The sequence below is a fragment of the Phaseolus vulgaris genome, chromosome 5 (assembly GCF_000499845.2).
Source record: "Phaseolus vulgaris cultivar G19833 chromosome 5, P. vulgaris v2.0, whole genome shotgun sequence".
In the NCBI taxonomy this organism is placed as follows: Eukaryota; Viridiplantae; Streptophyta; class Magnoliopsida; order Fabales; family Fabaceae; genus Phaseolus; species Phaseolus vulgaris.
The window spans coordinates 13,888,553-13,959,802 of record NC_023755.2 but is presented as its reverse complement, the minus strand read 5'-3'; the positions used below and the strand labels follow the sequence as shown (position 1 = coordinate 13,959,802).

At 50.0% G+C, this 71,250-nt stretch overlaps 1 protein-coding gene across 1 annotated transcript; it reads right to left on the bottom strand.

The window, feature by feature from the left end:
* Nucleotides 1-34,141: 34,141 nt before the first annotated feature.
* Nucleotides 34,142-35,365, bottom strand: LOC137833994 (uncharacterized). The gene is made up of 2 exons (XM_068642061.1): nucleotides 34,576-35,365; nucleotides 34,142-34,458 (listed from the first exon to the last, which is right to left on the bottom strand). The coding sequence occupies exons 1-2, from the start codon at nucleotides 35,363-35,365 to the stop codon at nucleotides 34,142-34,144; spliced, it is 1,107 nt and encodes a 368-aa protein (XP_068498162.1).
* Between the last annotated feature and the right edge of the window lie 35,885 nt (nucleotides 35,366-71,250).

The following is a 71,250-nucleotide window of genomic DNA, read 5'->3' as shown; positions in this document are numbered from 1 at the left end:
GTGCACCGCTTCAAACCTCCGTCCTTCTTCAAGATCCACCTCAAGAACCTGCAAAAGAACAGAGCGGCGCCGCTGCGGCCGATCGCCCTCCAACGCCCAAGTCAGTGACCGAACCACCAAATACTAAGAGCAAGAACACTCTAGAACTCTCAAGGAACCGTGCAATGTTCTCTCTCACAGTATGCTCAAGAACTCGCAAGCGTAAAGAGTATAATCTGAACGTGCGTACCTCAGAAAGTTCGTTGAGAACTCTTATATACCTGGTCACTTTCTCTCTCCTGGCAGTTACAGACCTGGACACGTGGCTCGCATCCAGTCGTACACGTGCCATCATCTGGAGCCTCCTTGACTTGGGCGCTGCTTCTGACTCTCTTTTTGGCTAAGTTATTTATGCATGGTACTGCCCAGTGCATAGCTAACTTGGGAGTGCGATCTCTACTGGAACTGGCGAGTTAGGGTGCCTTCGTACACCTTCCCTGTGGTCTCGCCGGCCGCCTTCATAATCTACACCACCTTCATCTCTGGCGATGTGCTTGCTCTGGCGATCTCCAATCATTTGGTCGCCTGAGTTTACATCTGGCGACTTCATCTTTAACCCGGTGATCGCCGGTTCTGGTATGCTGGAGATCGGAACACGCCAACTTAGTAACTGGCGACTTCACGAGCCCCCCGACTTCCTCCTCTTCTGCCAACCTAGCGCCTTGTCAACACGCCTATACTGTAGCTGGATGCCACGTCATCACTTCCGACTGTCAGGGCGGTACACAAGCCCCCAGTCTTAAGCGAAGACTTGTCTAGCGAAAAGACTAAAAGAGTCACGTCATCTACGTGGCATTGGCGCAGAATTCCAAATGGTTGCACTCTCTGCTCCTCTGACGCTCCACCAAACATTCTCCATCGTTCGACACGTGGCTTCATCAACGGTTACCTTCAGTTAACGTTTGCGCTTCCCAAACCCATTTCGAAAAACCCTTAAACCCATTTTCACTCCACTGTTCCATCACTTTTCTTCGTATCCTCAAACGCTCCAACTCTCCTCTGCAAAAAAGCTCTCAGCGTTCTTCAACATTCTGAATCACCAGCATCCTTCATCGTCTTCCTGATCATCAAAAGGTACCTCCTTTCCTTCTTCTGCTGGTTTTTCTGCATTTTAACCGATTCGCATCATCCTGTAACTGTCTGGTGCATACGTTGTGGGTTGTTTTTGCGATTTCTTCTTCTTCGTAACTTAGGGCTCTGTCAACGTCACAACGAACCTACGTTCATTCGTTTTTCACCTTTCTTCCATGATCGAGTCAGCCTCTGTGACCCCTGATCATTTTTCCTTTTCTTCTTCCTTTGCAGCTTCAACAATGACTCGCTCAAAGATCACCCCAAATCCTCCTCCTTCATCACGAAACCCCTCTTCACAAGCACACGACCCACCGCGAGTACGTGGCGCTTCGTCTTCTCAGGCTGAGAGGCCTGCACCTTCCCGCCCCAACCTGGCCCAGGCTACTCCGCCTGTCACCGGAGGAGCCTCCGTCCCCCCACCAGACTTCAAAAAACTATACCCCTGGGCCAACTCGACCCTGTTGGGGGAAACATCTTCTGTGAACACTGCGGGGGCAGTTCTGCGACTGACGAAGGGGGATGAGCCTCACCAATCATTCCACAAGGAGCACGATGAGAAGATCACAGTGCTACCTTGCCCCCCTGGCCTGCCAGTTTGCGCTGACGACAAGGCAAACAACGGCGGACCCTTCTGCTTTGTCTACACAACCCTGTTCAAGAAGGTGAAACTCAGGTTTCCCTTCACCCGCTTTGAGAGGGAGCTTCTCACTGAGCTCAACATCGCTGCCGCCCAGCTTCATCCCAACAGCTGGGCGTTCGTGCGAGCGTTCCAAGTCATGTGCGACCACCTGGGGTTGCCAGCATCGGTGGATGTCTTCTTATTTCTCTTCGAAGCCAAGCACCCAGGAGACCGCCTGTGGGTAAGCTTGAATGAGATTGCTGGGAGGTCGATCCTCTCCATCTTCCAGCAATCCTATAAAGACTGGAAGGGCAAATTCGTCCAGGTGCGTCCCAATGACAAAGACGCTTCCTTGCTCGACGGTTTCCCCTTGTATTGGGTAAACAAGGGGAACAAAGAGTCCAAAAGCTGCTTCAGGAGACCCAGAAGTCTTGATAGCATGGGCGCTTTGGACAGAGATCTCTGTTTTTTCTGGAAGAGTGTGGCAGACGCCAACATCACCTTCCTCACCACCACACTTATCTGCTTCGAGTTCTTCGAGGACCAACTCGAAATTCGAATAGGTTAGAACGCTTAAGTTCTTGTTTTAATACTTACTTCTGTCAACTGTTTCTGGGCGTCTTGTGCGTTGTGCGCAAGACTTTGGTTTTATTTTTCTGCACCCTTTATCTGTTTTGCTGCGTATTGCCTTATGCATTCATTTTCCCTCTGAACTGACCCTTGCATTTTTGCTCTATGCAGATAACATGTTGGGCCAGGGCAAGCTTGCTGAATTAAGGGCGCTCGCCCGAACCCACAGGTTGGCAACGGGTTCCCAAACAGTGCCAAATTCTGTGGTGGAGATCGCCGCCGCACAGGGCCGATCGCCACCCAAGGGCCCAGCTCCTTCCGATGTCCAACCCGCCGCTCAACGCAAGAAACTTGTCCTCAAAAGACCCAAGAGGAAAACTCTCCAGGTAGTCCACGAGGAGGAGGAGGAAGACGACGAGGCCACTGAAGATGGCCTTGTTACGAAGAGGAAGAGGGTGGCACCTTCTTCACCATCTGCACCACCCCCTCTTCCAGCATCAACACCGCCATCCACGCCTGCCCCTCCTCCATCATTGCCACCTCCACCAGCTCCTGCTTCACCAATCCAAGCCATTCCATTGGCATCCGCGCCACCTGCGGTTGAGGCCTCCGAGCCAAACTTCATGGAGGACCCCCCGAGCCCCTCCACACCTTGTGCAATAGTTGGAGGGGGTCCTCCTTCAAATGCCTCAGCCGCAGACGTTGCTCCAATCGGGGATGAGGTTGCCCATACCTCTCCAATTCTGATTACCGAATCCCCGACGTCGCCACCACGCCCAGAAGCGCCTACTGAAGAACCAACTAAAGAAGGTGGCGACGAAAACCAACAACAGGCCCATCCGGCGCCTCTACAAGCAGCAAACCTCCCTCTTAAGGTCACGAGGATGTGGGAGCCTTTATCTGCCAAGCTGAAGACGATGGCAGAAGACATCCCCACCATCATAACTAGAGTTGTGGAGAGCTCCACCAGGAAGCTCCAGGATGACCTCTTCAACCTTAGAACTGAGAATAGCACTATGAGGGTTGAGGTGGAGAAGTTGTCCTTCAATCTGACACTCGCGGAGATTGAACACTCCCGAGTAGAAGATGCGATGAGCACCGAGCTCCGGTTGGCGCGCTAGGAGGCCACTGAACTCCGCCATAAGGTGCAGCAACTGGCTCAAGAAAAGATCGAACTAGAGAGCAAGATTGTTCCTTATCGCGTCAAGGTGGCTGACCTGGAGGCTCTCATAAAAACTGACGCCGCCAAGGTGAAGAAACTGGAGCAAAGGTCAGCCGACCGGGAGATCTTCCTTAGTAAGGTGGAGAAGGCGAGGGATGACGCCATGGCTGAGCTTGCCGAGGCCAACAAAGAGAAGGGGAAGATCACTGCTGAATTGGGCCAAGTGCAAACAGAATCCAAGAAGGTTGCTGAAGACCTTCTCCGGGCTCAAGAAATCAACGAAAAACTCAAGAAGCAAGTTGAAGAGCTGGAGTAGCAGAACAAGGGGCTGAAAGAACAAACTGAAGAACTCAAGAAGCAGATTGAAGAACTTAATCTGAGTTCTACCCAAATTCTGGCTGCTGGATTCGAGGCTGCACGGGAACAGTTTGCATGCTTGTTCCCCGATCTGGATCTCAGCATGGTGTCCCTAAACAACGAGGTGGTGGATGGGAAGGTGGTTCCCGTTGAAGACTGATCAATTTCCCCTCATCCACCACCTTTATGCTTTTTCTTTTCATTTTGTAAAACTCCATATTTTCCTGTATACGTGTTTTTGAACTGATACTTATTTCAACGAAATTACCTCTGCATTTCCTCTTGTAACATCCTTGGCTGCTTTAACTTCCCTTGCGCAATTTACTTCAGAGAAATAACTTAGTAATTTCGTAGGCAGGATCTTGTATTTAACTGTTTCGAACCATTTCAACTTCGAATAATAATCACATTAACAACTTGTAATCTTAAGGTAATTAACCTTAGCGCAAAATCACTCTTCAAGCAACGAACTTTAACTCAACCACTGGCTTAAAACATTTCTTCACCCGATCTGCTTCATCAAAACGGGTCTTTAACTTTCTCGCCACTGTTTGAACTTTTCCTGGTCGCCAAAGACTCTTGGCGATATCAGCTTCTTTCTGGCTTCATGCCTTGGCCATTGCTCTTTTATCTGGGGGTAGAGGCGCCTTTCTGATCCTTCTCTACCTTCCTGAACTTCAGAACAAAAGACCGGGTGGCTAGGCGTTCTCTTTGAACCTACCTTAGCCACCTTCCAAACTTCGTCCACCCTTAACACCATACCTGAACTCGTTCGAGACGAGAAGGATTTTACCTTGCCTGAACTCGCTCATCGGCGAGAAGGTCTTTAGCTCGCCTGAACTCGCTCATAGGCGAGAAGGTCTTTTACTTGCCTGAACTCGCTCATAGGCGAGAAGGTCTTTTACTTGCCTCTACATTGCCTCGGGGGTTACATCTTCTCGCCCCCAGAAACACTGAGGACTTTTCACTGGTGCCTCTACATTGCCCCAGGAGTTACATCTCCTCGCCCCCAGAAACACTGAGGACTTTTGCTCTTCCTCGCCTGCACTCGCTCGACGGCGAGGAGGTCTTTAACTCGCCTCAGGACGCGCGAGGGCGTTGAGGTCTTTTAGCTGGTGCCTCCGATCGCCGAAAGACGATGAGGACTTTAACTTTAACTTGTGCCTCCAATCGCCGAAAGACGATGAGGACTTAAAACTTTAACTGGTGCCTCCGATCGCCGAAAGACGATGAGGACTTAAAACTTTTACCTGGTGCCTCCGATCGCCGAAAGACGATGAGGACTTAAAACTTTTTAGAAAGCATGCAATATATCTTTAATTGGCCTTAAGCCACATACAAGTGACAAGGTCTTTCTTCAAAACTTTCTGAAAACAACAGGCACGCAATCTAAAACAACTTGTACTTTGAAAACTTCTCTTTATTGGGTGGCCTCATTAAAACCCTCCTTAGGGAAAAAAGAGCGCCCCCTTCAAACTGTTTTAACAGAGACATTGTAATATAACTTCGTGTTTGTCTTTACTTACAAGGCTTCTTAACTGTAATACAACTTCAGGTGCGTGGCGTTCCAAGTGCGAGGAATCGCCCCTCCTTCCAATGTCTCTAAGCGGTAGGCGCCGTTCCCGAGCGCCTCGGTTATTCTGAACGGTCCAGTCCACTTGGGCGACATTTTATTCTCCATCTCGTACTGGTGGGCTTTCCTCATCACCAGGTCGCCTTCTCTAAACTGTCTTGGCATCACCTTCGAGTTGTATCTTCGTTCAATCCTTCTCTTCACCGCTTCAGCCTTCAATCTCGCCTCTTCCCTGACCTCATCCAGTAGATCCAGGTTCAGCCTTCTCTCTTCATTTGAGTCTTCCTCTACAAAGTTCTGGAATCTCGGCGAGCTCTCCTGGATCTCTACTGGAATCATTGCATCACACCCATAGACCAAGCTGAACGGGGTCTCATGGGTTCCTGACTGCTCGGTGGTGTGGTACGCCCAGACTATACGGGGTACCTCCTCAGCCCAGCTTCCTTTGGCTTTCTCTAGCCTTCCTTCAAACCTCTCAGCAACACCCGATTAGCTGACTCCACCTGGCCATTTGTCTGAGGGTGCTCGACGGATGCAAACACTTGTTGAATTCCCACCCCCTCGCAGAGCTTCTTCAACAGGTGGCTTGCAAACTGAGTCCCATTGTCCGACACCAGGCGCTTAGGCACACCAAACCGGCACACAATATTCTTCCACACGAAACCTTCGATCTTGTGTGCGGTGATCTGGGCCACTGGTTCTGCTTCGATCCACTTGGTGAAATACTCAATCGCCACCACCAAGTACTTCATCTGCCTGATCGCCAGCAGAAATGGTCCCAGGATGTCGATTCCCCAAGTATGAAACGGCCAAGGGCTGTAGATCGACTTCAACTTCTCGGGAGGCGCCTTTTGCCAATCGGCGTGCTGTTGGCATTGTTTGCAACATTGGGCATACTTCTTGCAGTCTTCTCTCATCGATGGCCAGTAGTACTCTGCACGGAGAGTCCTCGCGGCCAGAGCTCGACCCCCGACGTGGCTTCCGCATATACCTTCGTGGAGCTCTGCCATGATTCTCGTGCACCTCTCGCCGTGTACGCATTCCAGGAGTGGGTGAGTGAACCCAAACCTGTACAGATCGCCATCAATCAATGTGTACTTGCTAGAATTTTTCTTTACCTTCCTAGCCTCTGTCGGATCCAGTGGGAGAAGGCCATCTGCCAGGCATCGCTTGTATTGTGTTATCCAGGTGTCTGGCTCATGGATAGCGCAGACCTGCGTCATGTTCACCTTCTCTCCTCGACATGCTCTAATTCTCGGCGATCTCAAAGTTTCTTGCGTCAGGGACTTATGACTTCTCGCTGCTTTCTCCGTCGACTTGCTTATCTGAAGAACCAGGTGATCTGCCACAAATGCTCTCAGCGTCTTCAGAGTTTCTTGAATCACCGTCCTCTGTCTACCCCCCTTGCCTGAACTGGCGAGCTTAGCTAGTAAGTCAGCTCGGGCATTCTGCTCCCTGGGCACATGCACCACTTCAAAGGAGGCAAAGGAACTCTTCAATTCCTGCACATACTCCAAATAAGCCGCCATTTGTGGATCTTTAGCCTGGAACTCGCCTGTTACTTGCCCTGTGACTAGCAGCGAGTCACTCTTAGCCATCAACACCCTGGCTCCCATCTCTTTGGCCAGCAAAATCCCGGCGATCAGCGCCTCATATTCTGCTTGATTGTTACTGGCTTAGAAGGCAAATCTCAAAGATTGTTCGATCAGCACGCCGTTGGGTCCTTCCAAAATGACTCCAGCACCACTACCCTGCTGGTTCGACGATCCATCCACTGAGAGTACCCAACGGAAGTCGTCCCCTTCAACTCGTGTCGCCTCAGATGAGAGCTCGACCACGAAATCTGCAAAGATTTGTCCCTTGATCGGGCCTCGGGGCTCATACTTAATATCAAACTCTGACAATTCTACTGCCCACTTCACCATCCTTCCTGCAACGTCAGGCTTCTTCAAGACCTTCTGGATGGGTAGGTCAGTCATCACCAGTATGGTGAAGCTATGGAAATAGTGGCGTAACCTCCTCGCCGAAAATACCACAGCCAGCGCAGCCTTTTCCAGAGCCTGATATCTCGTTTCGGGGCCCTGCAACACCTTACTCACAAAATAAATAGGCTTCTGAGCCTGATCCTGATCCTGGGCGACCACCGCACTCACCGCCCTCTCAGTTACAGCAAAATACAACCTGAGAGGGGTTCCCACCAGCGGTTTGCACAAGACCGGCGGGCTCGCCAGATATTCCTTCAGCTTGACGAAGGCTTCCTCGCACTCCTTCGTCCAAGCAAACTTGTTATTGCGCCTCAAGCACTGAAAATAGGGATGGCCCTTTTCTCCGCTAGCTGACACGTAGCGAGACAGGGCTGCCATCCGACCTGTTAGCTGTTGAACTTCCTTCACCGTAGCTGGGCTCCTCATCGCCAAGATGGCGGCACACTTATCAGGGTTGGCCTCTATGCCTCTTTCACTCAGGAGGAAACCCAAAAACTTTCCAGCCTCCACGCCGAAAATGCATTTCTCTGGATTAAGCTTTAATTTGAACTTGGCGATCGTCGTGAACAATTCCTCCAAGTCTGCAACGTGCTTGCTTTTTTCCGGCGAGGTCACGACCATGTCATCGACGTACGCTTGCACGTTCCTTCCCAGCATCGGTGCAAGTACTCGTCCATGAGCCTCTGGTACGTGGCCCCCGCGTTCTTCAGCCCAAACGGCATCACCTTGTAGCAGTAGCACGATCTCTCCGTCATGAAGGCTGTCTTCTCTTCATCCATGGGATGCATCTTGATCTGATTATACCCCGAGAAGGCATCCAGGAAGCTCAACAGCTTACACCCTGCGGCACTATCTACCAGGGCGTCTATGCTTGGTAAAGGATATGAATCCTTGGGGCAAGCCTTGTTCAGGTCAGTGAAATCGACGCACATGCGCCATTTCCCGTTACTCTTCTTCACCAGCACGACATTTGCCAACCATTCAGGGTACTGGACTTCCCTGATGTGGCCTGCAGCGAGGAGTTTCTGTGTTTCGTCCCTGATCGCTTGCCTCCTCTCTTCGTTGAACTTTCTTCTTCTTTGTCGCACTGGTCTTACCAAGTTGTCCATCGCCAGATGATGGCACCAGAAGTCGGGATCGATCCCGGGCATGTCCGAAGCGGACCATGCAAACGCGTCCAGATGCCGCTCAATCACCTTGGCGATCTGGTCCTGGAGCTCAACCTCCAGGGATCTTCCCAGCTTGAAGATCTTTCCCCCGATTTCTCTCTCGAGCCACTGCTCGACGGGTTTTGGTCTGGTTTCTCTGGCGATCACCGCCTTGGCGATTCCCAGCTCTCTCGCTTCCTCAGGGCGATTCCTTGCCTCTTCCTCCTCCAGACCAGCGTTCCCCTCCCCCAGCTCAGCGTCCACCATCTCCACGTCCCTTCCGGCGATCTCTTATGCTACCGTCGATCTGGGCTTCACACCAGGAGGCGGGGTGGTTGTTACGTAACTCACCGATCTCTTGTTTTTCAGGCTATTCTCATAGCACTTCTTTGCTTCCTTCTGATCGGACTCCATGGACGGCAACTTCACCTTCATGTGCCGGGTCGATGGTATGGCACCTATCCTGTTGAGCGTGGGTCTTCCCAACAGGATGTTGTATGCTGAAGGAGCGTTTACAACGAGGTATTTGATTTTCTCCGTTCTTGAACCCGCCATATCTGTAAACGTTGTCCTCAACTCTATGTACCCCCTGACCTCCACCTGGTCACCAGCGAAACCATACAAACATCCTCCATAGGGCCTCAGCTGGTCAATGGGCAGCTCCAACTGTGTGAAAGTCGGCCAGAACATCACGTCTGCCGAGCTTCCTTGGTCCACCAGTACCCTGTGGACCTTTCTTCCTGCTGTTATCAACGAAATTACTATGGGATCGTTGTCATGAGGCACAACATCCCGGAGATCTTGCTTGGTGAATGTAATATCCACTTCCGGCGAGTGGTCTTCAAACATATCTACCGTCATCACAGACCTTGCGTACTTCTTCCTCTGTGATGCGGTGCATCCACCTCCTGAGAAACCCCCTGCAATGGTGTGGATTTCTCCGTGCGTAGGCATCTCGTGCTGCTGAGCTTCAGCACCTGCTGGTTGGGAGCTCGACGCGCCCCCCGTCCTTCTATCCAGCAAATAGTCATTTAGGAACCCGCTCTTTACCAAATCGTCGAGCTAGTATCCTAATGCTAAGCACGAGTCCACTGTATGGCCAAAGCCCTGGTGAAACTCACACCAGGCGTCTGGCTTTGGTCCCAGCACCTTGTCGCCCACCTTTTCTGGCGCCTTCAACCTAGCGGATATATTGGGAATGGCGATCAGATCCGCCAACCCCATGACAAACTTGTGCTTAGGCGGGCGATTGTATTCCCGGCGTGCTGGTTGCTGGCGTCCTTGGCCCCTGCCCTTGTTCTTCCTTGGATCATAAGGATGGCGAGTCCTCTGATCCCTTCTGGCCGCCGCTGTCTCCAGCACCCTCTGCGGCTGGATCCTGGTCTGGGCGCGTGGCCTAGTGGGGGCCACGCTTCCCCTCTTCTCGGCGACTTCGCTCTCGTCGGCGATGTGGGCCACCGCAAGTCGCCTAACCTCAGCAAACGTGGCGGGGTGTGCCCTGATCAACGCCTCGCAGAATGGTCCCGGCAGCACGCCCTTCTTAAATGCATAGACTAGCATTTCTTCATCTTTGGCCGGCGATCTGACCATCTGCGCCCCAAAGCGATTTAGGTAGTCCCTGAGGGACTCTCCCTGATACTGCCTTATATCAAACAGGTCGTAAGACACCCTGGGCGATGCCTTATTCACGATGTACTGCTCGACGAAAATCTTCGAGAACTGTTGGAAGCTGGTTATGTGACCGTTAGGCAGGCTCACAAACCATTCCAGCGCCGTTCCCTGGAGCGTGCTCACAAACATCTTGCAATACACGGCGTTTGATCCCCCTGACAGCATCATCTACGTATGGAACGTGGTGAGATGAGCCTCAGGATCCTCCACGCCGGTGAAAACAGCCTTAACAGGAACCACACTCGTAGGAATAGGCGTGTCAGTAATCGCCTGATCGAAAGGCATAGGAAAAACACGAGGTGGCGACGACGGCGCGACCTCTTCAGCAATAGGACGCCCTTGCTGCTCCTGAAGAGCTTGACGCAGCTCCTCAGTCACCTTGCTAAGCTCATCATTCCTAGCCCGAGAGGCGGCCAGGTCCTCGTGCATTCTCGCCTGTTCTATGCGCGAGGCTTCCACAGTTGCCTGCAACGAGCGCATAATCTCTACCATCTGCGCCATGGTCATGGCGGCGGCGCCTTCAGCAGCGACGGGCGCAACTGGACTTGAACGATTGCTTCTCATTTTTCTCATGAAACTTGGCGAATCACAGAATGCAGCGAACAACACTTACTTCAGCTACGATCGATTCAGCGATCAATCGGAAAAAACTGCGCGAAACTCTGCAAGAAACTCCACCAGAAACCACCGCTTCTCCCACGGATAACCAAACGAGCGAAGGAACTCAAACTCCACCGAACAAATCACGCGTAAACAGCAGAAAACCTCACTTCACCGAACAAAAATCCAAACGAACGGTGGAAAACGCGAAAACACCGAACAAATCTCAAATGAACAGCGAACGATGGTTGCACCAGCACACAACCACGCAGAAAACCACGAAAACCTCCAAGAACTCACGCTGTGGATGGGAACAGGTTTTACACGGCCCCACGGTGGGCGCCTGATGATCCTGCCTGTTGACCATAACGTTGGAACCTGCCTCGTCAAAGGATCGACGTGTGCACCACTTCAAACCTCCGTCCTTCTTCAAGATCCACCTCAAGAACCTGCAAAAGAACAGAGCGGCGCCGCTGCAGCCGATCGCACTCCAACGCCCAAGTCAGTGACCGAACCACCAAATACTAAGAGCAAGAACACTCTAGAACTCTCAAGGAACCGTGCAATGTTCTCTCTCACAGTATGCTCAAGAACTCGCAAGCGTAAAGAGTATAATCTGAACGTGCGTACCTCAGAAAGTTCGTTGAGAACTCTTATATACCTGGTCACTTTCTCTCTCCTGGCAGTTACAGACCTGGACACGTGGCTCGCATCCAGTCGTACACGTGCCATCATCTGGAGCCTCCTTGACTTGGGCGCTGCTTCTGACTCTCTTTTTGGCTAAGTTATTTATGCATGGTACTGCCCAGTGCATAGCTAACTTGGGAGTGCGATCTCTACCGGAACTGGCGAGTTAGGGTGCCTTCGTACACCTTCCCTGTGGTCTCGCCGGCCGCCTTCATAATCTGCACCACCTTCATCTTTGGCGATGTGCTTGCTCTGGCGATCTCCAATCATTTGGTCGCCTGAGTTTACATCTGGCGACTTCATCTTTAACCCGGTGACCGCCGGTTCTGGTATGCTGGAGATTAGAACACGCCAACTTAGTAACTGGCGACTTCACGAGCCCCCCGACTTCCTCCTCTTCTGCCAACCTGGCGCCTTGTCAACACCCCTATACTGTAGCTGGATGCCACGTCATCACTTCCGACTGTCAGGGCGGTACAGATAGCATGCCAATTAACTAAGTAACCTTTACAATCAACCTGTTCCAGTGGTTTTTAACAAACTGTGAATGTTCTTCTTGATATCAAACAGTTTTCCAGAAATTAAGAACAATGAATCACAGAACAGCAAGCATCAATTTTTAAGTAATTGTTTAAGGTTCAATTAATAGCTTTGACAATTTCTTGAGCAACCTATCACAGTCAATCTGTTCCAGTGGCTTTTAGCAGATTTTATATGTTCTTATCAGAATCAAACAACTTTTTCAGAAATTAAGAACAGTATGCACAGTGCCCAGAAAGAACAGATTTATTTTCAATTGAACAGATTTATTTCTTTCCTGTTTTATCAATTATGCAGAAACGAAATTGCAGAGAGTGAGAGAGAATGAACACAAGCAGTTATACTGGTTCACTCAACTGAGCTACATCCAGTCTTCACCGAAACCAGGTGGAAATCACTAAAACACAGTACAACCAAGTACAATTCCCACTGTTCTTGAAACCTACAAGAACTTAGGTACTCTTGCTGAAAAAACCTATTTCAGCACACACACACACTCTCCAAGAAAACCTATCAAGAAGAGTGTTCAACCAAACTATTACAAGCAATGAGAAGTGAAACGACTACACCTGATTGAGGATACAAAGATCTGCCTTAAACCAGTAGGCAAGATTGCTAGAACAGTAGCTGCACCTCACACTAAGCTTTTGGAACCAAACCAAGAACAAGCACTTTGTGATTTTTGAAATCTTTGAAGAACAAATGCTAATCCTTTGTAAACACTTAATTCTCTGCTGTCAAAACTTGTTTTTGCAAATGTATGAATTCGTATTAAAACTCATAAACAAGTTTGCATTTTATGGAAAGCCAACTTATAACAGATTTTTGAAAAATAGTTAAAGCTGTTATAAAATGAACAGATTGAAAATAAAATGAACAGATTTATTTTCAAAAGCAGTTAGAGAATTTGTTAAGTGAGGAGACTTAGTCAACCATTCTGGTGCTGAGATAAAACTGAAAAACGTTTAAGCTTGACATGGCACCAGAGGCAAAAAGAATCTATTCATTTACAGATGAACAGATCTATTTTTTCAAAACGAAAACAGAGAAAGTTTAACTATTTAAAACTCAGTCGTTTTGAAAAGAAGAAGACTTAGTCAAAATACCTGATGCACAAAATCTAATTTTTACAAGACTTTAGCCAAGGCATCAGTGTAAAAATGAATCTGTTTATTTAGAAAAGAACAGATTTATTTTTATGCAGTAAACGTGTTTTTTGTAAAACATGTGAAAAACAGTTTAAGAAAACTTATGCTTGTTCTTATCACATGGCCAGTGGTTATGAGGTGAGATACTCAGCAAAAAGCCCACTCTTAGACAACCTCTAAGCACAACCTAAGACACACTTAAAGCAAAGCAAAATACAAATGAAATGTACATATAAGTCTTCATCAAACACAATCTTGAAGGGGCAGCAACCATCTTCAACATGTTGCACTTCCTTCCCTGATGTCGGGCTCCTCATGGCGATGATGGCTGCGCACTTATCAGGGTTTGCCTCAATTCCTCTTTCTGTGAGCATGAAGCCTAAGAACTTCCCTGCCTCAATCCCAAAGACACACTTCTCAGGGTTCAGCTTGAGGCGATATTTTGAGATGGTGGCAAACAACTCTTCCAGGTCTGTTGTATGTCGCCTTCTATCGCGCGAAGTTACCACCATGTCGTTTACATAGGCTTGCACGTTCCTTCCCAACATGGGCACCAGGACCTTATCCATTAGCCTCTGATAGGTGGCGCCCGCATTCTTTGGTGGGGGGGGGGGGCTTGTGTACCGTCCTCATGAACACAAGGTCTAACTCCCACGGGTCACCTGAGATCCTTTCTTCAATTGAATTTACTCCCCTCACATATTTCCTCCGTTGGGAAGCGGTGGGTCCTCCTCCAGAAAAACCACCAGCAATGGTGTGAACTTCGCCCAGGACGGGCATCTCATGCGCTTGTTCTTCCACTAGTGCCGGCAGGGCCGCGGTCGTGGCGGGCTCAAAGATATAATCCTTCAAAAATCCACTTCTTACCAAGAGTTATTGATAGGGTGGCCAAAAGCTTCGTGGAACTCACACCAAGAGTCCTTGCGAGGCCCTAGCACCTTGTCAGTCTTCGCTGGTCGCCTCAATCTTTCAGCTATATTAGGCACGGCGATCAGGTCCTTCAACTCCACCACGAAATCGTACCTCGCGGGTCTGGCCCTTTCTTTCGTCGAACGATTCCCTCCCGCTTGTCCCCTGCGTTAGGGTTTTCTCACCTCGTAGGGGCGTTTCCCTTCTTGATTCCTTCTTCCCGTCGTGGTCTCGTTGACCCTGACGGGTTGGGCCCGTGTCTGCGCTCTCGGGCGCGTGGGTACGATACTCGTGCGCTTCTCGCACACCTCTCCCTCAGAGGCGATATGCTCTACCGCGCGATGCCTTATTTCAGCGAAAGTCCTGGGGCGATTGCGAATGATTGACTCGCAAAAAGGGCCAGGACACACGCCCTTCCTGAACGCGTATACGATCATAGGTTCTTCGGTAGTGCCAACCTTCACTACTTGAGCCCCAAAACGGTTGATGTACTCCTTCAAGGTCTCACCTTGATACTGTTTTACATCAAACAGGTCATACGAAACGGGCGGCGGAGCCCTGTTTGCCAAGTACTGCTCCCTGAATAACTGTGACAGCTGCGGGAAAGAAGTGATATGGCCACTGGGGAGGCTGATGAACCAGTCCATGGCCATTCCTGTCAAGGTGCTCATGAAGAGCTTGCATCTTACGGCGTCGGAGCCGCCTACCAGCATCATCTGCGTGTGGAACGCAGTGAGATGCGCTTCAGGATCTTCCATCCTTGTGAAGATCATCTTGGGCCCCGCGAACGTGTTGGGAACCAACGCCTCCAAAATCTCCTGTGAGAATGGCGTGGAAAACTCCCTTGGGGGGTGAGACGCTCGGTCTCATCTGGGTCGCGTTGCCCTTGGTTGTTGCGCAAACTGCGGCGCAATTCCTCGTTGGCGCGATGGAGTTCCTCATTTCTCGCCTGAGAGGCCGCAAGATCCGCTTGCATGCGTTCCTGCTCTGCCCTTGATTCTGCCATTTCTTCCTGCAGCCCCTTTACCATGTCCATGACCTGTTGCATGGTCATTTCCTCACCCGTAGCTCGCACTGAACCTTGCCTCGTGGCCCTCATGCTTCAACGCAGAACGTTAAATAGGGCCAGGTGAAGGACTGAATAGAATTGTCGAACTAAACTCGTGATGGGACTGATGTTTTAAATCGGCCCCACGGTGGGCGCCAAATGTTCCTGCCGGTTGACCTAGGTACGTCTTTGTGCGCGACCTTGCCCGTCAGCTAGGGACACCGTCCTTATGACAATCTATGAGCACCTCCAAAGAAGTGGACAAATGGGCGCCCTAGCGGCCGTTTGCACTCCGACGCTCAAGTCAGCTAACAAGAAACACCAAAAACTCTACACCTCTGTATCGGAGCACCGTGGATGGCACTCTGAAGGTGATAAAGGAACTGTGTATTGTGTATCGTTTTCTGGTTCTGGCAAACAATCCTTCTTTAGTCCCTTGTGCGTAACCTCAAGGCTCCAGCAAACAACTAGAGTATGTTCTGGGGAAAATTTGCCAAAAATCCGATCCTTGCTTCAAACGCTCAAAAACCCTTTTAACGCCACCCTGCATTAAACACGTCTTAAACTGCATTGAAGGCACTTTAAGGCGCATTTAACACGTTTTCTCAAAACCTTTAATGGAGGCATTTAAAGCGCTTTAAAGCATTTAAAGCGTTAACTGAAATAAAACATACCTGACGAGGAAACATTTAATGTTTCCCCATTTACCATATTTGCTAACTTCTTGTTGACTCACTAATCCTTCGCTGACTTTACTATCACACGTGGAGGGCCTCACGACGCCGCATCCCAATCTTAGGGACATTCTGTTGCGTGAGTTCCTCCCTTTCTTGGAGTGCATCTGGCGCAAGGGGTGACTTTTTGGGTGCCAACTCATGATTTTCCTCTCGCACCCTGCACCTGGTTACCCCTGGGCATGACCCTCTCATGAGTCGTATCTATCCCAAGGGTCTCCCTGAGGTGGCATGGGCACTTCACGAGTCGGATTGCTCCCCGCTGGCGCTAGTACTATGGCCTTGAAGCCACCTTTCTCTTCTCTTTATTACCGTTTCTGAGCTAGACGGGCCCGAAGCCCCCTGTGGCGTCACTCCCTCCATGGTCTTTCCTACCCATGGGTATCGGGGAGTAACACTGCTGATGGCTTGTTTGGCGACGCCTTATCTTGGTGACGCCTTGTTTAGGCGACGCCTTGTTTAGGCGACGCCTTGTTTAGGCGACGCCTTATCTTGGCGACGCCTTGTTTAGGTCACGCCTGATCTTGGCGATGCCCCTTTCTTGGTGACGCCTTGTTTAGGCGACGCCCCTTTCTTGGCGACGCCTTGTCTTGGCGACGCCTTATGTAGTCACTTTGTCGACTTCCTTTCTTTAACCCCTTCGCGTGGTCCCACCATATGTTGACCTTGGCCCCGACGTTGACTTTGACTTTGGTCAACGCCCGGGGATGGGACGGTACAAGTTGTTTTGGCACTTTTAATTCAAGAACTTTACATTCTTGTCTTTACCTTTCTGTTTAGGTTTATTTTTGAATATTTCTTGCTGTTTTCTTATTCTTATTACATTGTGTTTGTGTCATTTTGATTTTTGAATCCTTATTAGTTTTGTCAAAGTCATGTTTGTCCAAAAATGTTATCAATTCTATGTAGTCCTTTTGTTGATAATTTTAGTTGCTTGATTTTGTTTTTCTTAATTGAGTACAGTTTTTGTGTTTCTGTTTTTTATCCTTTGGTGCATTTTCTTTTTAGTTTTGAATTCATGCTTGTGTATTAGATCTATACAAGTTCTTAAACATCAAATCTATTGTGTCTTTTGAAGTTTCTCAATTCTATTTTTCATTCCAGTATAGGTTCCTCTGTTTTTCATAAAAACGTGCTGACTGTTTGGTTTATCAAAATTTCTATGCTTACTGGAAAATTCTTAAATTCTGGATTTAAGTAGTTTGAAGTGTTACAAAAGAATGAAAAAAAAAGTACATCAAAATTCCAAGTACAAAAAAAATGATAAATGAAATACGTACAGTGTGTAAAATTCTGACGCTGGAAAACAGTGATTAGGCAGTAATTTTCGGAAATTTATCACAATTAATTGGCTTACTATTTTTGAGTGATTCCAGTGCCAATTTTTAGATAACATCTTGAATTTCCAGTGGTTAAAATTTCATATTCCAGTTCGCTTTCTACAGTTAGAGTTAAATATTTTAAGTCACGCACAGTTTTAACAAAAAAAATCCAGTACCATTGTTTTTGTTTTCTTCATCTACTCTAGTGCTTTTCTTTAGGTTTCTTTTGTGTGCCATCCTTTAATTGAGTACCTTATTTTTCTTGTTTGTCTTTTCTTAACTATTCTTTGAGTTTGTCATATATCTTGTATTCCTTTTGATATAGTCTTTCTTGTTTACACCTTTTCTTGCTTGTCTTTTATTGTTCTTTAAGTTTTGTGGTGGATGCTCTTGGATAAAGTGGGTGAGTGCTTTGACATATTTCACTTGAGAATCACCAAACCACAAGATTAACTTGGAAGAGAATTGAATTCTTTTTGGAGTGAATTGAGTGCAAATTTTGTCACAAAACCGCAAGCATCTTTGCCATTTTTCACTTGTTTTACTAACTTTGTTTTCTCTTAATTGTTTGTTCATTTGTGTACTGTTTTGTTATTAAAATGGAGCATTATTCAAGTAGTGGTTCATCCGTGTCTAATTCTCCACCAAAAGCATACATTAAAGGTGAATTGAAGGATGCCAAAAAGACCATTGCACAAAAAGATGAAGCCATAAGACAATTAGAAGCAAGGTTGCAAAGGCTTGAAGAAAATCATGGAACGTCCAACAATTCTGCACATGGAATGCGCCATTCACATAGAAGCCCTTCAAAAAGTGCTTCTAATCATCTTGACCGTGAAGAAGAATCGGATGGAGGACGGTACCACCAAACCCATCAACACCACCATCATCATCATAGAGAAAGAAGGCACCATGAAGAAAAGCTTTACTTACCCTATGTAAAATTACCTCCCTTTAGTGGTGAAGGAGATCCTAATGTGTACTTGGGGTGGGAAGCGAAATGTGAGTGTACTGTCTCGTCCCTGGGCGTTGACCAAAGGTCAAAGTCAACACATGGTGGGACCCCTTGAGGGACCCAAGAAAGAAGTCAACAGATTGACCGCTTGAGGCATCTCCAGGTTAAGGCGTCGCCAATAGGAGGCGTCGCCTCGCTGAGGCATCGCCAGGTTAAGGCATCGCCAAGCAAAGGCGTCGCCGGGTTAAGGCGTCGCCAAGATAAAGCATCGCCAAGCTAAGACATCGCAAGGAGGCCTCGGGCCTCGACAGTCCAGAACAGTAACAAAGAGAAGAGAAAGGTGGCTTCCAGGCCATAGTTATAGTACCAGTAGGGGGTAACCTAACTCCTGAAGTACCCACGCCACCGTTGAGAGATCCTGGGACAGATACGACCCATGAGAGGGCCACGTCCAGGGGAGAACCACGTGCATGGTACGAGAGAAAGGTAGATACACTCCCAAGGTGAGTGACTAGAAGCTGGGGCGCATGAGTTGGCACCCAGAAAGTCACCCCTTGCGCCAAATGCACTTTGAGGAAAGAGGACTCACACGATGGAATAACCCTAAGTTGGGTTGCGATGCTGTGAGGCCCTCTGCGTAGAATAACGATCAAGTCAGAAGAACACGTGGCAATAAGCACTGGAATATCAATACTTTCCTAAAAGTTCGCTAAGGTACGCGTTAATTCAGTTAGGTTTCGAACGTTTCAAGGGATATTTTTATACACTTTCAATGCGCTTTAACACGCTTTAAATGCAGGAGGTGTATAAAAAGGGGCTTTGGGACGTTTGAAAGGGGCCGAGTTTTGACCTAATTCTCGCATTACACAGAGCACAAACCCTAGTTGTTTCACGACGCACCCACTGTGCACACAAGACAATTAGGGCAACACAGTTTGAGACTCAGTTATTTCTAACCACCTTCAGAGCATTCGTTTAAGGTGTTCCGATACGGAGGTGCGTCACCTTTGATGTTTCTCGCTAGCTGACTTGATCGTCGGAGTGCAAACGGCCGTGAGGGCGCCCCTTTGTTCACTTCTCTTCAGGTACTCACAGACGGAGCAGAACGAAGGTGCCCTAGCTCGTGAGGACAAGCCACGCATAAAGACAACCCAAGTGAACCGGCGGGAACAGTGAGCAAATTTTTTATGTGTATAAGGTCAAAGAAGACCAAAGGGTACATCTAGCCACTATAGAATTTCTAGACTATGCTTTACAATGGTGGCATAAGACACTCATGGACATTGGACTTAGATGGAGGCCTCACGTGGACTCCTGGGTTGCTCTAAAAGAATGTATGCGCGATAGGTTTGTTCCACCACACTTTAGGAAAGACCTAATGTTGAAGCTCCAACGACTTCAACAAGGCACGCTAAGTGTGAATAGTTATTTCAAGGAATTAGAGACGCTTATGCTTAAAAAAAATTTAGATGAAAGTGAGGAAGCAAAAATTGCTAGATTTATAAGTGGTCTTCGAAGGGATATACAAGATGTTGTAGAACTACAAGAGTATTCATCTTTACAAACCTTAGTTCACCTTGCCATCAAGGTTGAAAATCAAATTGCAAGGAAAATGGCTTTCAAAAATTCTACTCATGATGGTTACTACAACAACTCTTGGAAAAATAAAAACAAATCTTTTTCAAAGTTCCCTGCTAAAGATTCATCTTCTAAAGCTAAGGATTCTAGGCCTTCCACTTCTAATCATAAATCACCAACCAAATTCTCAAGTAAAAAATGTTTTAAATGTTTAGGATATGGTCACATAGCGGCTAATTGTCCTTCTAAAAGAAATATGATGATAAATGTTAATGGGGATGTGGTGAGTGAACATGAATCCGCAAACTCTAGATCATCCACACCTTGTAGGTCGCCAAGTGAGTATGAGAGCGAAAGTCCACATGAAGGTGACTTGTTAGTAGTGAGACGTATGCTTGGTCAACTTTCAAAACCTTTTGATGAAACACAAAGAGAAAATATTTTTCATACAAGGTGTCTCATTAATGACAAGTTATGTTCTTTAATAGTGGATGGGGGTAGTTGTGCTAATGTGGCTAGCACAAGAGTGGTAGACAAACTAGGATTGCCTACTATCTCTCATTCAAAGCCCTATAAATTGCAATGGTTAAGTGAGGTTGGGGAAATAGTTGTAAATAAACAAGTCCTCATTAGATTTTCTATTGGTAAATATAAGGATGAGGTCTTGTGTGATATTGTACATATGGAAGCTACACATATTTTACTAGGTAGGCCATGGCAATTTGATCAAAAAGTTTTTCATGATGGCTTTACCAATAAACTTTCTTTTGACTTCCATGGGCACAAGGTCATTTTAAAATCTCTCTCTCCAAAAGAAGTCCATGAGGACCAACTTAAAATGAAGCAAAAAAGAGAGAATGAAAAAGATAAAAAGAGTTCAAAAAAGAGTCTTCTAATGACTAGCCAAGAGGTCAACAAGGTAATAGTATCCCAAAAGCCTATCTTTTTAGCTATGCCTAGGACCCTTGAGTGTAAAATGGGTAAGGTTCATTCTACTTGCTTGGAGAATTTGGTAAAGGAATTTCATGATGTGTTTCAAGATCCTCCTATAGGCTTACCACCTCTAAGAGGGATTGAACACCAAATAGACTTCATGCTCGAGGTTTCTTTACCAAATCGCCCTGCATATAGGACCAATCCCAAAGAGGACCAAATAAAAATAAAAACTAAAAGAGAAAATGAAAAAGCAAATGAAGTACATGATAAACCGAGTCATAATACCTTCTCAACTAATTCAATTTTGATTCGTGCTACGCCTACAAGGTATCCTTCTTCTTTGTATTTTTCATTACCTGATCCTGCCTGTTGACCGGAGCGCTGGAGAATGCCTCGTCCAAGGATCGACGTGCGCGCCGCTTCTTACCACCGTTCCTCTTCGGGATCTATCTCAAGAACCTGCAAAGAAACGATACGGCGCCGCTGCGGCCGATCGCACTCCGACGCTCAAGTCAGTGACGGTATCACCAAATACTAAGAACTAGAACCGTGCAAATCCTCTCTCACAATCAGCTCTAACTCGCAAGCGTAAAGTGTATGAACTGAACGTGCGTACCTCAGAAAGTCTGTTAAGAACTCTTATATACCTGGTGGCTTTCTCTCTCCTGGCAGTTACAGACTTGGACACGTGGCTCGCATCCAACTGTACACGTGCCATCATCTGGAGGCTCCCTGACTTGGCGCTGCTTCTGCTCTCATTTTGGCTAAGTTACTTATGCATGGTACTGCCCAGTGCATAGCTAACTTAGGAGTGCGATCTCTACTGGAACTGGCGAGTTAGGGCCTTCATACACCTTCCCTGTGGTCTCGCCGGCCGCCTTCATAATCTGCTTCTCCTCCATCTTCGGCGATGTGCTTGTTCTGGCGATCTCCGACTGCTTGGTCGCCTGGGTCTGCATCTGGCGACTTGATCTTTAACCTGGCGATCGCCCATTCTGGTAAACTGGAAGTCGGAACACGCCAGCTTAACAACTGGCGACTACGCGTGCCCCCAGACTTCCTTCCCTTCTTGCCAACCTGGCGCCTTGTCAACACGCCTACACTGTAGCAGGATGCCACGTCATCATACCCGACTACCAGGGCGGTACACAAGCCCCCCAGTCTTAAGCGAAGACTTGTCTAGCGAAAAGACTGAAAGAGCCTTCGTTAACACCGATCTACGTGTCATTGACGCAGAATTCCAAGCGATTGTACTTTCTGCTGCTCTGACGCTCCACCAAACCCTTCACTCATCGCTCGACACGTGGCTTCATCAACGGCTCTCTTCATTTGCCGTTTGCGCTTCCTAAACCCATTTCGAAAACCCTTAAACCCATAACGCTCCACTGTTCCATCACTTTCTTCGTGCCTGCAAACGCTCCAACTTCCCTCTGAAAAAACTCTCAACGCTCTTCAACGCTCCAGATCACCATCTTCCTCCATTGTCTTCCTGATCATCGAAAGGTAATTACTTTCCTTCATCTGCTGGGTTTCCTTGCATTTTCACCGATTTGCATCATCCTGTAACTGCCTGGTGCATACGCTGTGGGTTGTTTTTCCATTTCTCCTTCTGCGTAACTTAGGGCTTTGTCGATCGTCGCAACGAACATACACTCGTTCGTTTTTTTTTCACCTTCCTCCTGTGATCGAGTCAGCCTCTGTAATCCCCTGATCGTTTCTTCTTTCTTCTTCCTTTGCAGTTGCTATTATGACTCTCACAAAGATCACCCCGAACCCCCCTCCTTCAGCGCGAAACCTTCCTTCACAAGCACACGACCCAACACAAGTTCGTGGCGCTTCGTCTTCGCAGGCTGAGAGGCCTGCGTCTTCCCAAACTGTCCCGGCTCAGGCGACTCCATCTAACGCTGGAGGAGCCCCCGTCCCTCTGCCAGACTTCAAAACTCTATACCCCTGGGCTAACCCAACCCTTCTGAAGGAGACCTCGTCGGTGAACACTGCGGGAGCAGTTTTGCGGTTGACTAAGGGGGACGAGGCCTATCAATCGTTTCACAAGGAGCACGACGAGAGGATGATGGTGCTGCCTTGCCCCGCCGCTCTGCCAGTGTGTGCTGATGACAAAGTAAGCGCCGACGGGCCCTTCTGCTTTGTTTACACAACTTTCTTCAAGAAGGTCAAGCTCAGGTTTCCCCTCACCCGATTCGAGAGGGAACTTTTGACTGAGCTCAATATTGCTGTCGCCCAGCTCCACCCCAACAGCTGGGCGTTTGTTCGAGCCTTTCAAATAACATGCGACCACCTGGGGTTGCCTGCGTCGGTGGACGTGTTTTTGTTCCTTTTTTAGGCCAAGCACCCAGGAGACCGCCTGTGGGTCAGCCTGAATGCAATTGCTGGGAGATCCATTTTCACCATCTTCCAGCAATCGTACAAAGACTGGAAGGGGAAGTTCATCCAAGTACGCGCAAACGATAAAGACGCTTCCCTTCTTGATGGCTTCCCCTTGTACTGGGTGGACAAGGGGAAGAAGGAGTCCAAGAGCTGCTTCAGGAGGCCCAGAAGTCCTGATAGCATGGGAGCTTTGGACAGAGACCTCTGTCTATTCTGGAAGAGGGTGTCGGATGCTAACATAACATTCCTGACCCCCACCCTGATCTCCTTCGAATTCTTTGAGGACCAGCTAGAATTCCAAATAGGTTAGGACATCCGAACTGTTGCTTTGATACTGCTTCTGATATTGTTTCTGGGCGTCTTGTGCGATACGCACAAGACTTTGGTTTTACCTTTTCTGCATATACTACCTGTTTTGTTGTTTTATTACCTCATACACTTATCGTTTTCTTCTCTGAGCTAACTTATGCATTTTCGTTTCATGCAGACAATATGTTGGGTAAAAACATGCTCGCCGACTTAAAGGCGCTCGCCCGAAACCACGGGTTGGCGACCGGTTCCCAAACGGTGCCCAACTCGGCGGTCGAGAAGGCCATCGTTCATGGGCGATCACCGCCCAAGGAACCCACCCAGCGCAAGAAACTGGTCCTTAAGAGGCCTAAGCGAAAAGCCCCCCAAGTCGTCCAAGAGGAGGAAGAAGAGGACGACGAGGTCACAGAGGATGGCCTTGTCACGAAAAGGAAGAGGGTGGCACCATCTTCTCCACCTGCTCCACCCCCTCTTCCCACCTCAACACCACCATCAACACCTGCTCCTCCTCCTCCCTCATCGCAAACACCACAAGCTCCTTCATCACCAGTCCAAGCAGTTCCGCTGGCCACTGCGCCACCTGCAGCTGAGGCTCAAGAGCCAAATTTCTTGGAGGACCCCCCAAGCGCCTCTACGCCGTACGTGTCAGCAGGAGGGGGCCCCCCTTCAAACACTTCAGCTGCAGAAAACGTTCCAATCGGGGATGAGGTTGCTCACACCTCTCCAATCCTGATTACCGAATCTCCGATTGCGTCGCCACACCATGAAGCAACCACTGAAGATATTGCTAAGGAAGGTGGCGGCGAGAACCCTCAACAAGCCCCCCTGGCGCCTCTCCAAGCAGCGAACCTTTCCCTCGAAGTTACAAGGATGTGGGAACCTCTGACTGCCAAACTCAAAACCATAGCAGAGGATATCCCATCGATCATAACGAGGGCTGTGGAGAGCTCCACCAGGAGGCTTCAAGACGATCTCTACCACCTCAAAACTGAAAATAGCACTATGAAGATCGAGGTGGAGAAAATGTCATTCAGCCTGACGCTCGCAGAACTTGATCACACTCGAGTGGAGGATGCCCTGAATACTGAGCTCAGGCTGGCGCGCAAGGAAGCTGCTGACCTTCGCCGCAAAGTTCATGATCTTGCCCAAGAGAAAGTTGAGCTAGAAAGCAAAATCGTGCCTCTGCGCACCAAGGAGAGCGACCTGGAGGCTCACATTCAAGCTGACGCCGCCAGGGTGCAAAAACTGGAGCAGAGGTCGATCGACCGCGAGAAGCTACTTGGGCAAGTAGAAAAAGCGAGGGACGACGCCATGGCTGATCTCGCCGAGGCCAACAAGGAAAAAGGAAAGATGGCTGCCGAGTTGACCCAAGCTCAAACGGAATCCAAGAAGGTTACTGACGACCTTCTTCATGCTCGATAGACCAACGAACAACTCCGAAAACAGGTCGAAGAGCTGGAGCAGCAGAACAAGGAGCTCAAGAAACAGGTTGAAGAACTTCAAGGGCAAATTGAAGAACTTAGGCTAAGCTCTGCTCAGATTCTGGTTGCTGGATTCGAAGCCGCTCGGGAACAATTCGCATGCCTATTCCCCGATCTCGACCTCAGAATGGTGTCGTTGAACAACGAAGTAGTAGATGGAAAGGTCGTTCCCGCCGAAGGCTCAACCAACTCCACCCCGTCTGCTACTTTATAATTTTGCTTGTGTATACCTTGTAACAAAAACTCGTGCATATGTATTTTGAACAGATACTTATTTCAATCACAAAACTTGGATATTCTCTCCCCTGACTCCTTTTAAGCGCTTTAGCCTTCTTTGCATGTTTAACTTTGTCGGATTTAACTTAGTGATTTTGCAAACGCGACTTTTGACGCAACTGCCTCGAGCCAATTCAAACTTAAGCAATAATCACTTCAAACAACTTGTATTCTTAAGGCAACTAACCTTATTGCAAGAATATCCTTCAAGCAACGAACTGTAACTCAAAGATTGGCTCAAACAACGTCCCACTCGACCTGCTTTATCAAACAAGTCTTTCAACCTTCTCGCCGTCGTTTGAACTTTCCCCGATCGCCAAGAACTCTTGGTACCATCAGCCTTTCCTAGATTCATGCTTTGGCAATCGTTTCTTTATCTAGGGTAGAAACGCCCTTTGGGATCTTCTCTTGCCCCCTTGAACTTCAGAGCAAAAGACCGGCTGACTAGGCGTTCTCTTCGAACCTACCTTAGCCACCTTTCAAGCTTCTTCCACCCTCTTCGCCATACCTGAACTCGTTCGAGACGAGAAGGATTTTATCTTGCCTATGCTCGCACGTAAGCGAGAAGGTCTTTTAACTCGCCTGAACTCGCTCATCGGCGAGAAGGACTTTTACTCGCCTGAACTCGCTCATCGGCGAGAAGGACTTTAACTTGCCTCAGCTCGCACAACGGCGACAAGGACTTTATCTGGTACCTCAACTTGCCCAGGGTGTACATCTCCTCCCCCCTGGATGCACTGAGGACCTTTTTCTTTCTCGCCTGCGCTCGCTCGACGGCGAGGAGGTCTTTTAACTTGCCTCTACATTGCCCCAGGAGTTACATCTTCTCGCTCCCAGAAACATGGAGGACTTTTACTCTTTCTCGCCTGCACTCGCTCGACGGCGAGGAGGTCTTTTAACTTGCCTCTACATTGCCCCAGGAGTTACATCTTCTCGCTCCCAGAAACATGGAGGACTTTTCCTCTTTCTCGCCTGCACTCGCTCGACGGCGAGGAGGACTTTTAACTTGCCTCAAAACGCGCGAGGGCGTTGAGGTCTTTCATCTGGTGCCTCCGATCGCCGAGAGACGATGAGGACTTTAAAACTTAACTGGTGCCTCCAATCGCCGAAAAACGATGAGGACTTAAAACTTTTTAGAAAGCACGCGGCCAAGGAGATGGGAGCTAGGGTGCTGATGGCTAAGAGTGACTCGCTGCTAGTCACAGGGCAAGTAACAGGCGAGTTCCAGGCTAAAGATCCACAAATGGCGGCTTACTTGGCGTATGTGCAGGAATTGAAGAGTTCCTTTGCCTCTTTTGAAGTGGTACATGTGCCCCGAGAACAGAATGCCCGAGCTGACTTGCTTGCTAAGCTCGCCAGTTCAGGCAAGGGGGGTAGGCAGAGGACGGTGATTCAAGAAACTCTGAAGACGCCGAGGGCATTTGTAGCAGATCACCTGGTCCTTCAGATAAGCAAGTCGACGGAGAGAGCAGCGAGAAGCCATAAGTCTTTGACGCAGGAAACTCTGAGATCGCCGAGAATCAGAGCATGCCGAGGAGAGAAGGTGGATGTGATGCAGGTCTGCGCCACCCATGAGCCAGACACCTGGATAACGCAATAAAAGCGGTGCTTGGCGGATGGTCTCCTCCCGCTGGATCCAACAGAAGCCAGGAAGGTAAAGAAAAATTCTAGCAAATACACGTTGATTGATGGCAATCTGTACAGGTTTGGGTTCACTCACCCACTCCTGGAATGCATACACGGCGACAAGTGCACGAGAATTATGGCAGAGCTCCACGAAGGAATATGTGGAAGTCACGTCGGGGGTCGAGCTCTGGCCACAAGGACTCTCCGTGCAGGCTACTATTGGCCATCCATGAAAGAAGATTGCAAGAAGTATGCCCAGTGCTGCAAACAATGCCAGCAGCACGCCGATTGGCACAAGGCACCTCCCGAGGAGTTGAAGTCGATCTATAGCCCTTGGCCGTTTCATACTTGGGGAATCGACATCCTGGGACCTTTTCCACTGGCGATCAGGCAGATGAAGTACTTGGTGGTGGCGATTGAGTATTTCACCAAGTGGATTGAAGCAGAACCAGTGGCCCAGATCACCGCGCACAAGATCGAAGGGTTTGTGTGGAAGAACATTGTGTGCCGGTTTGGAGTGCCTAAGCGACTGGTGTCAGATAATGGGACGCAGTTTGCAAGCCACCTGTTGAAGAAGCTTTGTGAAGGGGTTGGAATTCAACAAGTGTTTGCATCTGTCGAGCACCCTCAGACGAATGGCCAGGTGGAATCAGCTAATCGGGTGTTGTTGAGAGGTTTGAAGAGAAGGCTTGAGAAAGCCAAGGGAAGTTGGGCTGAGGAAGTGCCCCGGATAGTATGGGCGTACCACACCACCGAGCAGTCAGGAACCCATGAGACCCCGTTTAGCTTGGTCTATGGGTGTGATGCCATGATTCCAGTCGAGATCCAGGAGAGCTCGCCGAGATTCCAGAACTTTGTATAGGAAGACTCAAATGCAGAGAGAAGGCTGAACCTGGATCTGCTGGATGAAGTCAGGGAAGAGGCAAGGCTGAAGGCTGAGGCGGTGAAGAGGAGGATTGAGCGAAGATACAACTCAAAGGTGATGCCAAGGCAGTTTAGAGAAGGCGATCTGGTGATGAGGAAGGCCCACCAGTACGAGATGGAGAATAAACTGTCACCCAAGTGGACTGGACCGTTCAGAATAACCGAGGCGCTCGGGAAGGGGGCCTACCGCTTAGAGACGCTGGAAGGAGGAGCGATCCCTCGTACCTGGAACGCCACACATCTGAAGTTGTACTATAGTTGAGAGATTTGTAAGTAAAGACGAACACAAATGTTATATTACAATGTCTCTGTTAAAACAGTTGAAAGGGGGCACTCTTTTTTCCCTAAGGAGGGTTTTTAATGAGGCCACCCAATAAAAGAAGAGTTTTCGAAGTATAAGGTGTTTTCAGATTGCATGTGCGATATTTTCAAAAGTTTTGAAGAAAGACCTTGTCATTCGTACATGATTTAAGGCAAGAAAAGATATATCGCGTGCTTTCTAAAAGATTTTAAGTCCTCATCGTTTTTCGGCGATCGGAGGCACCAGTTAAGTTTTCAAAGTCCTCATCGTCTTTCGGTGATCGGAGGCACCAGATGAAAGACCTCAACGCCCTCGCGCGTTTTGAGGCAAGTTAAAAGACCTCATCGCCGTTGAGCGAGTGCAGGCGAGAAAGAGAAAAAGTCCTCCGTGTTTCTGGGAGCGAGAAGATGTAACTCCTGGGGCAATGTCGAGGCGAGTTAAAAGACCTCCTCGCCGTTGAGCGAGCGCAGGCGAGAAAGAGAAAGGTCCTCAGTGCATCCAGGGGGGAGGAGATGTACGCCCTGGGCAAGTTGAGGCACCATACAAAGTCCTTATCGCCGTTGTGCGAACTAAGGCCCATTAAAGACCTCCTCGCCGTCGAGCGAGTGCAGGCGTGAGAAAGGAAAGGTCCTCAGTGCATCCAGGGGGGAGGAGATGTACACCCTGGGCAAGTTGAGGCACCAGACAAAGTCCTTCTCGCCGCCGAGCGAGTTAAGGCCATTTAAAGTCCTTCTCGCCGATGAGCGAGTTCAGGCGAGTAAAAGTCCTTCTCGTCGATGAGCGAGTTCAGGCGAGTTAAAAGACCTTCTCGCTTACGTGCGAGCGTAGGCAAGATAAAATCCTTCTCGTCCCGAACGAGTTCAGGTATAGCGAAGAGGGTGGAAGAAACTTGAAAGGTGGCTGAGGTAGGTTCGAAGAGAACGCCTAGCCAGCCGGTCTCTTGCTTTGAAATCCAGGAGGGCAAAGGAAGATTTCAAAGGGCGCTTCTACCCCAGATGAAGAAACGATTGCCAAAGCATGAGGCTAGAAAAAGCTGATGTCACCAAGGGGTCTTGGCGATCGGGAAAAGTCCAAACGATGGCGAGAAGGTTGAAAGACTTGTTTGATAAAGCAGGTCGAGTGGGACGTTGTTCGAGCCAACGATTAAGGTACAGTTCGTTGCTTGAAGGGTATTCCTATAACGAGGTTAGTTGCCTTAAAAGTACAAGTTGTTTAAGGTGATTTTTGCTTAAGTTTGAGTTGGCTCGAGGCGGTTACGTCAAAGGTCGCGTTTGCAAAATCACTAAGTTAAAACCGACAAAGTTAAACACGCAAAGGAGGCTAAAGCGCTTAAAGGGAGTCAGGGGAGAAAATATCCAAATTTTGCGATTAAAATAAGCGTTTGTTCAAAACACATATGCAAGAGTTTTTACAAGGTAAATACAAGTGAATTTATAAAGAAGCAGATGGGGTGGAGAAGGTCGTCAGTAACCTTCTTGGATTTGGAGTTCCTTGTTGGTCTCTTGAGCGTGGAGAAGGTCGTCAGTAACCTTCTTGGATTCTGTTTGAGCTTGGGCCAACTCAGCAGCCATCTTCCCTCTCTCCTTGTTTGCCTCGGCGAGGTCAGCCATGGCGTCGTCCCTCGCTTTTTCTACTTGCCCAAGTAGCTTCTCGCGGTCAATCGACCTCTGCTCCAGCTTTTGCACCCTGGCGGCGTCAGCTTGAATGTGAGCCTCCAGGTCGCGCGCTTTGGTGCGCAGAGGCACGATCTTGCTTTCTAGTTCAACTTTCTCTTGGGCAAGTTCATGGACTTTGCGGCGAAGGTCAGCAGCTTCCTTGCGCGCCAGCCTAAGCTCGGTACTTAGGGCATCCTCTACTCGGGAGTGTTCCATTTCCGCGAGCGTCAGGCTGAATGACACCTTCTCCACCTCAACCTTCATGGTGCTATTTTCAGTCTTGAGGTGGTAGAGATCGTCTTGAAGCCTCCTGGTGGAGCTCTCCACAGCCCTCGTTATGATCGATGGGATATCCTCTCCTATGGTTTTGAGTTTGGCAGTCAGAGGTTCCCACATCCTTGTGACTTCAAGGGAAAGGTTGGATGCTTGGAGAGGCGCCAGGGGGGCTTCTTGAGGGTTTTTGCCGCCACCTTCCTTAGCAGGATTTTCAATGTTTGCTTCCTGGCGTGGCGACGCAACCGGGGATTCGGTAATTAGAATTGGAGAGGTGTGAGCAACCTCATCCCCGGTCGGAACGTTCTCTGCAGCTGAAGCGTTTGAAGGGGGGCCCCCTCCAGCTGAGATGTGAGGCGTAGAGGCACTTGGGGGGTCCTCCAGAAAGTTTGGCTCTTGAGCCTCAGCTGCTGGTGGCGCAGTGGCCAGTGGAGTTGCTTGGACTGGTGGTGTTGGCGATGAGGGAGGAGGAGCGGGTGTTGATGGTGGTGTTGAAGTTGGAAGAGGGGGTGGGGCAGGTGGTGAAGGTGGTGCCACCCTTTTCCTCTTTGTAACGAGGCCATCCTCAGTGACCTCGTCGTCCTCTTCCTCCTCCTCTTGGACGATTTGGGGGGCTTTCCGCTTTGGTCTCTTAAGGACCAGTTTCTTTCGCTGGGTGGGTTCCTTGGGCGGTGATCGCCCATGAACGATAGCCTTCTCGACCGCCGAGTTGGGAACCGTCTGAGAACCGGTCGCCAACCCGTGGTTTCGGGCGAGCGCCTTCAAGTCGGCGAGCATGTTTTTACCCAGTATATTATCTGCATGAAACGAAAATGCATGAATTAGCTCAGAGAAGAAAGAGATGGGTGTATGAGGCAATGAAACAGCAAAACAGGTATATGCAGAAAAGGCAAACCAAAGTCTTGTGCGTATCGCACAAGACGCCCAGAAACAGTATCAGAAGCAATATCAAAACAAGAGTGTAGCGCCCTAATCTATTTGGAATTCTAGCTGTTCCTCAAAGAACTCGAAGGAGATCAGGGTGGGGGTCAGGAATGTTATGTTGGCATCCGACACCCTCTTCCAGAATAGGCAGAGGTCTCGGTCCAAAGCTCCCATGCTGTCAGGACTCCTGGACCTCCTGAAGCAGCTCTTGGACTCCTTTTTCCCCTTGTCCACCCAGTACAAGGGGAAACCGTCGAGAAGGGAAGTGTCTTTATCGTTTGCGCGAACCTGGATGAACTTCCCCTTCCAGTCCTTGTATGATTGCTGGAAGATGGTAAAAATGGATCTCCCAGCAATGGCATTCAGGCTGACCCACAGGCGGTCTCCTGGGTGCTTGGCCTAAAAAAGAAACAAAAACACGTCCACCGACGTAGGCAGCCCCAGGTGGTCGCACGTTATTTGAAAGGCTCGAACAAACGCCCAGCTGTTGGGGTGAAGCTGGGCGGCAGCAATGTTGAGCTCGGTCAAGAGTTCCCTCTCGAATCGGGTAAGGGGAAATCTGAGTTTGACTTTCTTGAATAAAGTTGTGTAAACAAAGCAAAAGGGCCCGTCGGCGCTCACTTTGTCATCAGCGCATACTGGCAGAGCGGCGGGGCAAGGCAGCACCATCATCCTCTCATCGTGCTCCTTGTGAAACGATTGATAGGCCTCGTCCCCCTTTGTCAACCGCAGAACTGCTCCCGCAGTGTTCACCGACGAGGTCTCCTTTAGAAGGGTTGGGGTGGCCCAAGGATATAGTGATTTGAAGTCTGGCAGAGGCACGGGGGCTCCTCCAGCGTTTGGTGGAGTCGCCTGGGCCAGAGCAGTTCGGGAAGATGCAGGCCTCTCAGCCTGCGAAGAGGAAGCGCCACGAACTTGGGTTGGGTCGTGCGCTTGTGAAGAAGGGTTTCGTGCTGATGGAGGGGGGTTCGGGGTGATCTTTGTGCGAGTCATGATAGCAACTGCAAAGGAAGAAGAAAGGAAAAACAATCAGGGGGTTACAGAGGCTGACTTGGTCATGGAAGGAAGGTGAAACGACGAACGAATGTGAGTTCGTTGCAACGATCGACAAAGCCCTAAGTTACGCAGAAGAGAAATGGAGAAACGACCCACAGCGTATGCACCAGGCAGTTACAGGATGATGCAAATCGGTGAAAATGCAAGGAAACCCAGTAGATGAAGGAAAGTAATTACCTTTCAATGATCAGGAAGACGAGGGAGGAAGATGATGATCTGGAACTTTGAAGAGCGTCGAGAGTTTTCGCAGAGGGAAGTTAGAGCGTTTTGCAAACACGAAGAAAAGTGATGGAACAGTGGAACGTAATGGGTTTAAGGGTTTTCGAAATGGTTTGGGGAAGCGCTAACGGCAGATGAAGATAGCCGTTGATGAGAGCCACGTGTCGAACGATGCGCGAAGGGTTTGGTGGAGCGTCAGAGCAGCAGAAAGTCCTATCGCTTGGAATTTTGCGTCAGTGCCACGTAGACCGGTGCTAACGAAGGCTCTTTCAGTCTTTTCGCTAGACAAGTCTTCGCTTAAGACTGGGGGGCTTGTGTACCGCCCTGGTGGTCGGGTATGATGACGTGGCACCCTGCTACAGTATAGGCGTGTTGACAAGGCGCCAGGTTGGCGTTAGGAAGGAAGTCGGGAGGCACGTGTAGTCGCCGATTGTTAAGTTGGCGTGTTCCGATCGCCAGGTTGAGGATGAAGTCGCCAGATGCAGACTCAGGCGACCAAGCAGTCGGAGATCGCCAGAACTTTCTTTGCGTGTACAAATATATGAAGGCGGCCGGCGAGACCACAGGGAAGGTGTATGAAGGCCCTAACTCGCCAGTTTCAGTAAAGATCGCACTCCTAAGTTTGCTATGCACTGGGCAGTACCATGCATACGTAACTTAGCCAAAATGATAGTAGAAGCAGCGCCAAGTCAGGGAGCCTCCAGATGATGGCACGTGTACAGTTGGATACGAGCCACGTGTCCAAATCTGTAACTGCCAGGAGAGAGAAAATCACCAGGTATATAAGAGCTCTTAACGAACTTTCTGAGGTACGCACGTTCAGTTCATACACTTTACGCTTGCGAGAGACAGAGCTGTTGTGAGAGAGAGTTTTTGCACGGTTCTAGTTCTTAGTTTTTGGTGATACCGTCACTGACTTGAGCGTCGGAGTGCGATCGGCCGCAGCGGCGCCGTGTCGTTTCTTTGCAGGTTCTTGAAGTAGATCCAGAGGAGGAACGAAGGCGGTAAGCGGCGCGCACGTCGATCCTTTGACGAGGCATTCTCCAGGGCTCCGGTCAACAGGCAGGATCAAAGTCCACACACATCCTCCACTTCCCGTTTGCCTTCTTCACTAACACTACGTTGGCCAGCCACTCAGGGTACTGGATCTCCCTGATGTGGCTGACGCTCAGCAACTTACTGGTCTCTTCCTGCACGACGAGGTGCCTTTCCTCATTGAACTTCCTCATCCTTTGTCGCACAGGGCGGACCTTGGGGTCCATGGTGAGATGGTGGCATAAAAAATCCGGGTAGATGTCGAGCATGTCCGAGGCGGACCATGCAAAGGCGTCCAGGTGACGTGAGATTACTGCCGCCACCTGGTCCTGCTCTTCCTGACTCAGCAGTCGTCCCAATTTAAAAGTCTTACCACCAATCTGCCTCTCTACCACGTTCTCGACCGACTCGGGCCTCCTATCCCGGGCGTTCTCTACGTGAGACATGCCTTCGCGGCCCTCCCTATGGGCAATGCCCCCGCTGGCGTCTCCTCCCTGGGTACCGCCTCCGTGGGCACCTCCTCCATGGGCACTGCCTCGATGGGCGTCTCCCCCACGGGTACCGTCTCCACGGGCGCCTCTTTCGTGGGCACTGCCTCGATGGGCGTCTTCTCCACGGGCTCTACCTCCATGGGCGTATCCGCGCTGGGTGGGCGCTCCACCACTATAAACACGCCTCTCTTTGTTTTCAGGCTCTTTTCATAGCATTTTTTCTCTTCCTGCTGATCGGACTTGATCGCGATCACTCTGTCATTGAGATTGGGCAGTTTCAGCTTCATGTGTTGTGTAGACGTCACCCCCCAGTCTGTTTAGAGCTGGCCTCCCCAGCAAAATGTTGTACGCCGAATTGGCGTTCACAACTAGATACCTTATGTTCTCAGTGCGCGACGCCGTACCATCTGTGAAAGTCGTCCTCAGCTCTAGATAGCCGCGCACCTCCACATGGTCCTCTGCGAAGCCATACAAACACCTTGTATATAGCCTCAATAGATCGGGGGACAACTGCAGCTTGTTGAACGTGGACTAGAACATTACGTCCGCGGAGCTGCCTTGGTCCACGAGCATGCGGTGCACCTTCCTCCCTGCAGTTACGACTGAAATCACCACTGGGTCGTTATCGTGGGCGACGACGTCGTGAAGATCATCCCTCGTGAACGCAAGGTCGATGTCCAGCAAGTTGTCCGCCCCCTGCTCAGCCACCGAATTCACTAATCGCACGTACCTCTTGCGTTGAGAGGCAGTGCATCCTCCGCCTGAAAAACCACTAGAAATGGTGTGAACCTCCCCATGGATAGGCATCTCATGGGCCTGATCTTCTACTGGTACCTCCAAGGCCGCGGCTGCGGACGACCCCGCCAGATAGTCATTCAAGAACCCGCTCTTCACTAGCTCATCCAACTGATGGCCTAGAGCTAAGCAATTGGTGATTTGATGCCGAAACGCCTAATGGAACTCACACCACGCGTCCTTGTGTGGTCCCAGCACCTTATCTGTCTTCGCAGGGACCCTCAGCCTATCTGCGATGTTAGGCACTACAATGAGGTCCTTCAGCTCCACCACGATGTTGTGCCTAACCGACCGGTTCTTCCCTGAGCGCCCCCTCGCCTGGGGCTTCCTCGCCTCGTAGGGGCGCTTCCTCTCTTGGCCCCTCCTCCCTGTCGCGGCTTCATTCACCCTTGCGAGTTGTGCACACAACTGTGCTCTAGGGCGTGCGGGTGCAACACTTGCACGTTTCTCGCACACCTCACCCTCTATCGCGATGTGCTCCATCGTGCGACGCCTTATCTCTGCGAAAGTTCTGGGATGATTCCTGATGATCGACTCGTAGAATGGCCCAGGGAAGATCCCCTTCCTGAACGCATACACGATCATTGGCTCTTCCGTGTTGCCAACCTTCACCACCTGCACCCCAAAGCAGTTGATGTATGCTTTCAACGTCTCCCCCTGATACTGCTTCACGTCGAAGAGGTCATACGACACCGGCGGGGGAGCCCGGTTCGCCATATACTGCTCCCTGAACAGCTGTGAGAGTTGCGCGAAGGAGGTCACGTGACCATTTGGAAGGCTAATGAACCAGTCCATTGTCATTCCTGTCAGCGTGCTCACGAATAACTTGCACCTCACGGCGTCAGAACCGCCGACAAGCATCATTTGCGTGTGGAACGCAGTGAGGTGCGCCTCTGGATCTTCCATCCCCGTGAACGTGACCTTCGGACCCACGAATGTGGGTGGAATTACTGCCTCCATATTGGACTGCGAGAAAGGCATAGGAAACTCCCTAGGTGGCGTGAAACACTCGCGATCCTCTGTTTCACGATTCCCAGGGTGGTTGCGCAACCCGCGGCGCAACTATTCGTTCGTGCGGCACAACTCTTTGTTTCTCGCCTGCGACGCCGCAAGATCCAGCTGAATGCGTTCTTGCTCCACTTTCGACGCCGTCATCGCCTCTTGAAGGCCTTGCATCACCTCCATGACCTGCTGCAGGGTCATGCCATCACTCTCTGCGCGCATTATTGAACTCTGCCTAGTAGTCCTCATTCTTCACGGTTCTTGGAGAATCTTGAACTGTTACTGCGAGTCTTGGAACTTTCTTCAGTGGAACCGAACGAAACTTGAAGATTTTCGGTGAATCTTGCAATAATCTTGAAAAACCTCCACGAACCTTGTTGTCGCTACTGAAACTTGAACTACTTGCGGTGGGACTGCTGTTTTAGATCAGGCCCCACGGTGGGCGCCAAATGTTCCTACCGGTTGACCAGATTGTTCTTCGTGCGTAGCTTCGAGCTGCGTATCAAGGACTCCTTCGTCTTTGTTCCAAATCTCCACCCTTCGCCGCCGTGAATACGTGAAACAGAGAGAACAAAGGGCACCCTCGCAGCCGTTTGCACTCCGACGCTCAAGTTAGTACTAGCAGAAAACACCGTGCACCTCCGTATCAGAACACCGCAGACATCGTGTTCAGAAGGTGCGTAACTGAATTGTAACTGAATTCTCTCTCGTTCTCAAGTCACTCGTACGTACATTGTGTAAGCGTAAAATGACTCAAACTCTGTAAAACGTCAAAATGACTAAAACGTACCTTAGTCTGCTGACAGTGAAAGCTTATATACCTTTCCAGTGCTTTTGCCACGTGTCTCCTTCTAACTTAAGTGTAACTCTGTGTGGGAGGCCTTACGACGCTATAACCCAACTTAGGGAAATCCCAGCGTGTAAGTCTCCCTTCTCGAAGTGCATCTGGCGCGGGGGGAGGGTGACTACCTGGGTGCCAACTCATGCACCCCAACTTCTAGTCACTCACCCTGGGAGTGTTTCTGCCCCCTTACGTACCATGCATGCATATTACCCCCTGGGACGTGGCCCTCTCATGGGTCGTCTCTGTCTCACGCGTCATGCATAGATACTCCGCGAGTTGGGTCTCTCCCTGCTGGTACTAGGGGTGTGGCTCGGAAACCACCTTTCTCTTCTATTATTACTCTTTCGGGGTACGGAGGCCCGAGGCCTCCACGCCCTTACCGTGTCGCCCCCTCCACGGTCACTCTCACCCGTGGGTATCGGGGGGTGACACCACCCAACTGTAAGCACCTCTTGATCCGGACCCAGTCAACGCTCGGGGCCTCGTGAATGCCCAAGGCCTGGTCGACCCCCGTTCTCACCTCATTGCGCCCCTGAAGGGTCCTACCAAGTGTTGACTTTGGTCAACACCCAAGGACGGGTCGGTACAAAAACCAGTGCCAAAATGAGACTTGTGTGCAGCAGAACTGTACCGTCCCGTATCCGGGCGTTGACTAAGTCAAAGTCAAAGTCAACGGCTGGAGAGTCAAAGTCAACGTAAGGCGTCGCCTAGGTGGAGAAACGCCAAGTGCCAGCATCGCCAAGAGGAAGCGTCGCCAGGACAAGGCGTCGCCTAGGTGATGGCGTCGCCCGACCAGGGCGTCGCCAGATCAAACAGTGCTAAAGCAAGGCAATCACGGTGTGGTTCCCCGATACCCATGGGTAGGAAAGACCATGGAGGGAGCGACGCCGTGGGGAGGCCTCAGGTCCCGATAACCCGGGGCAGTGATAAAGAAAAGGAAAAGGTGGCTTCAAGGCCATAGTAATAGTACCAGTGTAGGGCAACCTGACTCGTGAAGTGCTCCTGCCGCCCCAGAGACGCCTGTGGGACAGATACGACTCAAGAGGAAAGTCACGCCCAGGGCAACCGGGTGCAGGGTACAAGAGGAAGGCAGATACGCTCTCAAAGTAAGTGACTAGATAATTGGGGGGCGTGAGTTGGCACCCAAGAAGTCACCCCTAGCGCAGTAGCACTCCCAAGCAGGAGGACTCACACGCAGAAACGTCCCCAGGTGGGCAGAATCGCCCCCAGATGGGGTCACGGCGTCGTGAGGCCCTCCACGTGTACAACAGCCATGTCAGAATGGAAACACCCTTTAGTCAGGTGCCAGGTAATTTAAGTCATTCAATACAGTTTCCCTTTCGAGCATTCAGGTACTATAATGGCTCCCAAGCGTTTCAACGTCTTAAATGCGCTACGTTTTCTAAATTAAATACGCTGATTGAGTGCGTTACGTTTGTAATTAAAGGCGCTTTAAATGCTTGGGTAGTTTAAATAGCGCGGAGAATGTTGGAAAGAGGGTTCGAACTTTCTGCAAATTTACCAGAGCTCTCTAGTTGCTTGCTCGTGCTTCAACAGTTACGAACAAGGGACTGGGGAATATTGTTGCTTGAGAGAGAGAACACAGACACACAATACACAGTTATTCTTTACCACCTTCAGAGTGCCATACGCGGTGCTCAGAGACGGAGGTGGACAATTTTGGTGTTTCTTGCTGGCTGACTTGAGCGTCGGAGTGCAAACGGCCGCTAGGGCGCCTCTTTGTCCTCTTTTTTGCAGGAATACACAGGCAATCAATGGGAAGGAGTCCCTAGCTGACGGTTGAGGTCGCGCACGAAGACGTCTCGGTCAACCGGACGGAACATTTGACGCCCACCGTGGGGCCGATATAAAACATCAGTCCCATCACAAGTTCGAGAAAATTTACCAAGTTACAGTAACGTTGAAGGAGGTTGGAGTGACAATGGCCCCCACCAGACGAAGCACAGCACGCGCGGCCCCAGCAGAACTATCCATGCAGCAGGTCCTGGAGATAATGAGGGGGCTGCAGCAGGACATGGCGGATTCGAAAATGGAACAGGAACGCATGCAGGCAGACCTTGATGCCTCGCATGAGCGGAACGAAGAGCTCCACCGTGTGAATGAGGAGTTGTGCCAGGGCCTGAGAAATGATCGGAGGCGGCCTGGACATGACGAGATGGAGAACCATTCCCCACCAAGGGAGTTTTCCACTCCTTTCTCGCAGGAGATCCTAGACGCCGCGATCCCGAACACGTTCGCGGGACCCAAGGTGATCTTCACCGGGATGGAGGACCCAGAGACGCACCTTGCTGCGTTTCACACACAGATGGTCCTGATAGGCGGTTCTGATGCTGCCAAGTGCAAGCTCTTCATGAGCACCCTAACCGGGATGGCCATGGACTGGTTCATTAGCCTCCCAGAGGGTCATATCACATCTTTCCGCCAATTGTCGCGATTGTTCAGGGAACAATACTTAGCCAACAAGGCCCCGCCGCCGGTTTCCTACGATCTGTTTGATGTGAAGCAGTATCAGGGGGAGACCCTGAAGGAGTATATCAATCGCTTCGGGGCCCAGGTCGTGAAGGTTGGTACGACAGAGGAGCCTATGATCGTGTACGCATTTGTGAAAGGCGTATGCCCCGGTCCCTTTGGAGAATCCATCATCCGCAACCGCCCTAGGACTTTCGCCGAACTACGGCGTAGGGCAGTAGAGCATATTGCCTCTGAAGGGGAGGTATGTGTGAAGCGCACCAGCGCCGTGCCCTCACGCCCAAGGGGACCGGCGCGAGCCCAACCCGTCAGGGTCAATGAGACCACGACGGGAAGAAAGAAGCCAGAGGCGAGACGCCCCTACGAGGCCAGAAAGCCCCAGCCCCGGGGTCCAGCAGGAGGCGATCGCCCCGCCAGAGAAAGAGCGAGACCGGCGAGGTACAACTTCGTGTTTGAGTTGAAGGATTTGATCGCCGTGCCTAACATAGCTGAGAGGCGACCGACGACCGGCGAAGACCGACAAGGTGTTAGGGCCCCGTAAAGACTCTTGGTGCGAATTCCACGAGGCTTTCGGGCACCACATTGATAATTGCCTGTCGTTGGGCTACCAGCTAGATGAGCTGGTGAGGACTGGGTTTTTGAAGGACTATGTCGCAGATCCCACAACGACCGCCACCTTGCCGCCGGCGGCGGAAGAACCAGCACACGAGATGCCTGTGCTTGGTGAGGTCCACACCATTGCTGGAGGTTTTTCCGGCGGAGGACCCACCGCCTCCCAGCGGAAGAAATACGCGAGGGGGGTGAATTCAGTCGAAGAGAGGCTCTCAGGGGAGCCGTGGGAGTCGGATATCATGTTCACGAGAAGAGACCTCCGAGATGTGGTACCCCATGACAACGACCCCGTTGTCATCTCAGTTGTCACAGCCGGAAGGAAGGTGCACAGAGTGCTTGTCGACCAAGGAAGTTCGGCAGACGTCATGTTTCTGTCGACCTTTAATAAGTTACGGCTGTCCCCCGATCTGTTGAGTCCCTATACGGGGTGCCTGTACGGGTTCGGGGATAACCAGGTGGAAGTCCGGGGGTACCTGGAGCTGAGGACTACGTTCACCGACGGAGAGGCCTCCCGTACCGAAAGCATCCGGTACCTGGTCGTGAACGCCAACTCCGCCTACAATATTTTGCTGGGCAGACCGGCGTTGAACCGTCTGAACGCGGTATCCTCCACACGCCACATGAAGATGAAGCTGCCAGACCTCAATGGCCAAGTGATAGTCATCAGGTCAGACCAGGAGGAGGCAAGGAAATGCTATGAAAACAGCCTGAAAACGAAGAGAGGCGTGTTCATGGTGTATGAACGTCCGCCGAGCGCGGACACGACGATGGAAGAGGCGACGCCCGCTGGGTTGACGCCTGAAGAGGCCATAGCGGAGAGGGCGATGCCCAAAGCAGATGCGCCTATGGAGGAAGGCCCTGACGACGCGGCGCCCGTGGAAGAGGCGGCGCCCGTCGAAGATGATAGCAGGGAGCAGCCCGCGGCTAACGCCGTAGAAAGGGAGATTGGCGGCAAGACTTTCAAGTTAGGAAGTTCGCTAATCCCAGAAGAACAGGAAGGGATGGCAGAAGTGATTTCACGCCACCTGGATGCCTTCGCATGGTCCGCCTCGGACATGCCAGGCATCGACCCCGATTTCCTGTGTCACCACCTCAGCATGGACGCCACGGTCCGCCCCGTGCGTCAGAGAAGGAGAAAGTTCAATGAGGAACGACAACAGGTGGTGAAAGACGAAACGGAGAAGCTGCTGAGTGCTGGCCACATTAGGGAGATTCAATACCCTGAGTGGCTCGCCAACGTCGTCTTGGTGAGAAAGGCGAACGGAAAGTGGAGGATGTGTGTTGACTTCACGGACCTGAACAAGGCATGCCCAAAGGACTCGTATCCGCTGCCCAGCATCGACGCCTTGGTAGACAGTGCGTCTGGCAGCAAGGTGCTGAGTTTCCTGGACGCCTTTTCAGGGTACAACCAAATCAAGATGCACCCAAGAGACGAGAGCAAGACTGCATTCATGACTGAGACATGCAGTTACTGCTATAAGGTGATGCCCTTCGGGCTGAAAAATGCAGGCGCCACGTACCAGAGGCTAATGGACAAGGTCTTGGCGCCAATGCTTGGGAGGAATGTGTACGCCTATGTAGACGACATGGTGGTGGCGTCGCAGAATAGGGTGCAGCACATGGCGGACCTGGAGGAGTTGTTCAACACAATATCCAAGTACTGCCTCAAGTTAAACCCCGAGAAGTGTGTTTTCGGGGTAGAGCCGGTAAGTTCTTGGGTTTTCTGCTCACCGAGAGGGGGATAGAGGCGAACCCCGACAAATGTGCGGCTATTATCGCCATGCGGAGCCCGACGTCGGTAAAGGAGGTGCAACAGCTGACAGGGCGGATGGCGGCGCTCTCGAGGTTTGTTTCCGCCGGAGGAGAGAAGGGGCACCCGTATTTCCAGTGCCTCAAGAGAAACAGTCGTTTTGCATGGACTGATGAATGCGAAGCGACTTTCATTAAGCTGAAGGAGTACCTGGCGACTTCACCGGTCCTCTGCAAGCCGGTAGCGGGCGTGCCCCTCCGGTTATATTTTACTGTAACGGAGCGGGCCATCAGTTCCGTGTTGGTCCAAGAGCAGGACCGGAGTTAGAAGCCCATCTATTTCGTAAGCAAGGCCTTACAGGGAGCTGAGACAAGGTACCAAGCGCTAGAGAAGGCGGCGCTGGCGGTAGTGTTCTCTGCTAGGAGGCTCCGTCATTACTTCCACAGCTTTACGGTGGTGGTGATGACCAACCTCCCTATACAGAAAGTGCTGCAGAAACCCGATGTGGCAGGAAGAATGGTGCGCTGGGCGGTGGAACTGTCAGAATTCGACATCCAGTACGAGCCTAGAGGATCCATCAAAGGGCAGGTGTACGCAGATTTTATAGCGGAACTGTCGCCTGGAGGTGAGCAAGAGGTGGAGGTGAGTTCGCAGTGGCTGCTCTCGGTTGATGGCTCTTCCAACCAACAAGGGAGCGGTGCGGGAATAGTCTTGGAGGGACCCGACGGCATACTGCTCAAGCAGGCCCTGCGCTTTGCTTTCAAGGCAAGCAACAATCAGGCAGAATATGAAGCCCTGATAGCAGGAATGCTCCTGGCCAAGGAGATGGGCGCACAGAACCTCCTGGTGAAGAGCGACTCCCAGCTGATTACGGGGCAGGTGTCGGGTGAGTTCCAGGCGAAGGACCCACAGATGGCGGTGTACCTGAAATACGTCTAGTTGTTGAAGGGAGCATTCAACGCTCTTGAGCTAATACATGTCCCGAGGGAGCAGAATGCCAGAGCTGACCTGCTTGCAAAGCTGGCCAGCTCAGGCAAGGGGGGTAGACAGAGGACAGTGATCCAGGAGACTCTCAAAGCTCCGCGTAGATTCGTGGAAGACAACAGGGTGGATGTCCTCCAGGTTTATACATCTAGGGGAAGGCCAAGGAGTCATTGCTCTTTGACACAGGATACGCAGAGGGCGCCCCGCATCAGCACATACGCGGACGCGCCCGAAGAAGGGCAGATGCAGGTATCCGTTCTGACCAGGGGAGACACCTGGATGACCCCCTACAAGCGATACCTGGCGGATGGGGGTCTCCCAGTGGAGCCTGAAGAAGGTAAAAAAGTCAAAAGAAATGCCGCGAGATATACTTTGGTGGATGGTGTGCTGTTCAGGCACGGTTTCACTCACCCTATCCTAACATGCGTCAGTGGCGATGAGTGCACCAGGATAATGGTGGAGCTACACGAAGGTATCTGCGGGAGCCACGTAGGGGGAGGATCCTTAACCTCCAAGGTAATACGCACAGGTTTCTTCTGGCCAACAGTGAAAGAGGACTGCGCACGGCACGCCCAGCGGTGTAGGCAATGCCAAAAGCACGCTGACTGGCACAAGGCGCCGCCAGAAGAGTTGCGGTCCATATACAGCCCGTGGCCTTTCCATACATGGGGAATCGACATCCTGGGCCCCTTCCCACTGGCGATCAGGTAGATGAAGTATTTGATCGTTGCCATCGAATACTTCACCAAATGGATAGAGGCAGAGCCCGTGGCCCAAATCACAGCGCACAAAGTACAACATTTTGTGTGGAAGAACATTGTGTGCCGTTTTTGCGTACCTAGGCGGTTGATATCCGACAACGGAACCCAATTCGCCAGTCAACAGTTGAGAAACCTATGTGCTGAGGTAGGCATTAAACAGGTGTTTGCATCAGTTGAGCACCCTCAGACTAATGGGCAGGTAGAATCGGCAAACAGAGTTCTGCTGAGAGGGTTAAAAAGAAGGATAGAGAAAGCCAAAGGGGCGTGGGCGGAAGAGGTACCAAGGATCGTATGGGCCTATCACACCACACCCCAATCCTCTACTATGGAGACGCCTTTCAGTTTGGTTTACGGGTCGGACGCGATGATCCCGGTAGAAATACATGAGAGCTCGCCACGTTTTCAAAACTTTGTGGCGGAGGAATCCAATGAAGAGAGGCGGGTAAACCTGGATCTGCTAGACGAGGCCAAGGAAGAAGCTAGAATAAAAGCTGAAGCGACGAAGAGAAGAGTAGAGCGGCAATATAGCTCTAAGGTGAAGCCGCGACAGTTTCAGGTCGGCGACCTAGTGATGAGAAAAGCTTACCCATACGAGTTGGAGAATAAGCTGTCTCCCAAGTGGACCGGACCTTTCAGAGTTACTGAGGCTAAGGGCAACGGTTCGTACAACCTGGAGACTTTAGATGGAGGTCCTATTCCACGCAGTTGGAATGCAGCCAACTTAAAATTTTATTTCAGTTGACTTATGTAACCAGTTATGTAACAGTTTAGTTGAAGGGGACGCTCTTTTTCCCTCTCGGGGGTTTTTTTAATGAGGTCACCCTAATAAAGGTAAAACCAATTTGAGAAAAAGAAGTGCCTTGGTTCTTAGCCTGTATTTTTCTCCATTTGAAGTAAGGGAAGGCGTCGCCAAGAGAGAAGGCGTCGCCTAGGTCTAGGCGTCGTCAAGAAAGAAGGCGTCGCCTGGAGGGAGGCGGGAGCCGTGGATGAGCAGGGCGAAGGAAAACGCGCAATATGCGAAATGTATGCAGAGTAAAGTGACGTTGCAAAAATCAATTGATATAGAAAAAGTTGGTGTTACAAGCAATGTTCAATACAATTGAAGTAGCCCAAATGGGGCGAATATTACAACTCGTGCAAGTCATAAAAGAGCCACTTTTCAGTAGTCATCAGAATCAGCACTGGAGGAAGGCGAAGCCCCTTTCCCAGTCCGCAGAGCTCGAGTAAGTCGTGTCCTCCTTTCTTGGTTTATTTTCGAACCTGCACCAAGAGAGATAAATGTGTCAGAGATACCATGAAGCAAGACATGCACGTACAGAGAACAACAAGGGCCGGAGTTTCTAGGGCAGCGACTCTTACATATGTACTTTTCGAGAGTCCCAACGTTGAACTCCAGGCTGATCAAAGTGGCAGAGTCAAAACCTCCCGCCTCAGCAAGAAGCCGACAAGCTATTTGATCATTTGGAGCCAGCTTCTTGAAGGGTGTGGTTTTGAGGGCCCTCGTCTCTCTCACCCAATACAGCGGAAACCCATCCAGAGCGTCGGGAACAAGATCAGTATGGCAGATCTTGAAGAACCGACCCTTCCACCCGGAGAACGCGCTTAGGAAGGGTGTGAAGAGAACTCTCCCGGGTACATTACTGAGAGTTACCCAGAGGTTGTGTCTCTGCCTCTTCACCTCAAAGAAGTGAAGAAATAGGTCAACCGAGGGTGCACAACCCAGAAACCCGAAGAGAATGTCGAAGGCTTTGACAAAGGCCCAGCTGTTGGGGTATAACTGGCCGGAGCAACGTTGATCTCCGACAGCAGTTCCTTCTCGAACCGGGAAAAGGGTAGGCGCATTCCGATGGTCTTGAACACCACCTGGTAAAAGTAAAAGAAAGGGACCCCTTCATTGGCCCGTTCGTCTCCACATACTGGCTCCCCTAGAGTGCAAAGGAGCACAGCGATGTCGTCGTCATGCCTCCTCGCGAAGGCCCGGTGGTCATAAGAACACGAATCCCCTTTGTGCTCCCTTATGGCCCTGGTAGCGAGAAGCATGAACACTCATCAAGAGGTTCACTCGAGGCCCAAGGGTATAAGTCCTTAGGACTGACCCTGGACGAAGCAGCATGAGAAGACATTCTTTAACAAGATCAGGGATTTCAAGGGTGTAGGGGCTGCCGGAAATGCAAGAGTCGAGCGAGGGAGCGAATGCTGGAACAACCCTTCGTGAGAAAGAAAGGGTGCAAGAATAAGGGTGCAAGAAGAGAGACGTAAGTAGGTTAGAAAGTGGGAAAATGATGAGGATAGTTTCAGAGTTTGAAGAGTTAAATAAAGCGGTTAGAGCGCCAAACGACGCGAATGGATGCACCGCACGATCAAGCCACGTGGCAGAAGATGAGAGGCTGCCCTGGCACCGCTGGTTAAGCTGAGAACGTCGTATCAATAGAATACCCATGGTACGATGCGCCGTCGAAAGTGGGCAGTAGGGTCACAACATGGTAGCTACAGAACTCACGTGAAATCGATGACTGGATGTCCGAATCAGCCATACAGAAAGCGCCACGTGAGCAAGTTGAATGAAGAACGTTCATCAGCTATACAGGGAGCGCCTCGTGGAAGATACGAGGAGAGCCTTGCGCTCTTCGCTGCCCCAGGCATCGACCAAGCCCAAGGTCAAAGTCAATGTCAAGATTAGGGACGACCCCAAGGCGACACTAGCATGAGACGCCCGAGGCGTCGCTTGGAATGACATAAAGGACGACGCCAGCATGAGACGTCGCGGGCGTCGCCAACCCCAAATATCAGCAGGATCGTCTCCCCGATACCCACAGGTAGGACAGACTGTGGAGGGAGACGAGATTGAAGGGGGCAGAGTTAGTTGCCGGCGTTATCTCCCCGATACCCACGGGTAGGAAAGACTGTGGAGGGAGATAAGATCGCCAAACGCCAGCGAATTGCTGGCAGGGTGTTCCCCGATACCTATGGGAAGGAAAGACCATAGAGGGAACGACCCCCCCCCCCAAAGCACTCGACGTTTTAGACACCCGGGGACGATACGGCGCTGCTGTAGCAGGCCTCTCCCTAGGCGTGGGCCCGGGGCTAAGGATCAAGGAGAAACCGTTGCGGTGTTAGAGACACCCGTGGACGATACGGCGTCACTAGGTGAGCCTCTCCATGGGCGTGAGGGTTGGCACGCGACCTTTCCCGGTCATACAAAGCCGCCCAACGAAGCGAAAGAAGCGAGTATAATGCAAACAAAACAACCGAAGCATAAGAAGGCAAAAGATGAGAATAAGATCGCGCAAGCAAATCGTATATGGCAAAGACACAAAAGCAATCATATGAACACCCAAATTGGTAACAAGAGTACGGATGATTCAAAGAATTACAAGTTTAAACAGAGAAAGTCAAAAGCAAGCGTAAAGAATAAAGGAATTAAGCTTGAAGGTGAAGGTGGCGGGTGAGAGACAGCGGTTCAGTCATCCATGTCCATGGGCACGACCTTCCCATCGACGACATGGTGCATGGGGTCGCAGTTCGAAATATTGATGCCAGGGTTCTCGCAGGACGCCTGGGTCAGAGCCTCCTGGAACCCTCCTCGAAAGTACCCGTCATCTCCTGGATAAGGGACTTTTTCTCCTTCTCTAGCTCCTCAACGGCGGCATCCCAGAGGTCACCTGCTTCTCCAGAGCCTCTTTCTCCACGCGAAGCCGACTGACCTCGACCTGTAGTTTGTCGTAGTCAGCCCGAAGAAGGTCCATAGCTTTGGCCTGGGTGGCCATTTCCCCCTCCATCCGCTCCATCTTGTCACGGCAACGGTCCTTCAGGTCCTTTTGAATTTCTGCATCAGCTTTGAGCAATTCCTGAAGGCCGTTACCTGGACATGGAGGGCGACTTCACGAGTATAAAGGCCAGCCTGGAGCTCCAATGCCTCTGCCAGTTGCCTCTCAGTTTCTGCTTTGGACTCTTGCGCTTGCTTCATAGAGGTTTGGTAGGTTTCGTTCTGGCGCCCCAGGGTCCTCATTTCCTCCTCCAGAGTAGTAGCCTTTGTTTCTAAGGCCTGGAGAGTCTGAGCTTGCATGACCGCGTTTCTGGCCTGGGCGCGCCATTCAAGGGCCACCGCCAAGAAGGCCCCCAAGTAGAAGGGCATGCCTTCCTTCCTGTCGGTGCCCTCTGGCAGAGTCCGCCACTGAAGCCCCTCATTAGATGCATAATCGGAGGAGGGATGGCGATGAAATCAGGGGCGGCAGCGACGGAAGCAGGGGAAGCAATGGCTTCTGTCGGCGGCGGAGACGGGGCAGATTCGGCGCCTTCGCCCCTTTCATCTTAGAGTGTCATGGGAGGGAGTGAGGTCGCACTTGGGGGGTTGTCGATGAAGGGGTTCCCTCCCTGGGGCGACGCCTCTACCAAGAGAGGAACCCGCGCAGATTTTCTTCTTCTGAAGGGTGCCACGCCTTCTAAGTCCTCATCATCTGATAGAATCTCCAAAACCCGTTTCCCTTTGTCAAGGGGGGTTGGAGCCGGTGACGAGGCCGCGGCTAGGGGAACAGCGGCGATGGGTAGAGGAGAGTGGGGAGTCTGAAGTGCTGCGAGGCTGTGTGGAGATGACGGAGGTGAACTCAGGGGAGCCTCAGCGGTGATCTGAGGAGGCGGTGACAGAGTCGGTGGGGGAAGCGGATCGGCAGCAGGGGTGGAGGAGTCGCCCGCCTTGGTGGCACGTGCCTCCTTCATTGCTTTCGCCAACATCATTCTCTTAGAAGCGCCCATCACTGATCCTACATCAAGGCAGACCAAACCGTAAGAATTAGGACCAAAGCAGCTATGCAAAATTACAACACACATGGAGGCGTGAAATGCAAATAACATGGCACAATATAAAACGAGCATAATAGTCTGGGGGAACAAACGTTCGATAGCAGGCTGTTCACAACAAGAAAGATGAGGGGAAAGCCCCTTACCAAAGTAGGTGGTCAGGGCGTGAGCATTGTACTCACTAGCGACCAGCTTCAAGGTATCAAAAACGATCCCCAACCAGGCCAACGCTTTGCTTACCTCCCTATCGGCGGGAGATAGCTCTTCCAGGGTTTTGGCCCTGAGCAGTTTAGGGCGCTCCGTCCAGTAAAGGGGGAAGCCATCCAAAGCTGTGGGATCGTGCTTAGCGCTGCACACCCTGAAGAACTTCCCTTTCCAGTTCTTGTAAGAATTTTGGAAGAGAGAGAGGAGGATCCTGCCCGCGATCCCGGAAAAGCTTACCCAGAAGCTCTTCCCTGCTTCTTCACCTCAAAGAAATGCAGGAAGACATCTACAGAAGGGCGGATACCCAGGTGTCCACAAAGAATTTGGAAACCCCTCACGAATGCCCAGCTGTTGGGATGGAGCTGGGCGGGGGCAGTATTGATTTCAGTGAGAAGTTCCCGTTCGAAGGGGGTGAACGGGAGACGCACTCCTACGCGTTTGAACACGGTCTGGTACATGAAGAAGAAGGGTTTCCCTTTCCTAGGTCTGTCATCCAAACAAACAGGTTCCCCAGGCCTGCCGGGACGGACGGATATGTGGGCGTCGTGTGTGCGGCAGAAGGCGTTAAAGTTGTACAAATGGGGATCCCCGCGGTGAGCTTCCAGGTCCTGGAAGGAAGTCAGGCTAGTGCATTCGCTCAGGAGCTCGTCGGGGGCCCAGGGGTAGAAGGCTTTGTAGTTGGACTTAGGGGTCGTGGGGGATGAATCAGGCTCCGCGTTCGCGCGCGTCATGGTGTAAACAAATAGCTGGAGAAAGAAGAGAAGAAAAAGGGTTTAGCGAGTGTAGCCATGGCAGGAAGGGGAGAGAGCCCCAGGAAACATCACCCACGCGAGCAAACTCAGAGGGGGAAGAAGAAGTGGAGAAACGCAGTAATGCATGAATAACAACAGTCCCAGGCAGTTCAATGAATCATATAATGCGACGAAAGGGAAGAGTCGTGAGTACTCGAAATCGTACCTTTGCTATTGGAGTGGAGGCGGTAGAAGAGCGCAGGAAGGAGAGAATCGCAATTGCAGAGAAAAGGGTTTGAAGGCGATGAACAGTGCGGAGATGCAGAGAGAATGAATGTAACAGTAGGGTGAGCGCGGGGTTTGGAGTAACTTAAACGTTACATTCCGCAACTCAAGAGGCGCTAACTGAGGGCCGTGAGATCGTACCATGTGTCAAAGGATCAATCGTCTCAGGGAAGCGCAAGAGTCTCTAGAGGTTGGCCGGGGGATGGGCCACGTGGCGCGCGATCAAGGGTAGCCCCAAAAGGTGTTATTATCATCATTTCAGAGGAGGTCCAATCAGTCAGTAAGAGCGCTCCTAGGGTTCAGAGAGCGTCACATCAACAATTCGAGAATTGTTGAGTCAGCAGGGAATGACACGTCATCAGGATGGCACGTGGACGGCGTGGGCGAGGCTTTAGTCTTTACCCTGAAGACAAGTCTTCAGCTTAAGACTGGGGGGCTTGTGTACCGTCCCGTATCCGGGCGTTGACTAAGTGAAAGTCAAAGTCAACGGCTGGAGAGTCAAGGTCAACGCAAGGCGTCGCCTAGGTAGAGAGACGCCAAGAGGAAGCGTCGCCGAGGCAAGGCAGCGCCTAGGTAAAGGCGTCGCCCAACCAGGGCGTCGCCAGATCAAACAGTGCTAAAGCAAGGCAATCACGGTGTGGTTCCCCGATACCCATGGGTAGGAAAGACCATGGAGGGAGCGACGCCGTGGGGAGGCCTCAGGTCCCGATAACCCGGGGCAGTGAAAAGAGAAGGAAAAGGTGGCTTCAAGGCCATAGTAATAGTACCAGTGTAGGGTAGCCTGACTCGTGAAGTGCTCCTGCCGCCCCAGAGACGCCTGTGGGACAGATACGACTCAAGAGGAAAGTCACGCCCACGGCAACCGGGTGCAGGGTACAAGAGGAAGGCAGATACGCTCTCAAAGTAAGTGACTAGATAATTGGGGGCATGAGTTGGCACCCAAAAAGTCACCCCTAGCGTAGTGGCACTCCCAAGCAGGAGGACTCACACGCAGAAACGTCCCCAGGTGGGCAGAAACGCCCCCAGATGGGGTCACGGTGTCGTGAGGCCCTCCACGCGTACAACAGCCATGTCAGAATGGAAACACCCTTTAGTCAGGTGCCAGGTAATTAAAGTCATTCAATACAGTTTCCCTTTCGAGCATTCAGGTACTATAATAGCTCCCAAGCGTTTCAACGTCTTAAATGCGCTACGTTTTCTAAATTAAATACGCTGATTGAGTGCGTTACATTTGTAATTAAAGGCGTTTTAAGGCGCTTTAATGCTTGGGTAGTTTAAATAGCGCGGAGAATGTTGGAAAGGGGTTGAACTTTCTGCAAATTTACCAGAGCTCTCTAGTTGCTTGCTCGTGCTCCAACAGTGACGAACAAGGGACTGGGGAATATTTTGCCTGAGAGAGAGAACACAGACACACAATACACAGTTATTTCTTACCACCTTCAGAGTGCCACACGCGGTGCTCAGATACGGAGGTGAACAGTTTTGGTGTTTCTTGTTGGCTGACTTGAGCGTCGGAGTGCAAACGGCCGCTAGGGCGCCTCTTTGTCCTCTTTTTTGCAGGAATACACAGGCAATCAGTGGGAAGGAGTCCCTAGCTGACGGTTGAGGTCGCGCACGAAGACGTCCCGGTCAACCGGACGGAACACTTTCTAAAAAAGTTTCTAAGTCCCCATCGTTTTTCGGCGATTGGCGGCATCAGTTAAAGTTTAAAGTCCTCATCGTCTTTGGGCGATCGGAGGCACCAGTTAAAGACCTCAACGCCCTCGCGCGTTCTGAGGCGAGAAAGAGATAAAGACCTCCTCGCCGTCGAACGAGTGCAGGCGAGTTAAAGTAAAAAGTCCTCAGTGCTTCCAGAGGGGAGAAGATGTAGCCTCTGGGGCAATGAAGAGGCACCAGCAAAAAGTCCTCAATGCTTCCAGGGGAGAGAAGATGTAACCTCTGGGGCAATGTAGAGGCACCAGTGAAAAGTCCTCAGTGTTTCTAGGGGAGAGAAGATGTAGCCCCTGGGGCAATGTAGAGGCACGAGTTAAAGACCTTCTCGCCGATGAGCGAGTTCAGGCAAGTTAAAGACCTTCTCGCCGATGAGCGAGTTCAGGCGAGTTAAAGACCTTCTCGCCGATGAGCGAGTTCAGGCGAGTTAAAGACCTTCTCGCCGTCGAGCGAGTTCAGGCAAGATAAAATCCTTCTCGTCTCGAGCGAGTTCAGGTACGGTGTAGAGGGTGGAAGAAGTTTAAAAGGATAGCTAAGGTAGGTTCGAAGAGAACACTTAGCTATCCGGCTTACTGTTCTGAAGGTCAGGAAAGGTAGAGAAGGATCCGAAAGGCGCCTCTACCCCCAGATAAGGGAATAATGGCCAGGTTGTGAAGGTAAGAGGAAGCTGGTATCGCCAAGACTCTTTGGCGACCAGGAGAAATTCAAGCAGTGGCGAGAAGCCAAGGCCCGTTCTGATAAGGCAGATCAGGTAAGCTATGTCTTAAGCTGTTAGTTGGGTTGAAGCTCGTTATTTGGGAAGTGGTTTTGCGCTGAGGTTCATTACCTTAAGGTTACAAGTTGTTAGAATGTTATCGTTCGAAAGTTGATGGTTCGAAGCGGTTAGTATACAATTGCGCTCGCGGAGTTGCTAAGTCAATTTCGTCTAAGAGATTTATACAAGGAAGATGAAGTTAACAAGAGAGATTATATAAAGGAGCAGGAAATGTCATAACATAGTGGCATCAGTTCAAAATACATGTACAGAAAAGGGGAAAAATTTATTACAAGCAAATTATGTAAGAGAGAGACAGATGAGTAAGTGATGGAGGGAAGCAGCAAGCGGCTAGTCTTCGAAAGGAACGATCTTCCCATCCACCACTTCATTGTTCAGCGACACCATGGAGAGATCCAAATCAGGGTATTGGCACGCAAATTGCTCCAGGGCGGCGTCAAACCCAGCAGCGAGGATTTGGGCAGAGCTCAGCTCGAGTTCTTCAGTTTGCTTCTTGAGCCCCTCGGTCTGCTGCTCCAATTCTTCAGCTCGTTTCTTGAGTTCTTCAGTTGTTTCACGAGCTTGAAGGAGGTCTTCAGCAACCTTCTTGGATTCCGCCTGCGCCTGGGCCAGCTTTGCGGCGATCTTCTCATTTTCCTCTTTGGCCTCGGCGAGTTTGGCCATGGTGTCACCTCTCTCCTTTTCAACTTTCCCCAAGAAGACCTCCCGATCTACTGACCTTTTCTCAAGGTTTTCTACCTTGGCAGCATCGGCTTTGATCGACGCTTCCAGGTCAGCCACCTTAAGACGGTAGGGGACCAGCTTGCTCTCCAGCTCGATCTTCTCTTGAGCTAAGAGGTGCACCCTATGGCGTAGATCGGTGGCCTCCTTGCGCGCCACCCTCAGCTCGGTGCTCATAGCATCCTCCACTCGCGAGTGGTCGATCTCTGCCAGCATGAGGTTGCAGGACAACTTCTCCGCCTCAATCCTTATTAGGCGATTCTCCTCTTGGAGCACGGAGATGTCATCCTGGAGTTTCTTGCTGGAACTCTCCACAGCTTTTGATATGATGGAGGGAAGGTCCTCTGCCATCATCTTGAGTTTTGCTGAGAAGGGTTCCCACATCCCTTTAACCGCAAGGGGAAGCTTGGCAATCGCTGGTGGTGGAGGCGCTGGAGGAGCCTGGTGCTGGTTCTCGCCACCACCTTCTTGAATTGGTTGGTGAGTTGGAGCTTCTTGGCGCGGTGGTGACGTGGGGGACTCGGTGATGATGATGGGCGAGTTGTGAGCGCCTTCATCCTCACCTTGCGCGGCTTCGGCGTTGGAAGCGGTTGAAGGAGGACCCCCTCCAGTAGATACAAATGGCGTGGAGGCGCTCGGGGGGTTCTCCATGAAGTTGGGCTCAGCAGCCTCAACCACGGGAAATGCAGCTGCCAAGGGAACTGCTTGGACTGGCGATGTGGGAGCTGGGGGAGGAGGCGGTGTTGGAGTTGGAGCTGGCGAAGAAGGCGGTGTTGATGTTGGAGGAGGAGGTGGAGCAGGTGGTGAAGAAGGCGCCACCCTTCTTCTTTTGGTGATGAGGCCATCTTCAGTTGCCTCATCGTCTTCTTCTTCATCCTCATGGACCACCTGAGGGGTTTTCCTCTTTGACTTCCTGAGGACAAGTTTTTTGCGTTATTGGGCGGGCAGGGCCTCTGAGGGAGCTGGGCCTTTAGGGGGCGATCTGCCCTGGGCAGCGGCGATCTCCACCACTGAGTTGGGCACAGTCTGGGAGCCCGACGCCAACCCATGGGCTCGAGCGAGCGCCCTCAGTTCAGCCAGTTTTCCTTTGCCCAACATGAGATCTGCATAATACAAAGGTATACAGGTTAGCTCAAAGACAAAGATAAACACATGAGTAAATATGCAAATGAGACAAACAAGTGATGCAGAAAATAAAGGCCAAGTCTATTACGCAACAGATAAGACACCCAGCAACAGATAACAGAGGTGCAGCACGAAGCAATAGCTTAGATATTAAGGTAAGTTCTAACCTATGCGGGCCTCGACTTGGCCTTCGAAGAATTCGAAGGAGGTGATCGCAGAGGTGAGGAAAGTAATGTTGGCGTCTGCCATGCTCTTCCAGAAGAGGCACAGATCTTTGTCCAGAGCGCCCATATTGTCGGGGCTCCTTGGCCTTCTGAAGCTTCCCTTGGAGTCTTTATTTCCCTTGTTTACCCAGTACAAGGGAAAGCCGTCAAGCAGCGAGTCGTCCTGGTCGTTTTGGCGCACTTGGATGAATTTTCCTTTCCAATCCTTGTAAGATTGCTGGAAGATAGAGAGGATCGACCTCCCAGCAATCCCGTTCAGACTCACCCAAAGGCGATCTCCTGGATGCTTAGCTTCAAAAAGGAAAAGGAAAACGTCCACTGACGCTGGCAGTCCCAGATGTGCGCATACGATCTGGAATGCCCTGACAAACGCCCAGCTATTGAGGTGAAGCTGGGCGGGGGCGATGTCGAGTTCAATTAACAACTCTCGCTCGAAACGACTAAAGGGAAGTCGGAGCTTCACCTTCTTGAAAAGCGTCGCATAGAGGAAGCAGAACGACTCGTCGTTACTCGTTTTGTCGTCGGCACAGATTGGCTCATCAGGATGGCAAGGCAACGCAGCCATTTTACTGTCGTGCTCCTTGTGAAATGAAAGATCTGGCTGGTCCCCCTTCCTTAATCGGAGCACCGCCAGCGCGGAGTTTATTGAAGAAGTTTCTTTCAGCAGAGCCGAGTTGGCCCAGGGGTAAAGATTCTTATAGTCTGGGGTAGGGATGGAGGCTCCTCCGGCGACCGGTGGAGTAGCCTGAGCCGGGTCGGGGCGAGAGGTTGCAGGCCTCTCAGCCTGGGAAGAAGGAGCACCAGGTGCTCGCGATGGGTTATGCGCTTGTGATGGAGGGTTTTGTGACGAAGGGTGAGGATTCGCGGTTATCTTTGTACGAACCATTGCGGGAAGTGCAAAGGAAAAAGTAAAAGAGAGGTGAGCGAAGGTTGCAGAGGTTGATCTGATTGTGAATAAAGGACGAAAAACGAACGAACGAAAGTTCGTTGTGATGGAAGAAATGGAAGGAGAAAACCCCAAGTTGCGAAAAAGGGGAAGAAGAAGAAACAACCCACAGCGTATGCACCAGGCAGTTAATGGATGATGCGAATCGGTTAAAATGCAGCAAATATCAACAGAAGAAGTAAAGGGAGTACCTTTCGATGATCAGACGAACGCTGAAGGAAGTTGGGGATTCAGAGAGTTGAAGAGCGTCGTGGGGTTTGCAGAAGAAGCTCAGAGCGTTTGAGAAGGCAAAGAGATGATGAAACAGTAAAAATGAAATGGGTTTAAGGGTTTTTCAAATGATTTTTGGAAGCGTAAACGACAGCTAAAGATGACCGTTGATGAAGCCACGTGTCGAGCGATTGGGAGGATGTTTGGTGGAGCGTCAGGAAAGCAGAAAGTACAAACGCTTGGGATTCTGCGCCAGCGCCACGTAGATCGGTAGTGACGTGACTTCTTTAGTCTTTTCGCTGGACAAGTCTTCGCTTAAGACTGGGGGGCTTGTGTACCGCCCTGGTAGTCGGAAGTGATGACGTGGCGTCGAGCTATTATATAGGCGTGTTGGATAGGACACCTGGCTGGCAGAAGGGAAGGAAGTCGGGGGGCTCGTGTAATCGCCAGTTATTAAGTTGGCGTGCTCCGATCTCCAGCATACCAAAACCGGCGGTCACCGGGTTGAAGATGAAGTCGCCAGATATGAACCCAGGCGACCAAGTGATTAGAGATCGCCAGAAGAAGGACATCGCCGAAGATAAAGTCAGATAGTCATTTCCCAGCTGGCCAGAGGATGAGCTCGGGAGGTAGCTCGCATGAACATACACGGTGAAGCAAGAAGAGTAGATCATGAAGGCGGCCGGCGAGACCACAGGGAAGGTGTGTACGAAGGCACCCGAACTCGCCACCCAGAAGAGATCACGCTCCAAGGCAACTATGCACTCAGTTGTGTCATGCATAAGTAACTTAGCCAAAACCCTGAAGAGTAAGAAGTGGCGCCCAAGTCAAGGATGCTCCAGATGATGGCACGTGTACAGCTGGATGCGAGCCACGTGTCCAGATGTGTAACTGCCAGGAGAGAGAAAGTGCCCAGGTATATAAGAGTTTCTAACGAACTTCTGAGGTACACACGTTTAGATTGTTTCTTTGCGCTTGCGAGTCTTGAGTACGCTGAGAGAGAACTTTTGCACGGTTCCTTAGAGTTCTTGAGTTTTTCTCTTAGTATTTGGTGGTTCAGTCGCTGACTTGGGCGTCAGAGCGTGATCGGCCGCAGCGGCGCCGTTCTATCTTTTGCAGGTTCTTGAGGTGAATCGCGGTGAAGGACGGAGGCTAACACGGCGCAGAAGTCGATCCAGGTTTGACGAGGCAAGGCTCCAGCGTTTTGGTCAACAGGCAGGATCAACAACATTAGCAGAAAAACCAGAAAAAATTAAAGTAATCAAGTGCTTTCAAGTGCAGAGAAGCAACAACATAATGCACAGATTTAAAGCTAACTATACAACCAAAACAAGCATAAACTTCTCCCCCTATTTGATCTACAAATAGACAATAAGAAGGGTTGTACAAAGCAGAAATCAGAATGATAACACAATAGTTTAGCAGTACAAACAATTTTGACATTTCAAAAATAGAACATGTCATAGAGCTTTCAAGAAAATAAGTGGATATAAGTTTTATTATCAAATTCTGAGGCACACTCAATGTATATTTGTCTAAAAGCAAGATTTGAAAAAGAGGAATGGTTTAATCATGCATAAGCAAACTTGGCAGCATTATACAAAGGTGCCAGAGGAAAAACAATCGGTTGTTTCGTGAAAACAATCGATTGATTTTCTGTGACAGCAATTTAAGCATTTCACATATTCAGAATTGACAGGTAAAGATGAATCAGAATGATAGACTTCATATTCACATTACATAGATGAAAGATAAAGACATCAATCAATATTTTTCATACTACAAAATTAAAGAAAAATTCAAGAGAAGAAAATAAAAACAAGGAAAGTCTTATCCTTTTGACAATGTAGTTCTTTCAATGAGTCATTGTCCATAATCAAGTAACTTCTCTTGGCCTTCAAGAAAACTAGGCTTTGTACTCAATAGTAATTGGAAGTCCAGAAAAAATCTTTTCCCTTTAGCAGTCATTCTTCAAGTCCAAAGATAATTCTTGGCTGCCAAAGATCCCTACAAGAAAAGATTAAGGCGAGATTTGGTCCCCTTATGAATTTGGGTCCTATGATGTTAGTAGGAGTCTTAGGAACCTTAGAAACCTTAGGAACCCATTTCAAAATACCTTTAGGAACAGAAAACCTTCTTACTCTGCAGAATCTAATAGTGTGGCCCATTTTAATGCAGTAATGACAAATTTCAACCGGTTGTTTCGATAAAACAACAGGTTGTTTTTCAAAGAAACTTGAAAATGGTTTTGAAACAAATTTGTTCTTGCTGTTTGGATTAAACCCCAACCCAACCTTGCCATAAACACATTTATGAGAAGCAAGAACAGTTTCAAGATTGGATTGTCCTTTGGAAAACTTGTCCATGGTTTTTAAAAGATAGTGAACCTTCTTTTGAAGAGATTCACAATTTTCACAAAAACTTGAATCAACACACTTACAAGAAGAGTTTTGGTAAATCATTTCCAAATTTTCAAAATCAGTTTTTGAATTATTCAACTCTTCTTCCAAGATCTTGACTCTATTTTCCAATGAGTTGTTTAAACCTTTCAACCGTTTATTTAAAAGGGCCAACCTATTAGCTTCTTCATGAGTCTCATTGAAAGCCTCAAGAAGTTGACTATAATTTTCAACATTAATGGAAGAGCTTGAACTTACACTGCTTGTGTCACTTTCTTGTTTTGTCATTAGACATAAATTTGCTTCTTCTTCATCACTTGAAGAGGAGCTTGAAGAGTCACCATTGTAAGCACTTCTTGATTTTCCTTTCTTTTCATGCTTCTTGAAGTTTTTCCTCTCTTTGTTGGGACATTCAGTTTTAATATGACCCTGTTCACCACATCCAAAGCATGTATATTTGTTAGTGTTAAACTCAGTAGGTTTCTTGCTATCATAATTGTTGGATGAGTCTCTTTTGATGTTTCTCTTCTTTAGGAACTTGCTGAATTTCTTAAACAGCAAGCTAAATGTTTCCTCTTCACTCTCGTCACTTGAGTATTGACAGTTTTTGTTCCCAGTAGCTTGACTTGATCCAAATTCTTCTTTTGTCATAAGACAAACCTCTTTTCTGGACTCTGAAGAGAAAGATTCAACAAAAGATTCTTCTTTCTCCATCAAGGCACTCCTTGGATTCTTGTGATACTCTTCAAGGGTATTCCACATTTCTTTGGCAGAACTACATTCTGAAACCTTGAGCAATTCATTAGAATCAAGTGCAGATACAATGATGTTCATAGCTACACAATCAAGATGTTCTCTTTCAGAAGAAACATTTTCAGATATAGGCATGAGATAGCTCTTAGCCATCAGCACCCTAGCTCCCATGCCTTTTGTTCAGGCGATTACCGACACGCCAATTCCCACGAGCGTGGTTCCGGTTAAAGCCGTTTTTACCGGCGTGGAGGATCCAGAGGCTCATCTGACCACGTTCCACACGCAGATGATGCTGTCGGGAGGGTCAGACGCCGTCTACTGCAAGATGTTCGTGAGCACGCTCCAGGGAACGGCGATGGAGTGGTTTGTGAGCCTGCCTAATGGCCACATAACCAATTTTCAGCAATTCTCGAAAATCTTTGTCGAGCAGTACATTGTGAATAAGGCACCGCCCAGGGTGTCTTATGATCTGTTTGATATAAGGCAGTACCATGGGGAGTCCCTCAGAGACTACCTCAATCGCTTCGGAGCGCAGATGGTCAGATCGCCGGCCAAGGATGAAGAAATGCTGGTCTATGCCTTCAAGAAGGGCGTGCAGCCAGGGCCATTCTGTGAGGCCTTGATCAGGGCTCATCCAGCGACGTTTGCTGAAGTCAGGCGACTAGCGGTGGCCCACATCGCCGACGAGAGTGAAGTCGCCGAGAAGAGAGGCAGCGTGGCTCCCGCCAGACCACGCGCCCAGACCAGGATCCAGCCACAGAGGGTGCTGGAAGCGGCGGCGGCGGCCAGAAAAGACCAAAGGACTCGCTATCCTTACGATAGGAGAAATAAGGGAAGAAGCCAAGCGCGCCAACCACCAGCACGCCAACAACCAGCACGCCGAGAGTACAATCGCCCACCTAAGCACAAATTTGTCATGGGACTAGCGGACCTGATCGCTATCCCTAACATATCTGCTAGGTTGAAGGCGCCCGAGAAGGTGGGAGACAAGGTGCTGGGGTCAAAGCCGGACGCCTGGTGCGAGTTCCACCAGTGTTTTGGCCACAACCTGGACTCGTGTTTGTCTTTAGGATACCAGCTCGACGATCTGGTTAAGAGCGGGTTCCTAAACGACTATCTGCTGGATAGAAGGACGGGGGGAGCGTCGAGTTCCCAGCCAGCAGGTGGAGAAGCCCAGCAACACGAGATGCCTATCCATGGGGAGATCCACACCATTGCAGGGGGTTTCTCAGGTGGTGGATGCACCGCATCGCAGAGGAAAAAGTACGCGCGATCGGTGATGTCAGTGGACATGTTTGAAGATCACTCGCCGGAAGTGGACATCACGTTCACAAAGCAGGATCTTCGGGATGTTGTGCCTCACGAAAACGATCCCATTGTTATTTCGTTGATCACGGCGGGAAGGAAGGTCCACAGAGTTCTGGTGGACCAAGGAAGCTCGGCAGACGTGATGTTCTGGCCGACTTTCACGCAGCTGGAATTGCCCCTTGACCAGCTACGACCCTATGGAGGGTGCTTGTATGGGTTCGCTGGCGACCAGGTGGAGGTCAGGGGGTACATTGAGCTGAGGACCACGTTTACAGATGAGGCTGGGTCGAGGACGGAGAAAATCAAGTACCTCATCGTAAACGCCCCCTCAGCGTATAACATCCTGTTGGGTAGGCCCACTCTTAACAGGATAGGCGCCATTCCATCGACTCGGCACATGAAGGTGAAGCTGCCGTCAATGGAAGGGGTGGTGATCACGATAAAGTCTGATCAGAAAGAAGCGAAAAGGTGCTATGAGAATAGCCTGAAAAACAAAAGATCAGTGAGCTATGTAACAACCACCCCACCTCCCGGCGTGAAGCCCAGACCGCCGGTATCAGAGGAGGCCGCCAGAAGGAATGTAGAGATGATAGACGCTGAGCTGGGGGAGAGAAATGCTGGCCTGGAGGAGGAAGAGGCGCGGAATCGCCCCGAGGAAGCGAGAGAACTGGGAATCGCCAAGGCGGTGATCGCCAGAGAATCCAGGCCCAAACCTGTCGAGCAGTGGCTCGAAAAGGAGATCGGAGGGAAAGTTTTCAAGCTCAGAAGATCTCTGGAGGTCGATCTCCAGGACCAGATCGCCAAGGTGATTGAGCGGCATCTGGACGCGTTTGCTTGGTCCGCTTCGGACATGCCCGGGATCGATCCCGACTTCTTGTGCCATCACCTGGCGATGGACAACATGGTGAGACCGGTACGACAAAGGAGAAGGAAATTCAACGAGGAGAGGAGGCAGGCGATCAGGGACGAAACCCAGAAACTCCTCGCTGCAGGCCACATCAGGGAAGTCCAGTACCCTGAATGGTTGGCGAATGTCGTACTGGTAAAGAAGAGTAACGGGAAATGGCGCATGTGCGTCGATTTCACCGATCTGAATAAAGCTTGTCCAAAGGATTCGTATTCTTTACCAAGCATTGATGCCCTGGTTGATAGTGCTGCAGGGTGCAAGCTGCTGAGTTTCCTGGATGCCTTCTCGGGTTATAATCAGATCAAGATGCATCCCATGGACGAAGAGAAAACAGCCTTCATGACGGAGAGGTCGTGCTATTGCTATAAGGTGATGCCGTTTGGGCTGAAGAACGCGGGGGCCACGTACCAGAGGTTGATGGATCGAGTACTTGCACCGATGCTGGGAAGGAACGTGCAAGCCTACGTCGATGACATGGTCGTGACCTCGCAGGAAAAGAGCAAGCACGTTGCAGACTTGGAAGAATTGTTCACGACGATCGCCAAGTTCAAGTTGAAGCTCAACCCGGAGAAATGCATTTTCGGCGTGGAGGCTGGAAAATTTTTGGGTTTTCTCTTGACTGAAAGAGGAATAGAAGCCAACCCGGACAAGTGTGCCGCCATCTTGGCGATGAGAAGTCCGGCTACGGTGAAAGAAGTCCAGCAGTTGACAGGTCGGATGGCAGCCCTATCTCGCTTCGTGTCAGCTAGCGGAGAAAAGGGGCATCCCTATTTTCAGTGTCTGCGGCGCAATAACAAGTTCGCTTGGACGAAAGAGTGCGAGGAAGCTTTCGTCAAGCTGAAGGAGTATCTGGCGAGCCCGCCGGTTCTGTGCAAACCGTTGGCGGGAATCCCTCTCAGGTTGTACTTCGCTGTGACTGAAAGGGCGGTGAGTGCGGTGCTCGCCCAGGATCAAGATCAGGCTCAGAAGCCTATTTATTTCGTGAGCAAGGTGTTGCAGGGCCCAGAAACGAGATATCAGGCCCTGGAGAAGGCTGCGCTGGCTGTGGTGTTTTCGGCGAGGAGGTTGCGCCACTACTTCCACAGTTTCACAATACTGGTGATGACTGACCTGCCCATCCAAAAGGTCTTGAAGAAACCTGATGTTGCGGGAAGAATGGTGAAGTGGGCAGTGGAGCTGTCAGAATTTGACATAAAATATGAGCCCCGAGGCCCGATCAAGGGGCAAATCTTTGCAGATTTTGTAGTCGAGCTCTCATCAGAGGCAACGCGGGTTGAAGGAGATGATTTCCGTTGGGTACTCTCGGTGGATGGATCGTCGAACCAGCAGGGTAGCGGTGCTGGAGTCATATTGGAAGGACCCAACGGCGTGCTGATCGAACAATCGTTGAGATTCGCCTTCAAAGCCAGCAACAATCAAGCAGAGTATGAGGCACTGATCGCCGGGATTCTGCTGGCCAAGGAGATGGGAGCTAGGGTGCTGATGGCTAAGAGTGACTCGCTGCTAGTCACAGGGCAAGTAACAGGCGAGTTCCAGGCTAAATATCCACAAATGGCGGCTTACTTGGCGTATGTGCAGGAATTGAAGAGTTCCTTTGCCTCTTTTGAAGTGGTACATGTGCCCCGAGAACAGAATGCCCGAGCTGACTTGCTTGCTAAGCTCGCCAGTTCAGGCAAGGGGGGTAGGCAGAGGACGGTGATTCAAGAAACTCTGAAGACGCCGAGGGCATTTGTAGCAGATCACCTGGTCCTTCAGATAAGCAAGTCGACGGAGAAAGCAGCGAGAAGCCATAAGTCTTTGACGCAGGAAACTCTGAGATCGCCGAGAATCAGAGCATGCCGAGGGGAGAAGGTGGACGTGATGCAGGTCTGCACCACCCATGAGCCAGACACTTGGATAACACAGTACAAGCGGTGCTTGGCGGATGGCCTCCTCCCGTTGGATCCAACAGAAGCTAGGAAGGTAAAGAAAAATTCTAGCAAGTATACATTGATTGATGGCGATCTGTACAGGTTTGGGTTCACTCACCCACTCCTGGAATGTATACACGGCGAGAAGTGCACGAGAATTATGGCAGAGCTCCACGAAGGAATATGTGGAAGTCACGTCGGGGGTCGAGCTCTGGCCGCGAGGACTCTCCGTGCAGGCTACTATTGGCCATCCATGAGAGAAGATTGCAAGAAGTATGCCCAATGCTGTAAACAGTGCCAGCAGCACGCCGATTGGCATAAGGCACCTCCCGAGGAGTTGAAGTCGATCTATGCCCTTGGCCGTTTCATACTTGGGGAATCGACATCCTGGGACCTTTCCCACTGGCGATCAGGCAGATGAAGTACTTGGTGGTGGCGGTTGAGTATTTCACCAAGTGGATCGAAGCAGAACCAGTGGCCCAGATCACCGCACACAAGATCGAAGGCTTTGTATGGAAGAACATCGTGTGCCGGTTTGGAGTGCCTAAGCGCCTGGTGTCAGATAATGGGACACAGTTTGCAAGCCACCTGTTGAAGAAGCTTTGTGAAGGGGTTGGAATTCAACAAGTGTTTGCATCCGTCGAGCACCCTCAGACGAATGGCCAGGTGGAATCAGCTAATCGGGTGTTGTTGAGAGGTTTGAAGAGAAGGCTTGAGAAAGCCAAGGGAAGTTGGGCCGAGGAGGTGCCCCGTATAGTCTGGGCGTACCACACCACCGAGCAGTCAGGAACCCATGAGACCCCGTTTAGCTTGGTCTATGGGTGCGACGCCATGATTCCAGTGGAGATCCAAGAGAGCTCGCCGAGATTCCAGAACTTCGTAGAGGAAGACTCGAATGAAGAAAGAAGGCTGAACCTGGATCTGCTGGATGAAGTCAGGGAAGAGGCGAGGCTCAAGGCTGAGGCGGTAAAGAGGAGGATCGAGCGAAGGTACAACTCTAAGGTGATGCCAAGGCAGTTTAGAGAAGGCGATCTGGTGATGAGGAAGGCCCACCAGTACGAGATGGAGAATAAACTATCACCCAAGTGGACTGGACCGTTCAGAATAACCGAGGCGCTCGGGAACGGGGCCTACCGCCTGGAGACGCTGGAAGGAGGAGCGATCCCTCGTACCTGGAACGCCACACACCTGAAGTTGTACTATAGTTAAGAGCTTTGTAAGTAAAGACAAACACAAGTGTTATATTACAATGTCTCTGTTAAAACAGTTTCAAGGGGGCACTCTTTTTTCCCTAAGGAGGGTTTTTAATGAGGCCACCCAATAAAAGAAGAGTTTTCGAAGTATAAGGTGTTTTCAGATTGCATGTGTGCTATTTTCGAAAGTTTTGAAGGAAGACCTTGTCATTTGTACATGATTTAAGGCAAGAAAAGATATATCGCGTGCTTTCTAAAAAGTTTTAAGTCCTCGTCGTTTTTCGGCGATTGGAGGCACCAGTTAAGTTTTAAGTCCTCATCGTTTTTCGGCGATTGGAGGCACCAGTTAAGTTTCAAAGTCCTCATCGTCTTTCGGCGATCGGAGGCATCAGACGAAAGACCTCAACGCCCTCGCGCGTTTTGAGGCAAGTTAAAGACCTCCTCGCCATCGAGCGAGTGCAGGCGAGAAAGATAAAAAGTCCTCCGTGTTTCTGGGAGCGAGAAGATGTAACTCCTGGGGCAATGTAGAGGCAAGTTAAAGACCTCCTCGCCGTCAAGCGAGTGCAGGCGAGAAAGAGAAAAAGTCCTCCGTGTTTCTGGGAGCGAGAAGATGTAACTCCTGGGGCAATGTAGAGGCAAGTTAAAGACCTCCTCGCCGCCGAGCGAGTGCAGGCGAGAGAAAGGAGAGGTCCTCAGTGCATCCAGGGGGGAGGAGATGTACGCCCTGGGCAAGTTGAGGCACCACATAAAGTCCTTATCGTCGTTGTGCGAGCTAAGGCCAGTTAAAGACCTCCTCGCCATCGAGCGAGTGCAGGCGAGAGAAAGGAAAGGTCCTCAGTGCATCCAGGGGGGAGGAGATGTACACCCTGGGCAAGTTGAGGCACCAGATAAAGTCCTTCTCGCCGTCGAGCGAGTTAAGGCCATTTAAAGTCCTTCTCGCCGATAAGCGAGTTCAGGCGAGTTAAAAGACCTTCTCGCTTACGTGCGAGCGTAGGCAAGATAAAATCCTTCTCGTCGCGAACGAGTTCAGGTATGGCGGAGAGGGTGGAAGAAGCTTGAAAGGTGGCTAAGGTAGGTTCGAAGAGAACGCCTAGCCAACCGGTCTTTTGCTTTGAAGTTCAGGAGGGCAAAGGAAGATTCCAAAGGGCGCTTCTACCCCAGATAAAGAAACGATTGCCAAAGCATGAGGCTAGAAAAAGCTGATGTCACCAAGGGGTCTTGGCGATCGGGAAAAGTTCAAACGATGGCGAGAAGGTTGAAAGACTTGTTTGATAAAGCAGGTCGAGTGGGACGTTGTTCGAGCCAATGATTAAGTTACAGCTCGTTGCTTGAAGGGTATTCTTGATATGAGGTTAGTTGCCTTAAGAGTACAAGTTGTTAAAGTGATTTTTGCTTAAGTTTGAAGAGGCGGGTACGTCAAAGGTCGCGTTTGCAAAATCACTAAGTTAAATCCGACAAAGTTAAACATGCAAAGAAGGCTAAAGCGCTTAAAGGGGTCAGGGGAGAAAATATCCAAGTTTTGTGATTAAAATAAGCATTTGTTCAAAACACATATGCAAGAGTTTTTACAGGTAAATACAAGTGAATTTATAAAGTAGCAGATGGGGTGGAGTTGGTTGAGCCTTCGGCGGGAACGACCTTTCCATCCACTACTTCGTTGTTTAACGACACCATGCTGAGGTCGAGATCAGGGAATAGGCATGCGAATTGCTCCCGAGCGGCTTCAAATCCAGCAGTCAGAATCTGAGCAGAATTTAGCTTAAGTTCTTCAAACTGCCCTTGAAGTTCTTCAACCTGTTTCTTGAGCTCCTTGTTCTGCTGCTCCAGCTCTTCGACCTGTTTTCGGAGTTGTTCGTTGGTCTCTTGAGCATGGAGAAGGTCGTCAGCAACCTTCTTGGATTCTGTTTGAGCTTGGGTCAACTCGGCAGCCATCTTCCCTTTTTCCTTGTTTGCCTCGGCGAGATCAGCCATGGCGTCGTCCCTTGCTTTTTCTACTTGCCCAAGTAGCTTCTCGCGGTCAATCGACCTCTGCTCCAGTTTTTGCACCCTGGCGCCGTCAGCTTGAATGTGAGCCTCCAGGTCGCTCGCCTTGGTGCGCAGAGGCACGATTTTGCTTTCTAGCTCAACTTTCTCCTGGGCAAGTTCATGGACTTTACGGCGAAGGTCAGCAGCTTCCTTGCGCGCCAGCCTAAGCTCGGTACTTAGGGCATCCTCTACTCGGGAGTGTTCCATTTCCGCGAGCGTCAGGCTGAATGACACCTTCTCCACCTCAACCTTCATAGTGCTATTTTCAGTCTTGAGGTGGTAGAGGTCGTCTTGAAGCCTCCTGGTGGAGCTCTCCACAGCCCTCGTTATCATCGATGGGATATCCTCTGCTATGGTTTTGAGTTTGGCAGTCAGAGGTTCCCACATCCTTGTGACTTTAAGGGAAAGGTTTGATGCTTGGAGAGGCGCCAGGGGGGCTTGTTGAGGGTTCTCGCCGCCACCTTCCTTAGCAGGATTTTCAATGTTTGCTTCCTGGCGTGGTGACGCAACCGGGGATTCGGTAATTAGAATTGGAGAGGTGTGAGCAACCTCATCCCCGGTCGGAACGTTCTCTGCAGCTGAAGCGTTTGAAGGGGGGCCCCCTCCAGCTGAGATATGAGGCGTAGAGGCACTCGGGGGGTCCTCCAGAAAATTTGGCTCTTGAGCCTCAGCTGCTGGTGGCGCAGTGGCCAGTGGAGTTGCTTGGACTGGTGGTGAAGGGGCTTGTGGTGTTGGCGATGAGGGAGGAGGAGCGGGCGTTGATGGTGGTGATGAGGTTGGAAGAGGGGGTGGAGCAGGTGGAGAAGGTGGTGCCACCCTCTTCCTTTTCGTGACAAGGCCATCCTCTGTGACCTCGTCGTCCTCTTCCTCCTCCTCTTGGACGACTTGGGGGGCTTTCCGTTTTGGCCTCTTAAGGACCAGTTTCTTTCGCTGGGTGGGTTCCTTGGGCGGTGATCGCCCATGAACGATAGCCTTCTCGACCGCCGAGTTGGGAACCGTCTGGGAACCGGTCGCCAACCCGTGGTTTCGGGCGAGCGCCTTTAAGTCGGCGAGCATGTTTTTACCCAACATATTATCTGCATGAAACGAAAATGCATGAGTTAGCTCAGAGAAGAAAGAGATAAGTGTATGAGGCAATGAAACAGCAAAACAGGTATATGCAGAAAAGGTAAAACCAAAGTCTTGTGCGTATCGCACAAGACGCCCAGAAGCAGTATCAGAAGCAATATCATAACAAGAGTGTAGTGTCCTAACCTATTTGGAATTCCAACTGGTCCTCAAAGAACTCGAAGGAAATCAAGGTGAGGGTCAGGAATGTTATGTTGGCATCTGCCACCCTCTTCCAGAATAGGCAGAGGTCTCGGTCCAAAGCTCCCATGCTATCAGGACTTCTGGGCCTCCTGAAGCAGCTCTTGGACTCCTTTTTCCCCTTGTCCACCCAGTACAAGGGGAAGCCGTCGAGAAGGGAAGTGTCTTTATCATTTGCGCGTACCTGGATGAACTTCCCCTTCCAATCTTTGTACGATTGCTGGAAGATGGTAAAAATGGATCTCCCAGCAATGGCATTCAGGCTGACCCACAGGCGGTCTCCTGGGTGCTTGGCCTCAAAAAGAAACAAAAACACGTCCACCGACGCGGGCAGCCCCAGGTGGTCGCACGTTATTTAAAAGGCTCGAACAAACGCCCAGCTGTTGGGGTGAAGCTGGGCGGCAGCAATGTTGAGCTCGGTCAAGAGTTCCCTCTCGAATCGGGTGAGGGGAAATCTGAGCTTGACCTTCTTGAAGAAAGTTGTGTAAACAAAGCAAAAGGGGCCGTCGGCGCTTACTTTGTCATCAGCGCATACTGGCAGAGCGGCGGGGCAAGGCAGCACCATCATCCTCTCATCATGCTCCTTGTGAAACGATTGATAGGCCTCGTCCCCCTTTGTCAAGCGCAGAACCGCTCCCGCAGTGTTCATCGACGAGGTCTCCTTCAGAAGGGTTGGGGTGGCCCAAGGGTATAGTGTTTTGAAGTCTGGCAGAGGCACGGGGGCTCCTCCAGCGTTAGGTGGAGCCGCCTGGGCCAGAGCAGTTTGGGAAGATGCAGGCCTCTCAGCCTGCGAAGAGGAAGCGCCACGAACTTGGGTTGGATCGTGCGCTTGTGAAGAAGGGTTTCGTGCTGATGGAGGGGGTTCGGGGTGATCTTTGTGCGAGTCATGATAGCAACTGCAAAGGAAGAAGAAAGAAAAAACGATCAGGGGATTACAGGGGCTGACTCGGACATGGAAGGAAGGTGAAACGACGAACGAATGTGAGTTCGTTGCGACGGTCGACAAAGCCCTAAGTTACGCAGAAGAGAAATGGAAAAACGACCCACAGCGTATGCACCAGGCAGTTACAGGATAATGCAAATCGGTGAAAATGCAAGGAAACCCAGCAGATGAAGGAAAGTAATTACCTTTCAATGATCAGGAAGACGAGGGAGGAAGATGGTGATCTGGAACGTTGAAGAGCGTCGAGAGTTGTCGCAGAGGAAAGTTAGAACGTTTGCAAGTGCGAAGGAAAGTGATGAAACAGTGGAACGTAATGGGTTTAAGGGTTTTCGAAATGGTTTTGGGAAGCGCTAACGGCAAATGAAGATAGCCGTTGATGAAAGCCACGTGTCGAAAGATGAGCGAAGGGTTTGGTGGAGCGTCAGAGCAGCAGAAAGTACTATCGCTTGGAATTCTGCGTCAGTGCCACGTAGACCGGTGATTACGAAGGCTCTTTCAGTCTTTTCGCTAGACAAGTCTTCGCTTAAGACTGGGGGGCTTGTGTACCGCCCTGATGGTCGGGTATGATGACGTGGCACCTTGCTACAGTGTAGGCATGTTGACAAGGCGCCAGGTTGGCAGTTAAGAAGGAAGTCGGGAGGCACGTGTAGTCGCCGATTGTTAAGTTGGCGTGTTCCGATTTCCAGTTTACCAGAATAGGCGATCGCCAGGTTGAGGATGGAATCGCCAGATGCAGACTCAGGCGACCAAGCAGTCGGAGATCGCCAGAACAAGCACATCGCCGAAGATGAAGGAGAAGCAGATTATGAAGGCGGCCGGCGAGACCACAGGGAAGGTGTATGAAGGCCCTAACTCGCCAGTTTCAGTAGAGATCGCACTCCTAAGTTTGCTATGCACTGGGCAGTACCATGCATACGTAACTTAGCCAAAATGAGAGCAGAAGCGGCGCCAAGTCAGGGAGCCTCCAGATGATGGCACGTGTACAGTTGGATACGAGCCACGTGTCCAAATCTGTAACTGCCAGGAGAGAGAAAATCACCAGGTATATAAGAGCTCTTAACAGACTTTCTGAGGTACGCACGTTCAGTTCATACACTTTACGCTTGCGAGTGACAGAGCTGTTGTGAGAGAGAGTTTTTGCACGGTTCTAGTTCTTAGTATTTGGTGATACCGTCACTGACTTGAGCGTCGGAGTGCGATCGGCCGCAGCGGCGCCGTGTCGTTTCTTTGCAGGTTCTTGAAGTAGATCCAGAGGAGGAACGAAGGTGATAAGCGGTGCGCACGTCGATCCTTTGACGAGGCATTCTCCAGCGCTCCGGTCAACAGGCAGGATCAATAGCTATTTGTAATAACATTCCAAATTTTTCTATCTATATATTCAACAAAGAATTTCATTCTAACCTTCCATAATTGATAATTCAGTCCACAAAACAGAGCTGGCCTGTTAATTGAGGCACCCTCCCCAAAAGGTAAGTTTTCAGCCATAGGAAAAAAGATTTAGGATCAAAAACTTGAGTAACTTTCAAGAACTTAGCTCTGATGCTAATTGTTAGAATATATGACCTTAAACGAGAGGGGGGTGAATTGTTTAAGAGGGATTTTCGCAAACTTTGAAGGTATATTGAAAATCAATGCTGAATCACAGAGAAAAGAATCAAGGAAACAAATACCCAAAATTGTTTTAAGATGATATCAGAAATACAATCGGTTGTTTTGTCGAAACAATCAGTTGTTTTTATCAGCAGTTTATATAAACAACTTAAAAACAGAATTTAAAGAGTTAAGGGTAAGAGATAAGCACGCAAGCAATTTATACTGGTTCACTCTTACACCAAGAGCTACATCCAGTCCCCAGAAACCACTGGGTATTCCACTATGCAATCAAAACCAGATTACAAACACCACACACCAAAGTAGTGACCTTGAACCCCTCAAGAAACACACTACCTTTGGCAAACCACACCAAGAATGTTTATCTTGAACACCTCAAGAACACACAACACTCCTTGGCAACACAACTACAGAAATACAGTAATCAAGGAAGAAGGGAATAGACTACACCTGGGTATTACAAAGCTTAAAGTTCAGAATTACAACCCAATCCTATTCCACACACTTAAGAATGATCCAAAAGCTCTTTCAAATCTTGGAAAAACTGTTTTGATAAACTCTTTCTGTTACTTCAAGATTAGGAGCGTAAAACCACCTTTATATAGACCAACCAAGTGGTCAAAAGCATTTAATAAAGGAGCCAAGTTAGTTAGGATCATTTAAAACATATTAAAACCGCTTAACAGAATTTTGTTAAGGTTTTCAGGAAAACAATCGGTTGTTTTGTCGAAACAATCAATTGTTTTGGTTTGACAGCAAAGTGAACCAAGTTTTTCAAAAACAGCTAAGGTAAAACAACCTGTTGAATTTTTGACAGCTTTTTAGAAAACACATCTCTTCAAAAGGTTAAAGATTCAAATGAACTTGGATCATCTTAAGAAGTGAATTAACAAGTTTCAAACAACTAGACAACACACACACACCCAACAACAAGGTCTTCAAGCTTTCCTCTTGGATTTGGAGACATCAAAGCATCTTGTTCAACACATAAAACGGCCAAACTCGGTACAAATAGAGTTACTCTGATTAACCTTGCCATTAAGACGACCAAACTCGAAACAATTGCAGTTACTCTGATTAGCAACACCTATAAGATGACTTAACTCAGAACAGTTATAGTTACCCTGATTAGCCGCTTCCATAAGACGACCTAACTCGGAGCATATACAGCTACTCTAATTAGCCGCACCCAAAAGACGACCTAACTCAAACAGTTACAGTTACTCCAATTAGGCGCACCCATAACAACTCGGAACAAATACAGTAACTGTATTAGCCGCACCCATAAGACGACCTAACTCGGAACAAATATTGTTACTTTGATTAGGCACACCCATAAGATGGCCTAACTCGGGAATGTTACAGTTACTTCGTTTAGCCACACCCACAAGAAGGCCTAACTTAGAACTGTTAGAGTTACTTCGATTAGTCGCACCTAATAGACGGCCAAACTCATAACAGTTACAGTTACTCCGATAGGTGCACCCACAAGAAGGGCCTAACTCGAAATAGTAACAATTATTTTTATTAGCGACACCCATAAGACGACCTAATTCGGAACATTTACAGTTACTTCGATTAATCACACCCATAAGAAGGCCTGACTCGGATTAGTTATAGTTATTCTGATTAGCCTCACCCTTAACACGACCTAACTTAAACAGATACAATTACTCCGCTTAACCGCACAAATAAGATGACCTAACTCGAAACAGGTACCCATAAGACGACCTGATGTGATTCCAATAGCCACATAGAACAAGATTCTTGACATTCTTAGGAATCACCTTGAGCTGGAAAATATAGAGGCACTTTTCTTAGAGTTGGATCATTGTTCTAAGACAAGAACTCACCAAAAAACTAGTACCAAATCCCAAACTCATTTGGATGAACCAAATATTGTCAAATTGAATCAACAAAGAGAATGAAAGTTGGAATGACCGAACAGAATTAAGCAACTAATCATATGAACCGAACAGAATTAAGAACAAAACAGAACATAGTGCTGGAAAATAGAAAAGCCGAAACTGAAAAACTCAAGAACACAAAGCAACATGAACAATTGAAGAAGAAGAAAGGAAGGAGAAGAGAATGCTCATGAAGATGGAAGGAGGATGGATGATCTCGCCACTAGAAGTGTGGAATGCTCCTAGATGAGAGTGATGCCGCCACATGAGGACTCCATTGATCCATCAAGATAAGACTAGAGAAGAAGGCTCCAAAAGCTCTCCAAAGGTCACTCAAAATTTGAGTAGAGTTTTCTTAGATTAATTCCAATCTGAATTTTACAAAGAGAGCACCTCTATATATAGCCTAAG

What these genes read in the sequence shown, in the direction of transcription:
- LOC137833994 (XM_068642061.1), bottom strand. Translation starts at nt 35,365, where the DNA reads ATGGAGGCAGTAATTCCACCCACATTCGTGGGTCCGAAGGTCACGTTC. An exon ending in ACCACACAAGGACGCGTGGT is followed by an intron (nt 34,459 to 34,575) that starts GTGAGTTCCATT and finishes GGTCGTCCGCAG; the next exon opens with CCGCGGCCTTGGAGGTACCA.